Below are 60,948 nucleotides of genomic sequence, written 5' to 3'. Positions count from 1 at the left end.
ACCTAATAATGGTATCAAAGCCACTATCTAACATATTTTTTCATGAAAAATATGCCTACAGCTTGTTTTGATTAATTGTATATGTTGATTGCATGTATTTGACTTAATCAAAACCTAGTTAAAATTGTAATGATGATTTGCAATCGTGTTGCTGTATGATTGTTGAGTTTCATGTGCAACAACATAAACTGTGTCAATATTGTTGAGTTTTGGTTTTTTAGGTTCTGCTTGTTATTGTTGAATTGCAGGTTTATTCATATTAGTTGATTGCCATTGATTTTGTGTAGCTACACAAAATCACTTTCAAATCGTGTTGATGCATGATTTAAAGGTTGTTGCTAATGTGGGTATGATTTACGTACCATATTACCTCATCTAGGAAAATGAAGCCTAGAACACCTGACACATAACTGTGCACGAGCAACATCCAACTGGGTGCTTGTTGGAACGGGTAACACCTTCCTTGGCACCTTGGAAGTTTCATTGAAGGCATGACTAGATAGATGTTCCTTGTACTAACTATGCCTTGTGAAGATTCTAGTTATACATGCTTATGGAATTTTGGTGAATTTCATAAGTATGGCTTGCACCTTTGGCTGGAGGTAGAGGAAATTCAATATAATCTTGTTTTGATAAACCAAGATTGAATTGAAATTTTCTTAATTACAATTATGCAAAACCTTAGCGAGTAAAATGTAATTTGACATTTGATAAATAATAATTAAAAATTTAATTTTTAATTTGGGATATATATGTATAGATGTATGTATGTATGGTGCTTAGTACACAACCAATAGACCTACGTGTTTAATGTTTTTTATTTTTCTAGGTTGTAAGTTTATTAAATAGGCCCTACACATCATGTCTTCCCTTTTTCTTTTAAATTAGGTTTAAATTTTTGTTTTGTAGAAAATTGTAACTAAAAAACAAAGTCATGTAATTATCAAAGATTGAAAACGAAGGGCAAGTACAAAGATCTGAAGATGAAAACTAACTTAGGTTGACCAATTAAACTCTTCTTAACTTGAAGGGCTTGATATTAGTTGTAGTTGTATACTAGCATATTTGATTTACATTGTAGAATGTCTATATAGGATTTTTTTTTCCAAATATCACCTAACATGTAACTTAAAATTGATGAGATTGTTTAATTAAAACCCTTAATATTGAATATTAAATATAAGATTTAATTTGTGTTTTCCAATATGACGACACCTTAATTAAACCCTATTCGTTGGAACCTTATTCGCTAATGCGAAAGGTACATTTCTATTAGGTGAAAAATCAAAAATTGATTATATTTGATTTGAGTTAACTAGTATACTTCATTTGTTCACTAAAGTGAAGGTAAAGTATATTAGAGACATGAGCAAGAAATACATTTGTCAATGTAAGAAGATATGTAGTATCCATCCTACTAATTCCAAAAATCACATTTGATATCGCATGATTTGTTAGGGTAACACCTAGCTTGAGATCATGTGCTTTTGGTGATTAATTTTAAATTTACTTATTCAATTAATTCAAACTTATTCACCAAAGCAAATGAGAAAATTAATGCGATGAGATCTTAATACATTAGGGAGTTCACTAGAACTTTCTAAGTACGATAGTGGTGGCTATTGGCTTGAAGAAAATTGTAAAAGCATTTTTAATTAATTAAAATAATATTAATAAACTAAAATAAAGTCACTGATTCTTTTATCTGTAATTATAGATAATAAATCACCATGTCAAACCTAACTTATCGATTAATTCTCAAAAAGAAAAATAAGCTCATTGGAAGCAATTTCACCGATGGGCACAAAGATCTCTAGATTATATTGCATTTGGAGAAAAGGCTATATATCTTCGAGGGATCGCCATCTCGTGAGTCCGATCACGATACCACCCAAGAGTAGAAAATTACTTTTAACATGTATTTGGATGACTCCATAGAAGGTTAGTGTCTCATACTGACTTTCATGTCACTTGATGTTAAAAAATAACATAAGGAAATAGATGTGGCATCCATACTTATACACCCTTGAGAGTAATATGACATTTGTGTGAAAGTAAGAAAAACACAATTTCTAGGGTAAGAAAAAACCTACTTTGTGAATGGTTTGTTGAAGTTGATACAAATTGATGTTTGAAGGCACTAGACATCGTCTCTAGAAAGTCAAAAGCTTAAGAGTGATATTCTAGACACTAGAGGACTTTGCAAAAAGATGAGGGCTTTATAAAATAATTTTAAAATGTTTGATGTAAATGATAAACTACGTATCGGTTTGAAGTAATTTTTATATACATTTTGAGGCCGAGCATGAAGTAATCCCAATCGTTCAAGATAACCCAACAACACACATCCTCGATCTAACAACATACACAAAATGTAATCAACAAGACATTATCAACATTTGAATCAAATCGATAGGCACACGACTCATGCATGTGGCAAATTAAATGCCTAAGTAGAAACGTCATTTTGTTGGTGTACTAGCAAACAATGATTTTAATTGTCCATGTGTTGCTCCTTTGTGTAAAGAGACGAAGAGTTTAAAAAGCCTTACTCGCACTCTAAAAACTAAAAACAATTATTATATGGTCAAAACTCGTTTGATTGATCAAACTCATATATTAAACACCCAAAAGGTGACTAACTGTTAGATAATGAAAACTTTCCTATTTAGAAACATGATCAGCAATCAAGTGCATTAGCAGTATATGGGTCGACCTAAAGTGCATACAAAAAACTTTCCTATTTAGAAGCAACAAAATGAGTTAGAGTTGATAGTTATCATGGATCATGACAACAGTTATAAATAAAGTGTGATTACTCTTCTACTATATAATGAGTACATGATTGCCTAATTATGATGACAATTTTTAGGATTTAATATATTTTTTTTAACGAGGAATCTTACTCGAATGGGAGTGTCTTGGTGAGACATAATCGATCAACACCGAGCATGTCAAACTCTGGGTCTAGTAACTGACCACACAACCATTAAATTAAGTAAGTTAATAATTTGGTCTTGATATATCAAAAGAGGAAGTTTGAACCATATTCTCTTATACATTAAACTTTCTCTTTATTGTCGTTCAAATTAACCCTTAAGAGTTTAAGATTCAAGATATTATGTTTTATATATTCAATTATATATGTACCCTTAGTATTTATCATATAAATTCAAGATTGTACAGATATCTACGAACATTTACAACTTTTTAACTAAGTACCATTCTTTTCCTCAAATTAGTCAATAAAATAATCATGAATGGAAATAATCTAATCATGTTCTAACATTCTTGAACAAAATTTCATTGCCGTTTAGTGTAGTTCTTGTCAAATTCCATCACCTACATCATATTTTTATTTTAAATATAGTTTATTATATAATTAGGGAAAAGGTATTAATAACAAAATAATAATTTTTTTTAGAAATATATGTTTCTATTCAAAATTATTAGATGTGGTTGCTATTTTTAATCGTTAAGGGACGTTTGATTTTAAAAATATTTTATTATTAAATATTTTTTATATTATTTATTATATTAATTAAAAATAAAATTATTTTTTTAAAAAAATTAATATATAAATTATATGTTATAATAAAATCAAAATTATTTTGATAATTTTTTAATATCTAAAGTAGAATTGATAATCAGATTACCTTTTATATTACTTATAATATTATAATTAATAATAGAAAACTATCAAAATCTTTTATTATTTATAAATTAAATCAAATAATATAAATAATAAAAAATAAATTATTAAAATAATTTTCAATATTCTTTGACCAAACACACCTTAAAGAGCAAATCGTCATAAATCCCCAAAATGACAGCAGCATTAGTTCCTAACTTTCCCCTCCCCAGACGGTATCCAAATCCAAGGATACGAGCCAACCTTCGCTTCCTTCCTTACCCTCCCAATCCGTTTATGCTTTTTATTTGATGTTATATTATATTATATTATATTATATTATATATCTATCATCAAATATTAAAATCCGTCCGACTCTTTAATCATTACTCATCTTGGGACCCATTTACCTTCATCTTTTAATCCATTTTTCAAACCCTAGCCCGCTCTCTTCTCCGTACAAAATTTCTTCAAATCACCGGTCTTACACCTGAATTCGATCTTTCTCATGATCTCCGTGTGATCGTTTCACTTGACGTTTTAATTTTTGTTTCTTTATTGTAGTTTTGTTGTTTGTTTTTGAGTTCGGATTGCGAAATGAGTAATCAGAAGAAGAGGAACTTTCAAATAGAGGCGTTCAAACACCGCGTGGTGGTGGATCCAAAGTACGCCGAGAAGACCTGGAAGATTCTGGAGCATGCGATTCATGAGATTTACAATCACAACGCTAGTGGCCTTAGTTTTGAAGAGCTTTATAGGTCAGCTTTCGTTATTTCTCTTTTACGTGTTTTAGATTTCGATTGTATTTCTAATGCTATAATTCATTTCTTGATTGGATGATACATGTTAAATTAAGGAATGGAACGTATCATCAACTTAAGAAGGTAATAGGATTTAGGAATATGGGTACGTGGTACAAATTTGGTCAAAATGATTAGTGTAATTGTCTTAATTGTGCTAAACTCCGCATTTCATGATTTGTTGTCTCCTGTTTTTATTTTATTCATATTGTTCTCAATTTAGCGTGTATGTTAACTAGGCTTGTCTGAGTTCTAAGGTGGAATTCATTGTTGTTTTTTGTGTTCAAGTTAATTCAAAATTGAATATAAGAAATTTAATTCTGTTTTTCAAACTTCAAGAGTGCATTTTTTTTATCATTTTCTGAAAACAGTGTCTGAAAATGAAACCAGTGAAATATGTCTACTAGAAATAGCAAAATAGCAGTTTAATGACAAATATAAAACATGGTAGCTTTATATTAATAATCTAAATTTGATAAGGTATTTTCTTTTTCTTTTTTGGTAAATATTATATATTAGCCCATAATAAGCTTTATTATATATCTTTTTTATTCACCCTTTCCATTGGACCACAGAATATTTTTCTAGAAAAGAGATAGATATAGAAAGGACAGAAGATAGAGAACCTAAGCCCAAAATAGGAGAACAGGCTGAGCATCTTTATATTTTTCTGCTTGTTTCTATTTCATAGTTATGAAAGTACGAAAATGTTTTTCCATTTTGTGTTTCTAGAAAACAGAAATGATAGAGAATTTGTTGCTCATGTTTTACAAGTTGAAAGAATGAAAAAATTATCTAAAATTGATAACGACTGGGCCCTAGTTATTTCTTATGTGGTATTTCTTTGTTTAATTATTGGGCTGTGTTTACTTATTCAGTTCTATAGCTGTCTGTTGTTTCGGTATCACTATACTGCATATACAATGGTATTATTGTTGGAAATTGTCAGTGCTGCTAGTTGTTAGACATTTTGATTCTTGGAGAAACCAAATAAAATTGTTTATGTACTAATTTTCTTATGTGGGTGTTCCTTAAATTGGTAAGTGTTATGGTGATATGCTGATGCATTCTGTGCTTTCATCATCTATAATCTGTTATACATCAATAGCAAGCTAGTCAGGTGCCTAGTGAATTTGTACATATTTGAAAGAAATTGGGAATTACTTGACTACATTTTCTTCTTTTCTTTTTAACTCTTTGTTTTTATATCAACCTGGAAAGAGGTACTAGAAGTAAAAAACAGGAAAGACATAACATTCATTAATCTATTTATTTATGTAACTTTTTATAGTCTCACTTGTTTTCAAGATTTGTACTCTTCTTTTGTCACTGCAATTAGCTAATATAATCTGAATTTTTGTATTTTTTATTGCAATCAGTTTCTATAATCTCGATATCGTCCTTTTCTGTAATCATGTTTTCTGCATGTGCAAATTGAAATCAAGATTTAAGTTGCTATTTTGCATTTTAAATGTCCACCTATTAATTTTATTATTTAACTTTAATTAGGAATGCGTACAACATGGTTCTGCATAAATTTGGTGAGAAGCTGTATTTAGGACTTGTTACAACTATGACCTTGCATCTCAAAGAAATATCAAAATCTATTGAGGCTGCTCAGGGAGGATTGTTTCTGGAAGAGCTGAATAGGAAATGGAGTGATCATAATAAGGCATTGCAAATGATCCGAGACATTTTGATGTACATGGACAGGACTTATATTCCAAGTACCCATAAAACTCCTGTTCATGAGCTTGGCTTGAACCTTTGGAGGGATAACATTATACACTCAAACAAGATTCAGACAAGGCTTTTGAATACACTTCTTGAGCTTGTGCATTTAGAAAGAACAGGTGAAGTCATAAACAGGGGGCTGATGAGGAATATAATTAAGATGCTAATGGACTTAGGTTCATCTGTTTACCAAGAAGATTTTGAGAAGCCATTTCTTGAGGTTTCTGCTGAGTTTTACAAGGTTGAATCTCAAAAGTTCATTGAGTGTTGTGATTGTGGGGAATACCTGAAAAAGGCAGAGAGACGTCTAAATGAAGAAATGGAGAGAGTAACCCACTACTTGGATGCCAAGAGTGAGACGAAGATAACATATGTGGTGGAGAAGGAGATGATTGCAAACCACATGCTGAGGCTAGTCCACATGGAGAACTCTGGCTTGGTAAATATGCTTCTTGATGATAAATATGAGGACTTGGGAAGAATGTACAATTTGTTTCGTAGGGTTCCTAGTGGTCTCTCATCAATACGGGAAGTGATGACTTCTCACCTCAGGGAAACTGGTAAACAGCTAGTTACTGATCCGGAAAGATTGAAGGATCCTGTTGAATTTGTGCAGCGGCTGTTGGATGAGAAAGATAAATATGATAACATTATCCATGCGGCATTTAACAATGACAAAACATTCCAAAATGCTTTGAATTCCTCATTTGAATATTTCATCAATCTGAACCCTCGTTCTCCTGAGTTCATCTCGTTGTTTGTTGATGATAAACTTCGTAAAGGTCTGAAGGGGGTTAGTGAGGAGGATGTGGAGACCATTCTTGACAAAGTAATGATGCTATTCCGCTACTTACAGGAAAAAGATGTATTTGAAAAGTACTATAAACAACATTTAGCTAAACGCCTTTTGTCAGGAAAAACTGTCTCTGATGATGCAGAGAGAAGTCTAATAGTCAAGCTTAAGACAGAATGTGGGTATCAATTTACTTCCAAATTAGAAGGCATGTTTACAGACATGAAGACCTCCCAAGACACAATGCAAGGGTTTTATGCAAGCCACCCAGAGTTAGGGGATAGCCGCACACTGGTTGTCCAGGTTTTGACAACAGGATCTTGGCCCACCCAACCTACTGTTGCTTGCAATCTGCCGGCTGAAATGTCGGCGTTGTGTGAGAAATTTAGGTCATATTACCTTGGAACTCATACTGGTCGGAGATTGTCTTGGCAAACGAACATGGGCACAGCAGATATAAAAGCAATATTTGGGAAGGGTCAGAAGCATGAGTTGAATGTCTCAACATACCAAATGTGTGTTCTCATGTTGTTTAACAATGCTGATCGACTTAGCTACAAAGAAATTGAGCAGGCTACAGAGATTCCTGCTTCAGACTTGAAGAGGTGTCTCCAATCTATGGCATGTGTGAAGGGCAAGAATGTTCTTAGGAAAGAGCCTATGAGTAAGGACATTGATGAGGATGATGCATTTTTTGTCAATGATAAGTTCTCAAGTAAATTCTATAAGGTAAAGATAGGAACTGTGGTTGCTCAAAAAGAATCAGAACCAGAGAAACAGGAAACCCGACAGAGAGTAGAGGAAGACAGGAAGCCTCAGATTGAAGCTGCTATAGTTAGGGTGATGAAATCAAGGAGGGTACTTGACCATAACAACATAATCGCAGAAGTCACAAAGCAGTTGCAGCCACGGTTTCTAGCAAACCCCACAGAGATTAAGAAACGGATTGAGTCCCTAATTGAGAGGGATTTCTTGGAGAGGGATAGTGTGGACAGAAAATTGTATCAGTATCTTGCCTAAAAAATGGCAATGGGTGATTCTACTTTTTTCTTAAAGGAAGTCTAAGCATTGACAAATTGTACCTTACTTGGTAAGTTGAAAATTGGTTTACAACTTCTACAAGCTCCATTTAATTTTAATGAATATCCATTTATGTGTCTGCTTTTTTCCTTCTGATTGCACTGTTGTTTAAGTTTTTGGTTAATTGCGCATGAATTGAATTCATCATCAAATTGATATGCAACCATTAGGAAACTAATTATTTTGAGAATATTGTGTAAAAAGTGGAAATTTGAGCATACGGAATAAGAAATGCTTTGTTAAGTTGCAAGGAGAGCCTTGGTTGGGAAGCATTAGAAACAGAACGGATTTCCTTGCTCTTTGTTATAACCACATTGGGGCCTCATGGTATTGCATCTGCTTCATAACAGTATTCTGGAATGGTTAATATGAACATTTTGAATAATTATTCTATTTCTTGATTGGGATTTCCTGCATTTTTGCTAAGTTTTGCTCTTTTTAGCTAGCCAGTTTGGAGGTGAGTTAGCAAAGCAGTGACTTGATTGATGTTTGACTTGTTTTGACTCGTATGGTTGCTTGAGTGGTGGTTGTCTGTTTTAGGAGAAAGATGGGCTTCTATTAGCTTGCAATAACAACAGACTATTGATTGTTTATGCTATATTTTTTCTTGTTTTAAGACTTACGACACAACCTTGGAGGCGAAATGTACGGTCTCAATCTCAAAGCTAATGTTAAGGGGGTGAAACTGATCGTGTCTGCCATTTTCATTGCCCTTACTAGTTGTCTGGCTCCCAAGTTTGCAAAAAAGTTGTCTTGGGAATGCAATGTATGGTGAAGATAGAAAATAATTTGCATAATTTTGAATGTGAGCTAAGGGTTGTAGATATTGGAAAAACCAATAATACCTGTCAGATGAATCAATCAATCAATCAATCTGATTGACAGAGCCATGATTTGTTTGCTATCCGAAAAGTTTGTACATAGCATTAACAAAACAGTGAGTCAGAAATCTGGTTTGAGAATGAAGAATAAAGAGAATACTTATTCGCATGAAACTCCAGATTTTTTGAGGAGGAAATTTGTTTAGTAAGCTCCAACCGGATGAATAAGTATTAGCATAATACTGTATAAGGAAGGTAACAGGAAATCAGATGATAGTGTCAACAGAACAACAACTGCTGACTCCAGTAGTATATTATTAAACTCTTCCAGTACAAGGACATTTTTTTATCACTACATTAGTGAAATCCCTGCAAAACCTAGACAGATTCTGTATCTTCGACCTTTGTTTAGATTAGCTAATCTGCAAGACTTTATGAGATGAAATAAACAAAGAGAAAAGCAAAAATAAAAACTGAACCTAGCTAAAAAATCGTGATCTGAAAAAGTTATAATACAAAAGCAATCTTTTTGTGGTGTGTGGTCATAGGAAGCATAGAATGCGTTCATAATGTTCATGGTTTGCCAAATCGAAGTTCCTACAATAACCCCTTTGACAAAACCATGTGAATAATGAACATGCTTAATGAGTATCAAAATAAACGAACCTGCTACAAACTACCTACAATATCCATTATATGTTTGCAATTTGATCATGCCACTTTAGACATATCTATTTCCATAATTACTCTATTAAAAAAACATGGCAAAGTTCCAAGTAATCTTAACTAGAAGACACGACTTAAATTTTTATAGTTTGAACAGAGTGTCCATATCAAGACGCAATCAAAATCAACAAAAAAAAAAAAAGTTCATTAACCCTAAATTTAGAGAAGTGCCATGATAGGACACAAACAAGTTTAGCAAAAAAGATCAACAATACTAGAAAAATGAAACGTGGTTCCACCGCCATTCATTTTAAGCTTCATTCTCATCCAAGATTTTTAAACAGTAACCATCATCAATCCTTACTCCCCAACTTTTTTTGGCAACAGTCATTTGTTTTGAATGACAAAGTTTTGCATATCGTAGCCTTGCAACAATACTTTGTCTTTCCAATCTTCTTCTTAGGTGTTTTAGTAATGTTTTGTTGATGGAGTGATTGGAGCTGCATCAATACTAGGAGTAAAAATTGACAACAAGATCAATAGAAGATGATTAAGTGGATTCATCTTCTAGAACAGGTTTTGCTTAAGGCTAAGAATCTTTCTAAGTAAGATAGTTTATGAGTTATGTTATGTGTAAGATGTTGAGCGGTCACCTATTTACTCAGTGTTTTCATTCACGTATTTTTTTTTATGGTTTGGCAGGTAAAGGTGAGCAATGGGGCATGTGGGCGAGCAAGCGGTCCAACGTAGGTCATTGCTCGAGGTTGAAGGTAGTTTGGTCATTTTCAAATATTATGTTGGGCTTTTGTATTTATGTTTATTTTAAGACATGGATTGTACTTATGCACTATGTTTTGTGATGTTAGATTTGTTTCAAACATTTGGGATTGCATGAATTGAGTTTAATATGTTTATTTATTGAGGTATTTTAGTTTACACCTCTTTGCATGCATTTTGAGTAAATATTTGTAAGCATGCTCTTTATTCCGCTGTAATTAATAGAAGTTCACATTGTAAACATTTCTTCGCGTCATGTTCCAAGGAAGGGTATATATCTAGAGAGGATTGTTATACCACTAGCATGTGTTGTAACATTTTAATTTAATAGTCTGACTCGATATTGTCCACTTTGGACATACAATCTATCATAGTTTTGTTTTTTAGCATTACAACTAAAAACTTGTCTTGACAATTTAAGGAATTTAAAGACCATTTAACTTGTAGTATTATTTTAACATCTCTAAGCAATGTAGCACGTACATACAAACCCAATATCTTTCTCATATTTTGTCAATGTGAAATTTGCCTAAAGATATCACATTCACCTCTCTTACGGACTTAGTGTCCTCGTTAAGGTTTGTCTCATTATCACTTAAAAGGACATGCGAAATGACTTTAATACCATTTATAATATCTCTAGTCCAATAGTCAGATTCACTTTTAAGATATTATCCACTTTGTAATTGTCACATCCCCCTTTTATGAAACTCAACATTCTTTTCGAGGTTTGCCCACCATGGGTAAAACACAAAAAAAATGTTGGGTTTATATGTATATCTGACATCACTTAGAGATATTAAGATAAGACTGATTAAAAAACTAGTGAACTCTTTAAGCTATCAAGATATGTTTTGAAATATAAAACCCAAAAACAAAACTATAATAGACTATATATAAAAAGTGAATAATATCTTGATAATAAATTAAACTATTGGACCAGAGATCTTACAACTATAGGTCTATAAAGTTGACCTTAGTTTACAAATTTGCATATTTGCTCTTCAATCTAGTGTCCATACTGTATCTCAAGTGCAACAATTTATACACAAACCTCGGTGAGGACTTTTTGTTAATTTCAAAAAATGAAATAACAAAAACTAGTGGTTTATGAGCAACAAGAAGTACCGGAAATCAAATTTCAAAGAATAGATTCAGCACATAAAAGATTGTATACATAGCTTTGTAACACATCATTTTCCATGGACGTGTCAAGTTTGCAAAGTGTTGGAAACTTGTGTTTATTGATGGCTGGAATCTATTTCCGTGAACATTTTTGAGACATTGATTTATAGAGAGCTTCAAAATGACACCAGTGCAGATGAAGTTATGCAGTCTTTCTTATGTACTTTTTTGCAAGCACTTGAAATGATGGCGGAAAATTAAATACAACAATATAGGAAACAAAACTATGAACATATTGGGGGAACATTTTCACCGAAGGATCTTGTGTGGATACCAAGATTTTGTCCTAGGCTAGGCTTGGATTGGAAGTGATTAGTATGTTCTCGCACAATAAAATCTAAGGAGCCGCACAATAAAATACAGGTCCTGTGCACTTTGTGTAAATTTTAGTAAACATATTATGTGTAAGATATTAAATTTGTTTATTTTGCAAATTCTATTTTCTCTCAAAATTGTTTCCCAAATATTGTCAAAATGATTCATATATCATGCAAGGGATAAGGGATGTGTAATCTAGTTTGTTGCGACTTAATAACCTTTTCAAACTAAATTGAAAAAAACAGTATGGTCTGATTCGAATTACAATTTAAAACCATTAAAAATCATTAATAAAAAGAATTTTCATACATATATTAAAATTTTCACTCATAGATGCAATCACTCTTTTTAAGACCTTGTTGACAAGCTTAAAAATCAAAAGACAATTACATTTAAAATCTTATATTGATGACCACGATTATTGTTTCGAATTTAAGTTGTCCACGATAACAATATTTGTGAAGTCAAGCCAAACATTAATATGATGAAAGGGTCAGTTAAATTCAATCAACAATTAAACCACTTGACCAATAACTTGATCGATAAATAGTTCAAATAAATAACACAAATGATATTAAAAATTTTTATATAATTAATCATTAAAAATTAAATTTGAATTATATTAGAATAAAAATTGACTTGGCTTGATGACAAACACTTATATACTGTATCAATTGATAAGCTAAACACATCAAAATGAACATTTTCATGGTTGCATCGCATGATTGTAGATTCACATGCACATTAACTAACTTTAATTTTTTATGACCTCAATTCTGAGATAGATAATTTCACAATCATCCAACCATTAAATTATATGTTTAATTTCCATCCCAATATTTAAATTTCCAACTGTCCATATTTGTTATAATCTTAGATTCCTAGTAGTGTAGTTGAAATGAACAAAAAACTAATAGAGACTGAAAAATAAGCAAAGTAAAGATGGATAAAATAGAAACAACTATAATACAAAGCATGCACATGGGGGAATTTATATGCATTTATCCCCAACAAACCGCCCGCAACATCCAATGAAAAATGCATGCCAAGGCACCTATTATGTCTTCATGCATGAAGCATATGGACGCTCTGGGCTCTGGAAAGTCCACCACTTGCAATACTTACCGTTTTTTTTTGGGGGTAAGTAAGAAGTATATTAAAAAATTAAAAAAAAAAAGAGCCGGAGCCTCAAGGCTTGAGACACCCAGAATAACCTATGGTCCTCTCAACACTAACAAAAGAACTTGATCGCATTGTAGTTAGGGCCCTTCGGTTATGATCCCAGCCAAAGCAAAAAGAACCATTTTTGGACGGTCTATCTAAGTTTCTATATAGTTAGGAATCAAGAGGGGGCACCAAACTATGCATACTATACAAAAAAAGAAACTCCTACACAAAACAATTTACAAGAGAGGAGCTTGACCAAGCCAAAAAAAGTGCAACACATGGCCGAAACAAAGGAAAAAGCCCCAATTGCATCCTTCTACACACCTCTTGTCCCTCCGCAATCAAGAGAACCCAAGAGCAAGTGACCCGAAACAAGGAGAAAATTGGACAGAAAATCTTAAAGTATCTCCTTGGAAAATAATAATAAAAACCACTTAATAAGAATGTTTTACTAATCAATAAATTTTTGTATACACACTTTTGAATATATAATTTACACAAATGATGTTTTATTATATAATTGAATGATTTTAAATTAAAAATAAAATAACATAATAATGACATAATATCTGTGTATTAAATTATATACTCAAAAGTATGTAAGTATCACGGTACTCTTTAACTATTTCCTAAACAAATTAATGAATTTAATCTTAAACAATCTCATAATCACAAGGGCAGCAAGAGTTTCAAGTTAAGAATCCTATGTTACTGGAAGAAATTTGGCCTAACCCAGGCTTATTAATGCAATTCCACCAAAAAATAAGTTAACTTCGCAATCTTTCCTATTGGAAATTAAATAGACAAAGGAAAAAAAAAAAATCTTATAGGCCTTCTGATTTTTAATGGCAAATAAGAATGATAAAAGTACCTCCAAAACTACTAAAGCATTGCTCCACAGTTAATGTGATAACCTGTGCCCCAATCCACGGTCAATGCTTTCTTCCGTTTGTAAGGGGCAAAAATTTTTAAATTATTAATAGACCTGTTTCATATGAAAAATACACCTTTAATGAATTGGATAAAAGGAAGCTTAAAATTCCTACCCTTCAGAACTTTGATGTATGTGGAATCCAATCCCAAAGAATCCCTGCCGCCAATAATACATTCTTCTACTAGAAATTTAAATCACTATGTTGAACACTGGCAACAACAAAAAATAGAATCCAGTATGTGAGCCATCTCTTATAAGTATGGAGTTTGTAGTATTACCAAGCCTGCAGATAGAACCAAGGAATTTTATTTAGCAGTGTCCAAGATTTAAAATGATAAACCTAAAAATATTGAACATAAAATGATAAGTACAGGATCTATTTTGTTTCTCTGGCTTGGTTTCATTTAATTCTAGATGCACTGATTAATGCAGTTGCACAGCACAGTATTTACCAATACAATAATTGTATGCAGTGGCAACAAAGTAATCACAATTTATATGAAATTTCTAGGGTGTCAACCATGGCTTGCATCACATAATGAATGAAGTCTACTAGTGCTTTCTCCGCAAGCTGTTGATTGGTACTGGCAAAATTTTGAAATGGGCGAAACAAAACTGAACTAGCAACCCTATAGTGATGATGTTGTAACACTACATTTTAATGTAGTTCTGTGGTAGAGAAAGAGAGACCGAGCAACTGACCACCATTAGCAGTGCTCCAAACGACAAACAGGTATAAGAGAATTTAATGTTAAGCGCATATTACTACAAACCTTGCAAGCTTGCTATTTAACACCAAGGAAATGATACACAAACCCCTATCCATCTAAAGAGTTAAGCAAAGAGAAAGTATCCATAGCTGTGTTTCATTAATAGGTGAAGGCAGTTACTTGAACAAAAAACTTGGGAGCATGCAATATTAATCATAATCAAAAGGAAAACTAAAATTACGAGTAAAGATAGGCTTCTGAGAAATACTTGGTCAAAAAAACGTGCAAGAAACAAGCTCTGGCAGTTCAATTCAAGGGTTGAAGAAGCTTGAGCCACCCATATTGATAGCAATTAGCACTAATATACTTGTTGCTACAGCAAGCCAAAATAAGGATGACCCTGCAAGGTATCATGCTTAAAAATCAATATATACATTTAATCCAAAAAAACTAACCTCAGAGAGGTTTTCAAACATTTTAGCTTAGATATAAATAAACATATACACTCAACTTAAAAAAAGCAAATTACCTCCAGAAGCCGCATCCAAATCTGATGTCACAGATTCAGCATTAGGACCACGTGATCTCAACATCGTAGACCCAGTACTTGAGGCATCATCAAAAATTTTGTTATATCCAGTTTCAGATGTAACTATTCCTTGAAATTCCTCACTCACAATTAAAGCAGCTAGAACATCCATAAATGACTCCTTGTCAGTTTCATTTGAAAAATCTCTTTCACCTCGTTCATAAGAAGCGTTTAAATCATCAGAATCAGACAATTCATCATCTGATGCATCTGTATCAATGGATTCTGCTCCAACTGTGTCATCTTCTTCATCCTCGACATATGCTTTATATGTCAGTCGAAGTAATAACTCTCCGGAAGACCCCCTTCCAAACAATCCCCAACCTCCTTGCAAAACCACAATTCTATCTGTTGGTACAGTGTCTTGAAGAGAACCCAGATCAACCTAAAATGGTATTGCATTTTGAATCTGTTTATATAGGTAAATGAATCTAATTTATATGCCAAAGACATTCAACAAAGTTTCCAAATACATAATATAAAATAGCTGCATGAAGTCATTGATGCAACTAATTAAAAAAAAAAAAGGGAAAATTATTGGCCATAAAAATAACCTAGAAATGAACTTCGATTAGATTCCCATGGCCTTATTACCCTCAGCATAATTTTGATATATAATTCCCAATTTAACATTCACACAGAAATATTGAGGACCTCAACCATGCATTTTATTTTCAAAATGTAGTGCCAAAGATATAAAGATCATATAAAATAAAATTAAGATGCAACACACCTAAAGTCCACAACTCCAGAAGGAATCTAAAGATTATGAGGTATGAAAAGCCCTTAACCAGTAGCAAAGATGAGCACTATGAATTATTTACAAACATTGAAATGAGTTCACATACTAAAAACTGCTTCTTAATTAAATTCCTGGCAGAGAAATATGAATCAAGAATGTCAATGTAACAGAGGTACTTGGTGGCTAAATTAAAACAAAGGACATAAAAATAAAATTTAAAGTAACATATATTTCATGATGCCAGGTATAATAATTTAACCATACTAGGTGAAGATATATTACCACACTGAGCAATAGTGGCTTACAGTTTTGCCTGACATTTAAGTCATCAAAGTTGTTTGGTTTGGGAAAAAGATGCCTCGTTTGAGTATACCCGATGTCAAATGACCAACCATTGAGATCTCATATAAGAAAATTTAAGGAAACTTGATTTTTCCAATGCGAAAATTGTGCATGTTATATTGCTATTATTATATTAATTAACTATACCAATTTAACTATATATGTCCATTTCACAGGTCAGTTTAGTTTAAAAATTTATAAACCACTTATGTAATGGTTAAACCTAATATGTGCATCTATTTTGCTTGTAGGCATATTGTATAATTTAAATTAAAGGAAAAGAAGAAAACGTAGCAACCAGCAAGATAACCAAGTTGGCTGTGGTGATTCCAGCATCTACACCAATTTGTATATATTAGGTATCAGTCTGCTGGTTTCACTGCCACAATCTGTCTTCTATATTCCACAATATCTTATGCCACAAACATCCCAATAAAGTCATCAGAAGATTTAGAAAATTTCCTACCATCTTTCTCTTTCTCAAGTCGCACTGAACTGACAAACATAGACTCAATAAATAACTCATGGCTATTAGGCAATTGGCTACTGGTTATTTGCACTAATTGAATAACGATAATGTGAAAATTGAGACAAATATAAAGCTCATTGGATGAAAGAGTTCCATGCAGCTAACCACATTTTTTGGACAAGGCTTTTTTTGATAGTCATCTAAATAGGTTCTTCCAGGGGAAGAAGCTTTGCTTACTTGAGCTGCTACGCAGAGATATAAGTATTCTAGGGGGAATTGAAATAAAGATTTTTCTTTAATACAAATAACTCCATCGAAAACGTACGACAACCTAATATGCCAGAGAACCTTGCCATGACAATAAATATTTCAAAAAAAATGATCTAAGTCTCCATTCAATCTATACAGTATGGAAAAAATTATATTTATTTTACCTCTCCTGTACCGATTGTCATATCTGTGAAGCCAAAAGAATCCTTTACTTGGATGTATAATTTTTGTTTCCTATGGTTCGCTACAAGCAAATGAAAATCCTGTCAACAGTCACAAAAGCACATTACTTGAAGAAATTTCACAGAAGAAAAAATATACATCCGTATGATCATGCTAATTGAAGAAATTACCTGATTCCATATTGGCTCACCAGGTGGTCCAATCACAGTTGTTTGACTGTTCTTTTTACTGCTTATAATTTGATCCCCCAAGTTTAGAACAACATATGGATCTGTTTTGCCTGAAATAAGAAAAAAGATCCATTAAATATAACATATGAAACAGAGTGAAAAAAAAAACCAATATATACCATTCATTCACATTAAGTGAACAAGGGACAAACTGTATTTTGATAGATCAAGTATACGTTAGGATCCCATACCATTATTCCAAATTTTAGCACAAACAGTAACCAAAACCACAAAAAAAGTTCCTTTATTCATCAAAGTTGTTTACATAAATAAACCAAATAATTTAACGAGTCAAGACTTCCCATTTCTAACCATTCAATGCATTTGAGAACTCCCACAATCAGCTCTAAGGATGCCCATTCTTTTAAAAATCACCTTGACCTCAAGGTGGAAAAATTGGATTTTTTTTGTTTTTTGATATTTTTTCCCTTTTTCACTAGTTTTTTTTTTTAACCGTATTTTTTTTGTTGGATAAAATTGGAATTTCAAACTACAGGATAGCAAATTTTGGTTCGACAATAATACCAAAAACAATTGGATCACATCCTACAACTGTGCTTTTTTTTTTTCCTTTTTTTTAAATTTTCCCACTTTTTTTCTCTCTTTGTTTCTGCCAAGAGTCAACTTTGCTTTTTTTTTTCCTTATTATTTTTTAACTGCCAAATATATAATGTTCTGTCTTTTGTTTTCCTTTTCTTATTTTTCTTCCTCTTTTCAACTTCTCTTTTTTGTCTACCCTAACTCATCACTATTTTCCGGCAATTTACACCTTTCTAGCCGCCACTGATGTGGCCTTTCATCTTCCCAATACCGATTTATCTTCAACCATCATCTTTTGTTGCTGATGAGGATCCCATACCCTTATTCTCAATTTCAGAACAAACAAAAGTAATTTTATTCATAAAAGGTATTTACAATCGAGGAGTCGAGACCTCCCATTTTTGGCCATTAAAAGGGTTGAAGGCCTCCCACAATCATCCCTAAGGCTGCCCACAACCCAAAGATTGTCCAAAATTCCTAATTCTTCTTCTCTTCCCTTTGTTAACCCTAACTACCCCTTTTTATAATAAAACCTAACCTATAAGATAAGGACAAGTGTCACCCTATCCTATCAGAATATGTGTGCTTATTTTTAATTTCAACATGGTACATAAATTAATAACTAAGTATTATATATAATGAAGATGTACATGATTACTTTCTGAAAATCTAAGAAACCATGAAATTTATTTAAGGTAGTAACGGAGTTGTATAAAAATTGTCAGGCAAGAAAATCTTTACATGGGTTAACTTTCCAACATTTTCATTGGTATGAAACATTTTACAAAGCCAGTGGTGGTTTAAAATGAGCTTGCATAGAATACAAAAGAGAGATGAATTTATGGGATGTACATAGAATAAAGTCAATAGAAAACATATGAGATTTAAATAAAATGTCACTTAGGTGTCATATCTATAAGCAAAACTGTAAAAGAAAAAGTTACTATTACCATAAACATAAAAGAGTTTTCGGGCATCTACAAGTGTCACAGATAGTTCTCCAACAAAATCCTTGTTCCTTTCTTGCATTTCCCCTGATTTGAAATCATTAGCAACCGGGCCAACTGCTTTTCCTTTCTGGAAATCTAAAACTATCTTCTTTGGACGTACAAATAATCGAGGCAAATCCTCAGTGAGAAGTTTAGTCAAAAACCTGAAAAAATGCAGCCAAGCAGTTTGTCATCCACATGACTTAAATATTCTTCTAAACAATTAAACAAAAAATAAAAAGAAGAAGATGCATTCAAACGCACAAGATAAAAAATTAACAAATTCTGGAACACTTATGGCCAATTTGTAAAGCTTTGCATAATCACTTTTCAAATAACTCTTCCAAAACCAGAAATTGCAAAATTCAATTTCAAATTGGTAGCTTCCATAAATGCTTGGCATCATATCCTAAAAACTGTTCTAAGAGGGAAAGTGAAATTCCATTTAATACTTTCTTTCCTAACTTCCATATATTTTGCTGATGTAACCTCTCTCTCTTTTATTTTACCTTGGGTGGGGGGGTGGGGTTGTGGGATGTGGCGGCAAGAATATTATGATAAGGGATTCATTTCACACCCTCTCATATCAATCTAAATTTTATGAGTTGGTGAATGGTTCCTTGACTCTGCTTCTTGGGCCAGTTTGTAGTATCTTGAAGGCAAGAGCGCCAAAGCAAAATTAAACTCCTAGATTGGACAACGGTAAACTCGTTTTTAATTTTTTATTTTTTGTGGCTAGGAAAAAGCACATAATGACTTAATTCATGTGAGTAAATCCAGTAAAAAAGGTCGAATATTTGTTGCTTTCCCTCTCAGTGACTGCCATGCAAAAGGCATATCAAGTCAAAAGCTGAAAAACTTAAGCTGATATGTAACCTAAAGCCACTTCTATTATTAACATGCACCCTAATGTGTGTAAAGCACTTCATTTCAACACAAGAAGAAGCATGATCTTAATGACAACAGCATGCACAAGTTATGATTAATAAATACAATAGAAGGATTTAGATAGTAGACTACTCGATTAGCTTGGTTTTGATAGCATATTACAACAGAAGAAACATGTTTAAGCTGAAGTCCCAAAAATAACATTTGCACTATAAAATTGAAATGCATAATACTGATAATCTGTATTCTTTTTGTACTAATTTATCCTGTTTCAGGATACCATGTTTTGTTTCTCACAGGATTTAAAGCATTTGGAAAAGGAAGGGACAATTTCATGAAATTATGGTCACTTAACTCTTAGGGTGCATTTAGTTCGAGTAATATTTTATGACCAAAAACGAAAAATTACCTCAAAAATAGATTATCTAAATCATTACTAGGTATAAATTAGTGATGTGTTTGGCTAAATTGGTAAACATAAATAATTATTGTGTTTGATTGATAGTAATAGAAGAATACTAAGATATTATTTTACTTAAATATCCTTAATATGTTAAATTAAATCAAAGGTGTAAAGATGAGGAGAAATTGTAGCAAATTAAAGGTAGGGAGTTGGATTGAGATGGTAGGGGGAAAATTGCAATAAATCAAAAGGTGAGAGTTTAATGAGAGTCTAATGCTTCTCATCTTCACATCTCAATCGACACCGGCAACTTCTCATCTTGGAATCGGCTGGCTATCATCTCACTTAAACCATCTTCTAGATCCAAATGGAATTGGATGCTTCTCATCTCAATCAAACCATCTTTTAAATCCAATGAAATTGACGAATCGATCTCATCTCTCATCTCAACGATGGCTAGTTTTCTTTCAATAAGGATTTTGACGTCTTTCATTGAAATATTCCAACCCTAACCATTTCTTCGATTTCAATGTCTTTCACCAAGGATTTTAGCGTCTTTCATCAAAAAAACTTGCAGATTTCTTCTAGTGATCTTTGTAGTTTTTGGTGGTGGGTGGTGATGGCGTCAACAGGTGGTGGTAGGTGGTGAAAATGCAATTTTACTTTAGAATGAGAACATTTTTTACTTAATAAATGTTTGAGTAAGGATAAAATAGTCAAAATAGGGGTTAAGGGTTGTATTTTAATTAAAAACGGGGGTGTCTTTGTTCTAAAAAATTAATAAGGATAAAATTATAACAAAATTAATATTACCTCAATAATTTTTAAAAACCTAAGGTGGAACTAATAATTAGATTACCTCATATATTACTTACTATGCTACTTTGGTAAAATAAGATTAGCAAAATCTTTTATTACCTAACAAATCAAACAAGGTAAAGTCAATAATAAAAGATATATCATTTGGATAATAAAAATTATCCCAAATGCCCCCTTAGGGCATTTTGTTAGGACAGGGAAAAGAGTATTTTCAAAGAAATTAGATGCTAACAGATTGAAATTAATGTAATTAATCGGCTGCTCAATTTGTTGTGCCACTTTTAAGTGAATTTAGGATATTCCTTTTAATAAGGAAAAGTGGCAACCTATAACCAATTTTCTCTTACTGTTTTTTTTCATTTAGGGTGGATTGTCTAAACACTTTTAATCTTCCTTATAATTTCTAGTTCTGACTCTAAAGAATTGGTATCTAGAAACTACAATGTTTGATACAAATTTTGACTTATTCATTATTGTGGTCTCATGTCTAAGAACTAGTAACGATGCATTTAAGATGAAGCCATTAGTAACCAAGGATAGTACTATGTCTATTCTCTAACAACCTCTGGAGTTGGGCTAACTAGTAGAAGCCCTTGGATTTAACTAACAGGTGAACAATTAAAATCCCCTTCTAGTCACCTACTTGGGCCATATTATATTATTTATATCCCACTGGTGTTCTCACTAACAAGGTTGCTGAATTTAAAAGCAGCCTTAAAAGTTTCTCTATAAAAAAAACACTAGAAGAAAATTTCTCCACCTTAACCATGTAAAATGGGCCTACAAATTCCAAGAAGTATACCCAGACATTCAAACAGCAGAGCTAGATTATAAAACATAAACGATGGTGCTTTAACCTTATGGAAGATAGGAATGAGTAAGTAGGCACAAGCACTAATTAATCAAAGGAGATTTTATTAAACTCCCCCTAGATTTGATGGAAACACATGTACATCTCACTAATTCCATATTATTTTAAAAACCCCCCTTTAAATTTTTGATAATGGCATAGAGGCAGCTTAAAAGTTATTGAGGGCATAAGCTAAAATATCATAACGTTTATCAAGACATCCCTTGAAACAGGATAAATAGCTGACATTTCTCAAAGTATTCCTCTTTTGGAATTAGGCACTACAATTGGTACCTTATGATCCATTAAACTAGTATTTACTTTTATGGTTCATGTCCAAGTTGGGTCTGTCTGCAGAGTAATTGTATGTATTTCATTCTTACGACAGAAAATAGGCTTAATAAATCAAATCATATAAAAAAACAACAGCATATTTAGGAATCCTTGAGATTATAATAATTGGAAGAAACTATTTCAGACAAGTTGAGCAGATAGGATGTGATAAAAAAGAATTCTGCAGCACAAGCTTTGTCTCACCAACATCTTTATTAAGCCCATGGATGCAGTGCAGAATTCAAATCACTAAGCAAAAGATTCCCACAAAAAATAAAAATATTTATAAAATAAATACTATTTATACATCAAATTAATTGCATTCACAAAAGAAAGAGGCATCAACTTAAAATTGAACAAAATAAACCCACTTACATTGACAGAACAGGAATTGCTGGAATGCCCAATGCATCAAGAACCAAGCACAAGAAAACATAAATCAGTATCTTTGAATGTCAGCTAGCTTAGTTCTAAATAATTAATAGAAGAAAATAAATAAATAAGCTTTGCATGTAATGACAATATCAAAACAAGTCTAATTCAACAACAAGTGAGTAGGTGTCTGTATGTGCAATAAATCGGCCATGAAAATCTTCAGATAGATGAACAGGTCCCAAGAAGAATGTATGTTGGGTAATTTCCAGCAAGTTATGTTTCTTTCCTATATGTTTCTCAAAGATCACTATGATGAGTAATCTTAACATTAGAAAATCAAGTTAATAAATTTACTAGAAAACAGACATTGGTCAGCTTTAAGGTTTTCACTTTTGATGTGTCAAAGTTCTTTTGCTATCTAGTGGTAGATATTTCAAAACTAGTGAATCAAGAGCTCAGTTTGTATCATCCAAGCCTTAAACCATAATAAATATTTCATTTATTAACTCATGCTAGGCTCAAAGAACTACTTCAGTTACAACAATTTGATAATTGGTAGGTACATAGAGAACTTTAACCTTAATACACCCCTTTGGCTCGCTCTCCTATCCCTTTTTTGGGATCAAAATGAGCCCAATTGCCCATGACTTAAGAAAACTAACATCCTTCTACTAATTCAGGTCCAAAATTTCAAAGAGAAATTTTAACTATTTCACTAGCAAAAACCCATAATGACTAATCAATGATTCATATTCATATATCATTTAGTCCAAATATTGCACCAATAATACCTCCAAAAGAGGAAAGATAACAAATACGGGGTCTAGCCTATCTATACAAGTAGAGACCTGAATGATCATCTTCATGTCTTCTCATTGAAGCCAATGTAACTCTGGATCATCCCCAAATTCAGACTTTTGTCCCATGTAGAAGATTTTACAGGAAAAAGTTCCTTATCTTCTACTCTATCTGCTAATAAGCATTTTAACACACATTTCTTGAGCATGAACATTTTCTATCATGTTAAAAATTTGAAGAAAAAGTTAAAACAAGATAAACACCATACAAATAATTAAAAAGAGAAGAGAAGAGGAAAAGAAAAGACACATAGTAATCAAAATAAAATGTAGGAGAATTAAAGCAAAAATAGCCTGATTAAAAATAGAACCTGGAACAAAGCATAACTTCATTAATCATTGAAAGGTTCACAAATACCATTGCTTAAAGCCTCTATATTGCTAGAAGGATGGCTTGAGGTTATTCATGAAACAAGTTGCAGACTTTTAACTGATGAGAAAATGAGAAGAGTGGGGAATAGAGATGTTATTATTGAAGTAAAAATTGGAATTTAGGTGGATTATTTATGGAAAAATTAACTTCAAATTGATCTGTACAACGCCTAAAAATATCCTTTGTCCAGAGGCCCTTTGTCATTTCAGTTCCCACTCAAGCTCACAGAAAAATCTAATTGTATTCACCTCTCATATATTAGTGAGCCAAGCTCAAGCACATGCTGAGTGTGCATTTAACTGAAATGGACAGAATTGACATATATGGTTATGGCCTGATTAATTCCAGACTAGTGAACAATCTACTAACTCATCTGTCCCAATCATGATTCATTCACAAGACCAATATATGTTTCCTGAAGACCAGAGATATGTAAAAGTGTGCAAAATCTTTAGGGAAGATGCATGATCATTATGTAGATGATAAATAACTTAAGACAAAATCTTCCTAGTATTTATCTTGTTTAATATGTGTTTCCTGACATCAAATTCACAACTGATTGATGCAAAACATCTCATCCAACCCAAAACATATGTAGAAAAAACTATTCAAGTAACTTTACTGCATAAAAAGTGAAAAATGCCATAACCTCTTGAAATTATTTTTTTGCCATACCCATTAAATTAAACAGGCGGAATGGTGACAATTCAAATTTGATTTTGGGAAGTGAAACAAAAGCCCATGAAACAGCTCCCACCCAAGGCTCTGTTGGTATCAATCGCAACTTAACCCATAGCTCCCCATCAACATCAAAATCCCGTACACCAACTGGCACAGCAAGGGGGATAATACCAAATTTCAGTGAGAGCATTAAGAGCATGCGAGCACCACCAGTATAACGAAGGCCTATTTGGTACCTACAGAAGATGAAAGAATACAGAAACCAATCAAATTCATTGCTTCCTTACTAAATCAAAACCCAAAAATTAGCCCCACACATGAAGATTACGGTTCCCTCTGTAATTTGACAATTTTATCTAATAATAAGGTTTTAATCTCTACACACGAGCCAAGCTTAAAAGAAAAAATAAAATAGAGTGAAGCATAAAAAATTTCAGAATGTTTGCACTCAAATAATGATAAAAAAGGCACTGACTTTCCAGATAAGGAACCTAGAAGAGCACAGTGCACTCATAGGCAACAGAATCAGCCTTGATTTCATCCATAAAACACCTTTTAGACCAGAAAAGTTGGTCTCCCACTCTACATTGCCTAATCGTTAATCAACCTATTAATTTGAAACTAAGCATGATATTAATGCCATCATTAGGCACTAAATTTAACCACAGGAGACAGACTTTACAATCATTGTATGCAGTGGATCCATTATTATAATCAAAACCGAATTCCTTCTATAGAATTTAGCTACACAATAGATAAATTACTAAAGAAATAAAAAGCTTCATATTGCACACAAAAATATGGATGCACTAAGATATATAATTAACTTACTGCAAATCATTAACCCGACGTGAAGTCCTACGCTCAACATTTCTGACGGACAATGGCTCATCTCCTAATGAGAACTGCTTAATCTCAACTCTTTCAACATAATCAGGCTTCTTTAAATTATCAATAACTGGCTGCAACAACCCAATTATCCAATTCTCAATTCCACCTCTATAAACCTTCCACAACTTCCCCAACACCATGTTCACCCATTCCACGGACTCTTTTCTCATCAAATCCTTCTCCAAGAACAACGAAAAGCTAGTAGGAACCTGAGGCCACGCCCCACCACGTAGCTTCTCATCATTCCTCAATTTGTTGTTTCTCTTCCTTGAAGTCCAGACTTTATCGAAAATTACCCCAACAAAGAAAAAGAAAAAGAATAAACCTACAATGTTTCGATTGACCGGAGGAGATGGTATCGGATGAATTACTCCTAATTGAGTTCTTAGTTTATCCACAATAGGGTCTTCTTGAAAGTTGGTGAAATTTGAACCCATTTGGATGGCTGAGGAAGATTTTTCCATCTCCAATTCGTTTGAAATTTGTTTAGCCACATAGTTTCTGGCTCCTCGCCTCGTTGAATTGGAGAATTCAACGCTCAAATTATTGTTCCTGCTATCCGCGGGGATTAAACACGCGCGAAAGCTGAATATAGTGGAGAAATTCTTTTTTCTTCTTCGTTTAGAGAAAGGAAACTTTAGATTTTGATTAGTGAAAGCTTGACATGGACAAAGTTGAGGGATGATAACTGTCTTCTGCGAGAAATTGAAACTCGCAGAAGAAGACAATTGCAGAATCATTTGTTCATAAAACAAAATGAAAGCCTCCTTTTCAATCAAGATCGTTTCGATAAACACATTTTTCTTTTTTACCAAAGAATTGTCAACCAGGAGGACTGAATTGGAGAGAAGTTGAAAAGTCCATAAAGGAAATTGCAAATTGTGAGGGAAGAAATTTTGAAAAAATAAGAAAGGAGACGAGACAGAGAAAGAGTAGAGAGGGAAAGAGAAAGTGGAAACGTGTGATGGAGTAATTAGGAGGAGGCCTCTTTAAAAAAAGGATCAAGTATGGTGCGTTTGGAGCAAATTTCACGTGGGTCGGAGCGGACGGGATTTTCAATAAATTAATATGAATTTCCATCTATGTCCCTGAGGGAAATTATTTTGAGGAAATTTACAACACCAAAACTGAAGACAATTAGAAGAAATAAAGGACTCTGTGAGGACTTACCCAAAAAAACAGTGTCAGTGAAGAAGAAGAGATAATGAGTAAGAAATATGAAGTATAACAAAGTGAGTGCAACTTCAACATCGATAGGGAAGAGGAGAACAGAATGGGAGTTTTGTTATTTAACAAATAAGGTTAATATTGTAGCAAATTGAGAGGAGTTTGAGGAGCTTTGATATCGATTTCACAGAGAAGAAGAGAGGTGTATTTCTGATTAAGAGCAAAACAGACTGGAGGGTTGAGGGTTGACTATTGGTTTTTGTTTGTTGGCATAAGAGATCAAAGATCTCGTAAGTTCTTGTTCATATCCCATGACCTAAGCAAGCAAGCAAATCAGCAAGTCGAAACCTAAATATTCTGTAATTTTGGCATTGATTTTAGTGTTATTCTTGGTTTATTGAGCAGAGCTTTCTTTTGCTTCTCGTGTTTCTTAAGAGATTTAAGTCTATCTGGGTTAAAAGGATTTTAATCACAATGTTTAAAGGGTGTGTTTGATTTATTTCATTTTTATTGGGAAATTAAATTAAATACCTATTGTACCCTTTTATTAAGCAAAAATGTCCATCTTCTTTATTCCTAAACAAAAATGTCCTAAATATTTTTTAAAATATCAAAACTACCTTTCACTACATCTATATAAGCCCTCTTACTCTCACTCTCATTATATAAACTTCTCATATCACTTAAACACTTACTTTCACTCTCATTTTTACTCAATAATAATTATTACAGGTTCATTTGGAAGGAAGAAGATCATATTTTTGAATTCGAATTAAAAAAATCAATTCATGCGAAAAATGTATTTATATAAATCTTAACTCAAAACTTAATTTTTTTTGTTCAATCTAGTTCATATGTCATGTAAAATGAGCATTTGGTATTTGATAATAATTTGGGGGTTAAATAAATATTAAAAAATATAAAGATATTTTGATATTACACAATATATGAAAGATTTAAAAAGATGTTAAGAATAAATATATGCGTTTTAAAATAAGACAACATATAAAGGTGTTAAATGAAATGTTATATAATTATAGAGGGTAAATAAATGTCAAAAAAATATGGGGTATGTTGATATTAAACATTGTAACAACGTTTTAAATGAAATGTTGGGTATAAATAGATGTATTTTGATACAAGACAACATACATGGGTGTTAAATGAAAATTTTAGATAATTATAACGGATTAAATAAAATTTTTAAAAAATATGGGGGGTTTTTTGGTATTAAACATTGTAAAACAGTTTTAAATTATATGTTTTGAGTATATAAATGTATTTCCATACAAGATAACATGTAAGGGTATTATATAAAATATTAGATAATTATAGGGGTTAATTAGAATGTTGAAAAAATATGAGGGTATTTTAATATTAAATATTGTAAGACTGTTTTAAATGATATGTTAAGAATTGATAGATGCATTTTATAGAAAACAACATGTGAGGGAGTTATTTGAAATGTCGCATAATTATGAGGGGTAAATGAAATGTTAGAAAAATATGGGGGTAATTTTATATTAAACATTATAAGAACGTTTTAAATAAAATGTAAGGAATAGATAAATACATTTTGATACAAGACAACATACAAGGATGTTACATGAAATGTTAGATAATTATAAGAATTAAATAAAATGTTAAAAAAATATGGGGATTTTTTTATATTAAACATTATAAACCAGTTTTAAATAATATATTATGAGTAGATAAATACATTTCCATACAGAATAACATGTGAGGGTGTTATAAAAATATTAAATAATTATAGGGGGTTATTGGAATGCTACAAAAATATAAAAGTATTTTGATATTAAACATTCTAAGAGGGTTTTAAATGATATATTATATGTATGTTCAGACATTTTGGTAAATTAGAAGTGGCATATATATCAATAAATGGTTATTGTGGATTTTTCTTATAAATGTTTAATTTTTCCAAAAAACTTTCATTGTAAGATTCATAATTAAAATGACTAGTTATACGTCGGTTTGTTTCCAAAAAAAATGGATTCAACGTGATGACAACATAATGAAATATGTTAGAGGATGTAAATAATTGATTAAAATTTTCTCTAGAATAACATTTGAGGGATTTATTCAACTTTTGGAGGAGCATTGCGATCTTGATCCAATCAAAAACTACCTTTAGCAATCTATGAAACCAAGGAAAATTGAGTTTGACTGACCCATACAGATTCAAAATGATAAAGATGTCCAAGGTCTTATTGATATGTCTCAATACTTCCAAAAATGTATTCCTATTTTTGTTATATGTACCTTGATTGAAATAAAAGAAGAAGAAATTAGTGAAGTGAAAAAAGAATATGATTTGAAAGACTTGATTGATTTCAGTAACAATGCATTTTATATTGCAAACTCATGGGCTCATAGAGAGAAAGATAGGGTTCTCGACTAGAGTAACTTTGAGGAAAATGACATGATTAATATTTCACTTGATGAGGCAGAGTTCAAGCATATATCGCCTGTTACCAGAGTATAAATAGTTTGTAGCTTGAAGATCCTATTTTGGGTGTGAAAATTATTCTGTGTCATTTTTTGACAATATCCTTACTGATCTATTCAAGTGGCTTCCTGATTTTTCTCCTCAGTCATTAACATCATCAAGTGGTACAGGATTGATCTGAGAAGGAAATGCTATAATGCTTAGTGATATTTTTTATAATAAACAACACTTGAAAGATGTTGTGAATCAATTTGCCCTAGAGAAAGGATTTCAATACAGGGTATTGAAGTCTGACACAGGGCGATGAAAGATTAAGTGTGATGATGAAAAAAGTTGCTGGTATATATCTACAAACAAAGCCAAAGTTAATGAAGTTTTCTAAATCATTAAAATGAATCCAACCCACATATCAAATAATGTCACATCATTGACAAGCTAGGGTCCAAGCTTTAGGTCAATTAATGAGATCAAAGTTTGTGTTGATTAATCAAATTTATCGGTCCATAGAAATAATTGTCGATATCGCCAACTTGTATAAAATTGACATTTTATATTTACAAACTTAGTTGGCAAGAAATTGAGCTTTAAATTCACTGAAGGGCTCTCCGAAAGAATCATTTATGTTATTACCAGATTATTGCTATAATTTACAGTGCACTAATCTGGGAATCGTGACCTCTATTGAAATGGATGACGATCATCGATTTAAGTATTTTTTTATGGTATTGGGATGTTCCGTCTGTGCATTTAGACAATATCTTCAACTTATTATTTGCGTTAACATTCTTTTATTTAAAGGCCAATATCTAGGTCATTTATTCCTTACAGTGGGTCTCGATGGTAATAAACAGATATACCTTATTGGTTTCTGTGTCAGTAAAAAAAAAAAAATTATGACACGTAGTGTTGGTTTCTTAGGAAGGGTAAAGAATGCACTATAATATCCTTGAATTGGCGATAATCTCGGATTGACATCATGTTATATACTCTACAATGGTTGAAGTCTTTTTAGATGTCTACCACGGGTGTTGTTGTCATCACCTTCTGTGTAACATACGAACAAAGTACAAATGGAATTGAAATTCAAATGCTAGAATGTCAACAATTGAAAAACCGTTCAGAAATCTAAAAAGTACGAATCGATATTTTTCATAAATGACAAAAATCTAAAATACAAAACTGAAATTTGAATTCTATATATTGAAATATCTTAGAATGTCAACAATCAAAAAATCGTTCATAAATCTGAAAAGTACAAGTCGATACTTTTTAAAAATGACAAATCTAAAAAATAGAATTGAAATTCAAATTTTATACATTGAAATATCTTAGAATGTCAACAATTGAAAAATCACTCAAACATCTGAAAAGTATAAGTCGATATTTTTGAGAAATGACAAAAATCCAAAAAATAGAACTAAAATTCGAATTCTATCTATTGAAATATCTTCGAATGTCAATAATCAAAAAATTATTCAAAAATCTGAAAACTACGAGTCGATACTTTTCAGAAATGACAAAAATATAAAAAACAGAATTGAAATTCGAATTCTATATATTGAAATACCCTAAAATATCAACAATAAAAAAATCACTCGAAAATCTAAAAAATACGAGTCGATATATCCTAAAATGGAAAAAATAAAAAAAACGAAACAAAAATTCAAATTTTATACACTATAATACCCTAAAATGTCAACAATCGAAAAATCGTTCGAAAATTTGAAAAAACGGATTTGAATTTCAAAATTTGCATCGTAAAACACGCCTAGAAAAGCATTAAAAAAAAAAGAAACATATATCAAATTTGAAAACTACATATCAAAAAACCCTAAAACAGAAAAAAAACGAATATAAAATTCGAAAATTATATGTTGAAAAACCCTAGGTGTGAAAAATATCAATGTACTCTTACAAAATTTCTCTCAAGTAGGTCCAATATTTTTTCTTTGCCCTTTTATCAATTTTCTAATCTCTTATAGGCCTTGCAGTTTAAAAATATTCAATTTCCCCCAAACCCACTGTTTTCACGGATCAGCCCACGGTTTTCTATAAAATTTCACACAGACCCCTATGGATTTTCTCCTTATCTCCCTAGCCCTCATATTTTGAAAATTTTAAACTTCCCCCCCATCCCACGAGCGATCGTTCATGCCCGTGGGAGATTTCATTCGGTTCGTGGGATCCACTGTTCCCACTTACCCCATTGCTAGCATTTTTAACCCTTTTTTGGTCAAAAATTGTCATTTTAACCTCCAGTTTTAACAAATATCAAATTTATATATCCTATAACACAAAACTCTTCAAGAATTTTAACCAAAACAATCAGGAATCAAAACATTTTATGTATTGTTCAAAATCGAAACCCTAAAAATTAAAACCTCAAAATCTCCCTCAAATCTTAATAATCTTAACAATAAATTAATTCAAACAAGAGTAGGGATGATGTACTAACCTTCGTTGCCATTTTTGGTTGTTGGAAAACACGAAAAGTTGACAAAAATTCTTCACCCGTGGGAGACTCGTTTTTTCTTTGATTTTAACAGTGAATACTTGGGAAATGTTGAAGGAATTATGTAAAATTTTTGGTTCATATATAAGGGCAGTTTTGTCATTTCACAAAAATAGGGCATTTTTGCTTAATCCTAATAGTTTTGGGCAATTTTGCTTAGCCTCCCTTAGTTTTGGCATTTAATTTAATTTCTCTTTTTTATTAGTATAGATTATAGCGGTAATAAAAAAATTAAAATATTATTTTAATTATATGCTTTTAAACATAATTATACTAAAATATTCTTAAAAATTAATAAAAATATAATTATAACCAAATTAAAGAGTATTTTTTACTGAAATATTTAATTACTTACAAATTAAACAAAGTATAGTAAAAAATTACTAAAATAATATTTATTTTACTTCAACCAACTTAAACAATGATATTTACAGAATTTCAGACTTGAGGATAATTATTTAGGGATATTTAAAAAGATGCCACCTTTTTTTCCCACCCACACATTTTTACTGCACCTTTTATACACATAAAAATTATACGACAAAAACTGAATAGTTACTAAAATACCCCTGTTATAACTAGAGTTTGATTATCATACAATTTTACTGTTTACGCATAAAAAGAATTTTACACACAATTCCCTTTTGCAAACTTGCAAAACAAAAGAATCCTTGCAAATTAGAAAAAAAAAAAAAAAAAGGTAGTTCACATGAGTTTTCAATATAAAAAAAACTCCAAGACTTCAATCTTTCACAAAATATATATATATATATTCTTCTCCTTTTCCAAGCCTTTATTGTCGACATAGAAAGAAGCCAACATTATCGCCGATGATTGCTTAACATGAAGAAGAAGCAGTCGACATCTACACTGGCAAAAAGGAGAACTAACGTTGACAAGGAATGCTTTATCCACCAACGTCAATGAGATTGAACGTTTCATCCACTAATGTTGTCAACATCGTCGTTTGAATCTGACCAATTTAGGAAGAGTGGCATAACAAGTTTTACAAGTAAGTAATTTCTACTTAGATTTGCTTACATTTTGTTGATGTATGAATAGATATTAGTGTTTGGTGTTGGTGTATGAATAAATTTAGGGTTAAAAAAAAAGGATTTTGTTGTGTTGATGTAGTTTGGATATATGATTTGAAATATTGTTTGATTTGGTCAATCTGAAACTAGAAAATTGTTGAAGAACAATCAGACGATATGTATATCGCTTATCCTTACCAGGAGATAATGCCTAACACCAAGTAGGCAATATCTTATGTCACTATTCACAGTATGTACCAAAATCATTTTTCATTTGTTAATTTGTAGGAACGCTGAATCAATATCTACGAGGGAGCATATAAGTTTCATAAAAAGTATAAATTTAATGCGCAAATGATCTCCTAAATGAAGATGGATATTGTTAGCGTCATAAACCAAAAATTGACGATAATGTAACGAGAGATATTTTAGATGACTTGCTTTGGTCGATTCTTTGGTTTAGAGGAAACTTATTTTAGGTTTGCTCTTATGCATGCAGTGTTTTTTCATTTAATTAACCAAAGACAACATGATAGAGAACTATGGTTTCAAATAAACAGTGTGGAAGTACGTTTTAGCCAGTAGAGTTTACACTTGTCATTGGTCTTTTATTTGGAGATAACATAGATGTGTCACACTACGTGAACTATTCAAGAACCTCTAAATTGATGCCAAAATACTTCTCATGGCTTAATAGATCGTTACGATATCAAGACATCGAAAGGGCAATTAATGACCAAATTTAGGGTGACAATGATGAGAATGCCATAAAGTTTGCAGCTTTGTATTTAGCACATACCTTCTTTTTAAGGTAGACAATAGAAATGCGGTATCTAATTAAATGTTGCATTTAACCGATTTAGTTGATATCCATAGGGTGTGTTGTCATGGAATAGGACAGTAGAGTCCATATGGTGGGGTATACATGGAAGCTATAAAAACTGCCTATAAAGGCCACTCCCTGTGGTCAATTACCTAATTATGGGTTTTTCTATTGCATTCTAGGTAAATAGTGCATCATTAATCAGGCAGGAGTATGAAAGACTCCCCAGGTTATCCTCGTAATGCATTTATATTATACATCTTTACAAGTCATGCTTATGTGTATGAAATATCAATCTTGTACCTATCTGTTATGTCAAAGATAATTCCTTTGGTTAATAGATACAATCAACTACAAACATTGATTTAAGGATAATTTTCAATGATCTAGCACCTATCTGTTTATGATGTGGCAATATTTGATCCTTTAGACAAGTGTGTGCAACATTCATGCGACATAACACCTAATAGTCTCCATCTGCCAATTGCATTGACAATGTACACACCTAATTTGATAACGTTTTGCATAAGAGTAAACAACTTTCCATTGGGTGTCTGTCTGTAAAGCATATCTTTCAAATAAAGCTATTAATTCAACATTTGAATCATAAAAACCCATTACTCTTAAATTGTTGTCTCTTTGTGTTTTTTAATTACTAATACTAGTGTTCTCAACATCAATTGTTGGCTTAGGATCCTATTGGAATAGATTTAGATTGTGAATATGACTTGTATATGTTTTCATATCTATGGAGCCATGGTGTCTTGTGCTAGACTCAGTTCCTTTATTGATTTGATTTCTCACAATGTCTTCACTCAGTACACAATCAATGTCGCCATCATCATTATTATTCTCAAGATTATAATCCTCATCCACATCATCATCATTATCTTCATTGTCATGATTTACACTATACTCCTAGAAAATTTGTGGTTGTGCCCAGTCATATGTGTGATAATTTTCTCTTTTTGCCACACATATAGTTGATTGTCTCTTCTTTCAATATGAGTTTGACTAACATAAAGTTTTATTGATCCTTGTAAACTTCTTGCTTCTCTCATCACATACTTAAGATCATTATTGTCTTCAATCTCAATAGGGCCTACTAATGCATCACCAACGATAAAAATGTGGACATTTGCTTGACTTCGATCAAATCTGAGATGATTGTATATTTTGCCCACAAATCCTTTGAAATTAACATTTGTGTCAATACAAATTAGTTTTTCCTTCCTATTAACATGTTTCACTACATTAACATCACCTGTAAACTAATTCCTTCCAAAACGAATAATAAATCTGGTTTTTTCCATTTTTACCTATAAACCTGCATTGTCAAGCAAACTTGGATAAATTTGAAGTTTCTATGGAAAAATGACCAGGCGAGATCGCCTACATCAAATGATAAGGTTTGGTGAGAAGGCTTTTCTAGCTCATTTGGTTCGATCTAAGGCTCTTCAAACTTTTCTTTGAGCTATATTCTTCTTCCAACGTCTTCTTCTGATAAGAAATCTTTCTCCAAGAAGTGTGTATTTCTATTGATCAAAATTCTTTCATCAGTTAGGAAGTAAAAATAATATCTTAAACAATCTTTAAGATATCTTATGAATTGACCTTTTTTGGACTTGACTTCTAGCTTATTAGTTTTGATTAATTTAACATAAGCTGGACATCCACAAATCTTAAGATAATTAATACTGTGAGGTCTATCATTGTTAAGGTAGATGCCCTAAAGCTAATCGAATTTGAAATTTATAGATACAATTTTATATTAATAATTAATAAAATGATTGTTTGTTATTTAATTTATATTTTGACTATTTATATGATCGTGCAAATATCATTTCCTTAGAATGGTAGAACTGTGATAAGAAGATCAGACGACTGATCATGAAAACCTTATTGCTTAATTAGTGGTCATTATAGAAATGTTCGTAATCTTGACATTGTAATAAATAAGGGCATGTGTAATTATGATGAGATTATCATAGTGTTGAGTGATCCCACTAAAAGTGGTGATAGTTCTCATATGTCTAAGTTATTGTAGATAGCTTGATACAATACATGGGTGTACATTGTAGATGTGTTCATTGAACTGATTCAACCAGAGACTATATTCATATAGATGGTTGCTCTAGTGTCTATAGAATAAATCCTCTAAATATTGTAGGTACATGTGATCTTTTCACTTTAGATTGTTAAATCGTCTCGTGTAAGGATCAATATGGTTTGATATTATCTAATGTGTCATTGTAATTGAGATAACTATAAAGATAATAATCGATCATATTATGAGATACGTGAAGGCTATGGTTGATCGATAAATGATTCATTACTCTTGAGCACAGGAGAAGATGTCTTACATGAGAATACTAAACATCTATGATTATTTGAATCTGTGGCCACAATGGGATGAGGTTGTAGCCTAATCCATGCTAATCATTGATGTGTCTATTCATATCGAGGAATCACTGAGATAAACACATTTCTATATTTCAATCTCGAGAGATATTGGTTGACAAAAAGATTAAATTACATGAAATTGTGATGTTGTAAAAGCTTAAGACACAAACACTCTATTGTCCAGGTGGCCATAATGCTTTGCTAAAGACTATTTTTAGTTTGTGTCTGGATTCACCTTGAATTTGAACACCATCGATTCAATGGAGAGCTTATAGGTTACATATATAAAGGAGTTTAATTAAATTTAAAGGAGTGAATTGTTTGTTGACAATCTTGGTGTTCAGGGCCAAGAAAGAAATCTTGATTGAATCGGGTTTGCCCAATAGGTTGAGAGGATGCGAGTTTGATTATGTCTTGACCAAGTGCCACCTGTGCACTTGGTATGATGGTGTCGGTCATGCAGATGCATGATGACAGTTGACACTATAAAATAAGGCTTACCGATTGGCACACTTAAGTGTGCCAACCATGCAAATGTTAAAGCTTACTGGTTGGCACACTTAAGTGTGTCAGTCGTGTAACCAATTAAGCTTACTGGTTAGCACATTTAAGTGTGCCAACCATGCAAATGAAACATGTTGGCTGGGCATTTTACATGCCAGCTGTGCATATGTGTTGAATGTGTTATGCGCGCTTGGAATTTTAGCTATACTCGAACACTTACACAGTTTTAAAAAAAGGCATAATTTTTTTGCAAAATACATAAAATATACACAGAGTGAAACCTAGCCGTCGTTCCTCTATTTTTCCCTCTTTCTGTGAACATTAAGAGTCAAGTTAAAAGCCTTAGCAACCTCTTTGTTTGGATTTTTTGTTTGATTTGAAAATTTTTTAAATTCTACTGCATTGCCAGTTATCAACACTCTGAAAACTCTACCATCGTAGTAGAGCTACTGTTTAGCATATTTTTATGAAAATATATACCTGTTGTTAGTTTTGATTTATTTTATATGTTGATTGCATGTAAGTAGATTAATCAAAACTGTTAAAATTGATAAAGATGATTTGCAATCGTGTTGTTGCATGATTTATTGAGTATCACGTACAACGTATTGTTGAGCGATGATTTCTGAATTTTGTTGATATTACATGTTTAATTTTTGGTTAAATGCCATTGGTTTCATGTTATTACATGAAATCACTTTTGAGTTATGTTGTTTGCATTATCTGAGGGTTACAGCTCATGTGAGTATGGTTTACATGTCGTATTCTCTCACCTTGATGATAAGCCTATCAAAAACTGAAAGGTTTTCTAGATTTTTTTTGTCACTAAAAAAACTAAGAAAATTGAGACTGGAATTTAAAGCCTAAATGGCTAGATCAATTTTTATCTAACCATGACTATTTCATGGTGCCTTGGCACCATGAAAGTGGCATGGTTGGACACATTTTTGTCCAGCCATACTTGTCTCTTAGTGCCTTGGCACTATGTGATTTGCATTGCTAGACAAATCAAGGATGAGAAGCTGTAAAAGAAATGGTTGGGGGAAACTATAGTAAATTAAAAGTTAGGGGTTGAATTGAAAACCACTCACCATTGATCGAAAATTCCCTAAACGACAAACGATGACATGAGAATAATGTCATGAAGGGCCGATCAATATGGAGATCCATCCTATACCTTGTTTTGAACGAAGGGTAGTTGATCGTGGCCAGCAATGGTGTAAAATATTTTAATTTAGATGAATAACATTTTATTTTTTATTGTATGTTTGACCGAAGATAAAATGGTTATAATTAAAGTTGATAGTTTATGTTATTGGGTTTTATTTATATTGTGTTAGTTTTGGTTTCGTATAAGAGATTTTTAACTCTAATATGATCCAAATTAAAATAGTTTAAAAAAATTTTAACTTTAACCTAACCCTTTAATAGTTGAGTTAATTTGACCAGACCCAAGTTAACTCGAAATTATAGATTATTTTTACTCTTTAGAGTGTTTTTATTATTTTGATTTATTCACCAAATAACCCCAACTTATTGTTAATAAAACACAATATAATATTTTATCTTGTTTATAAATTGTCTAAAAATTACATACTAAAACCTTTAAAATGTATTACTAATCTAACTAATCAAATCACATTCTTACTATTTCATAATAAAATAAGTTAATTGAATAAAAATACAAATTAATATGAGTAATTATAATTATATAAAGATACAACTATATGTAATTTGTAAAAATTTCAGTTGTTATTGATATTATTTTTTAATATTTATATAGTTTATCAATAAAACTATGCATACATAATTATACATATAAATGATATATTATCATGTGATTGAATGATTTTAAATTAAATATAAAGTAATATTAAATCACATCATAACGTATAATTTATGTACCCAAATCTCATTCTTACTACTTAATAATAAAATAAAATATTCAAATAAAAATTAATATAGATAATTATAATTATATAAAAATACAACTATATGTGATCTATAAAGATTTCAGTTGTTATTGATGTTATCTTTCAATATTTATGTAATTTATTAATAAAACTATACATACATAATTTGAGTATACAAATGATATATTATTTATGTAATTAGATGATTTTGACTTAAAGATAAAGTATCATTCAATCCTATAATAACATATTATTTATATATCCAAATTATATACTAAAAGTATGTACACATAGTATTATTCATAATTTATCTCTAACAAATTCTATTAAAGTAACATTTCTTTAAAACATTTGAATCAATTCATTTCATATCAAATTATTTTTGTATGAATTTTAATAGTATTTGATTTAATTTTAAGTTAAAATAGAGTAATTGGAAATAAATTTTATGTCAAAAACACTTAACCTAATCTATATATATATTTTTATCTTGTTAATAGATAATGTCAAAAATTATCATCCCTAGCTACAATTACATTTGAGATTAAATGTAATTATAAATGAATGTAAAAATATTTTTTAATCCGAAAAATTTAATAAATAGAATTACAGTAAAATTAAGATTTTATTAATAATTTTTTTAATAAAAATATCATTTATCACGTTATCCTTACTAAAGTCTGACTCTGTTGCTCTTCGGTGCACTGTCGAACCGAAAACCCAGCCTCATCCCTTTGGTTTGCTCATTTAGCTGCTACATTCACAGAAAAATATTTTCAGATTATAAACGATGTTGCAGCTTCAGTTTTTATATCTTCAAACCCTAAACCCTAAGTTATGCCCATTACAATCTTTATCAAATTCAAAACCCAACCCCTTTAGTTCCATCTCTTCAACTAAAAATTTCCTTAACATCAAAAAGAAGAAATTTTTAGTCAAATGCCGTCAATCAGAGTACTATGAGCAAAAGAGTTTCCTCACCCCTCCCAGCAACTCTTCTTTTGCTTCACAAAATTCTACTGAAGCAGCAGGTGACTTTTTCTGCCTAAAATATGCTAACTTTTGCCTTTTTATGTTTAACTCAAAAGCTTCAATCGCCAATTTGATGTTCTCTCATTTAATAATATGTTTTTTTCTGCAATATAATGGAATCTGCGATTAAACTAAGTTTGGAGATAAATTTCTGGGCTTTAGTTTGATTTTTTTTTTTTTTTTGATTATTTATCGTTTTATTTATTTATGTATCTTGTATGTATAGTTGGGCCATTGCCACCGAGGGTTTATGTGGGTCATTCAATATACAAAGGGAAGGCAGCGGTTACTGTGGAACCTAGAGCACCGGAATTTGTGTCTTTAGATGTAATGTTGCTTTTGATTTTTGCTTTATTTCTTTGTTCATTTCTAAATGGCTGGTTAGTGAAGTTGTTCTATATTTCTTTATGGTGATGAAGATGTTTTAACAGTTAAGAGTTTTGACTGCCTTCTATTGATTGATGATTGCAGTCAGGGGCATTTAAATTATCCAAAGAAGGTTTTGTGTTGCTGCAGTTTGCTCCTGCGGTTGGTGTTCGACAATATGATTGGAGTAGAAAGCAGGTATATGCCTTTATCCTTTGTTTGGTGATGGAAAAAAAAAAAAAAAATCATGGTAGAAGAAATGGGATTTTTAGCCTATTATGGACATCTTGGGATACTGTTTGAATTTACTTGATAGAACCTTTAAAATGGTTGCTGTCATTTAGAGAAAGCAGTGTTAGTGCATTTTTACTCCAAAATTGCATGGATATTCTGCACTTTTAAATGAATGAATGGAGTTCAGTGGGTTAAAAGTAAAAGGAAGACATCTATAAGTTCGAACTCTATTTTTGCTGGTCCACTATGCTCATGTTGATCAGACCTCAGTTATATTAACCACAGCTGGATTTGATGGTTGAAGTAGTGGATCGATTATCTAAATTTGTTTGGACTTCTAGTCCTTAAAACTGTCGTAATAAGTATGTATTTCTCATAATTAGAATATCAGTGTTGAGCCTAAATTTTTTTAATGGGCTTTATAGTTAGTAATCTACATTTAATTACCTTTCCAACTTTTCTATCCAAAGACTACAGCAATATGTCTACTTATGTGCCTCTAATGTTCATGTTGACTGTTTTTGACAGTTTGGGAATTCATTTGCCCAGGGAAGATCTGCCTTTATTTATTTATTTATTTATTTATATAGCTTGTCAAGAGTTTAAAATAATCTATGCAAGAATGTTTGATATATGTGAATATATTTGTGGTTGTTTTGGCATGAATCTAGGTATTCTCATTATCGGTGACAGAAATTGGAACTTTGGTTGGCCTTGGTTCAAGAGAATCGTGTGAATTTTTCCATGATCCTTTCAAGGGAAGAAGGTACCATCTAGTTGCTGAATTTCACATGGGGAGTCGAGTTTTACTTTTAAAGTTACTTAGAAGTTTGTGACTTGTGCTACGACTTACAATTCAGAGTTTTCTATTGATGCATGAATGATATTATGCTTTGAACTCATCTATGCCACATGGAGGCAAATTTTTCTGTATTTAACTCCTTTATTTTAAATCATCTATTCATTTATGTTATTTCAAATAAGTGATTTGAAGACTGGGGTTGGAGGGCTATTAAAAAAAAAAAAGTTTCATTTTGGCTCCTTGCTATCCATTAGTCAAAGATCAAATGCCAATCAATAGATTCATTTTCTGTCCTATAATTGAGGAATTGAATATCATGTCATGAAAATTTGATTTACATCTGCAGAAAATGTCAAGTGCTCTGTATTTAACCCAATTAATGTACTTTACTTCAGAAGTGTATCTAGCACTCTAAATGATATGAAGATTATTTAGACTTGCTACCTTCGAAATTTTGGTGTGCTTTCTAACCTTGGCCTTACCCATATGTTTATACATGTTGATTCAAACAGGCTCAAAATTTAAAGCAACCTAGGCATTTTATCAATTTATATTCTTACTGAAGTTTCATTTTTTTTTTTCTGTAGTGAAGAAGGCAAGGTTCGGAAGGTTTTGAAGGTGGAGCCACTTCCTGATGGATCTGGTCACTTCTTTAACCTAAGTATATCTCTTTACCTTGAAATCTTAGCAATAAATTTGGGAATATTGTTCTACGAAATCATAGAAGTGAGAAAAAGTGTTAAGATACCTTATTTTTAGGGATTGGAATCCTAATTTGGTTTATCCTAATTATAATAGGATTATTAATTATAGCAAGAATATTATATTTGCCTTTATTATTTATTTCCTTTAATAGAATTCCAAGATGACTAAGGAATACAAATCCTAGTTGACTAAAAATTATAACTTCTATATATATGTAATGCCTTTTGGCTATTTTTCTCAATCAATAGGCAATAATAGTATGATTCAAAGCCTTTGGCTATTTGGAGGTTGATCCCGTCGAAGTGATCAAATTGGAGGCCGATCCTCTGGAGGTGATCAAATCCCTATCTTCTTTCTTAATTCTTTTTTCAATTTTCCTTGATAAAACCTAGGGTTTTATCAAAAAGAAACACGGGGAAAATGAAAAGGGAGAGAAAAATGCTAAAGGAAAATAGAAGAGGGTTCATGAAATAGTCAAATCTTCATCAATGAATTCTAGACCATATACAACTTTGACCAATTTATAAACAGGCCGAAGCCAAATTTGAAAAACCCTAATAATAAATGAAAATAAAAGTCTGGACTACTCTTGATAAGACTCCCTAAATGAAATAAAATGAAAAACCCAATTAACTCTATTGATGCCTAGCATGTCCTGCTTCAACTTGACACTTTTTGATGTATTCATATGAATTGACACTTTAAAATGTTATGCTCTCCACACTTTTTATTCCTTCATCCAGTAAATCATATTTCTCATTAAATTACTTCTAAAAATCTGCCTTTAAATTCCTTATTTTGATTATACCCAAACTGTTTATACCTTCATCCAGTGAATCACATTTCTCATTGATGCCAGAAGCTGATAGATTCACATATTCTGACGGTCTACAACTTGAATAAGAGATTATGTTAAATCAATATTTATCTAACATTGCCTCTGTTCTGCTTTATCTAAATTGTAGATGTTCAAAGCAAGCTTATCAATCTGGATGAGAGTATTTACATTCCCATTACCAGAGCAGAGTACACAGTCCTTATCTCGGCATTCAACGTATGATATACTTCTCTCTGTCTATATCTGATTGAGTTGTGCATTTTTGTATGCGTTTAATTTTAGGGGCAAGGAAAGATATGATTTGGCCTGTCATCTTAGTATGCTGTAGAAAATCATGAAATTTTTTTAACAATTGACACTAGATATCTTGTTTGGCTTCTATACAATGCACTTTATCTTCAGTATTCGGTAAACCCTGAGGTTAATGGAGGCATGGTGGAAAAGTTAGAAAGTTGAGAAAGCTGGTTGGCTGATACTAATAACAAGTGAGAGGAATCTGGCTTGTGTGAAACATAACTTTTAAGAAAACAATCTAGTGTCTAACATATTACACTTTACCTAGTTTAATCAGCATGTTATCCAGTTCTCTGGCTAATGAATTCTGTCAATGAATTCTCTAGTTTTGCATATTATGAGAATTGAAAAGTTAAAAATGTTATCCACTTCTACAAGGAGGCTGATTTTTGAAACACAGCAAAGATAAATGAGTTTTCCTTGCATTATGGGGTATGGTTTTAGAACTGCTGGCATATAATATTTTACTGCTTTGGTTTCAAATTCTTCCTTGTCTCTGTTCTATGTGGATCGTCTTTAATAGACACAAGTATATTACAGTATTTTCAATACAATTGGACTTGTGTTTGTTGCAGTATATCTTGCCATACCTTTTAGGTTGGCATGCCTATGCAAACTCAATAAAACCTGATGATACCAGCCGAGCAAATAGTGCAAATCCCAGATATGGAGGAGACTTTGAATGGAACCGGTAACAGGCAGTGCAGGTGCCCTTATTGTCATAGTGCTAGGAAATTCAGTTGACCTTGTCAACTATTCTTTAATGCATATGGGTTTTTACTGGATCATTCCTCCTGAAAATTTTGGGGTTGTCCCCCTTTTTTCCGTTGTGATAATAGGTTGAAAGAGGTTTATAAATAATATGGTTGTTTGTAATGTCTTACCTTACGGTTAACTAGTTCATGGTTGCAAAAGGTTTCAATGTAATTTCATTTTGAACTACGATCGACTTATTTATTTTCTAACATGGGCATAAAAATGATAATAATAAAAAGAAAATAGATTCCGAACCATTTACTTACTAGCTCAATTCCTTGGAAAGCATTGAGATATAATGACTTTGGTGATTTCTTTTTCATGCCAGGGATGTATAAGATTCTTTGTTTAATACTGCTGAAAGTAGTGAATTTGGTAAATTATGTAAAATGCCTAAAATTAGGGGGTGTATTAAAATTGAGTAATTTTTTAAGGTTTATAGAGACATAACCAAAACCCAAATTTAAAAGCCAAAATGCCTATGAATCTCTTGTATGATCCTAATGTTCTATACAAATTTAAATCATGACTATATGAATTTTGAAAATTCTCGTGTTTTCCAACTTACGCTAATTTGAATACCATGATTTTGAATTAAAACAAAAAGTTTGTTATATCTAGATATTTATAAGAATATTAACTTCTAAATTTTAATTTATTTGATAATTATGTATTGTTTTTTAGTATGTTGGATAAGTTTGAAGTGTATTTTAATCCAGAGTAATAGAAAGAGTTGAAATGATATTATTTCGGTAGATGATACTTTACACATGCAAGGGTTAACGGTTATTTTGCATATGCAGAAGTTTTATTGGTATATCATTTATCTAGAGGTTAATTGAAAATCTGTATGTGCAGGGGCTCATTGATATATTATATGTTCGGGGTTAATTTCTATTTTGCATGTGTGGGCTAAATTGATGTTGTAGAATATGAAAAATACTCAAAATTTATGGTTAAATAAGAATTTCTCAAACAATTTTTTTGTTAAATAATTTATTTACAAAATTATATATTATCATTGTACAATTGATCCATATGTTGAGTTTTGTTATTGTTTTGGTACGGTACAAAGGGATTGGACCAAGAATGAAGGTAATAGAATATAATACATGAGAGATAAAGAAAACAAATGCTAAAATCCTTGCAAATTTGATGTTTGAGGGATTAGTTTGATTATTGAGTAAATGTCTTCATATTGACCGTAAGCAAAATCATATTTAGATGAGCCTCAAATTAGAAAAATGTCAATAGTACGAGGTCTATCAAGATTATGAATGATGAGTCTTTTTCACTAGTTAAGAGAATGCATTTATGTTTATGTGATAAGTACTCCAAAATTGAGAAATGCATCTCCTGAAACCACCAACTTTGATTTTTAACAACCACATAATAATGTAGTAAAAGATGATGGTCTATAAAAGGTAGAGCATGGAGAGGTAAATACCCATAAGGTGTTGATAAAGATGAGATAGTGAATATGCATGATGTTAATACACTGTTAATTGTAGAGTATTGTGTACTTAGAAATTAAGAGAATGTTTTGACTTCTATTGCCTTTGATTGTAGTGATGAAATTGATAATTTTCTTATTGAGGAACCTATGTTTAAGGAGAGGATCAATGTTAGTGGTCGCATTGAGGGGATGGGAAGTTTCCAATGTACAAACTTAGTTAGTGTTGATGTATTGCCAGAGGTCATGAATGCTCCCAATGGCACATTTTATTGGTTATGTAACACCAACAGATATTTCTCAAGGGCAAAACAATCATTTCTTATACATTTATGTGTTTGAATACGCATATGGTTGAGTTAAGTTGAAATAAATTAAGTATAATGTGATTGAGAGGACGAATGGATATTCTTGGGAGCAAGGATGCTCATTTGTAGTGTGTCACATCAACTAAAGTGGATAAGTGCCACGTAAGAAAAGTTTAAAGGATGAACGACTGTCTATGTGAAGCATGAATGCCAATTTGTGGCGTTATATAGAAATAGGTTAAATAAGGCACATTGCACTAATTTTGGGGTATTTGTTATCCCAAAATTTAAGCAATGGACCGAAGACACTTTCTTTTGACAAATTGATGAATATATATATATATATATATATATATATATATGCATGCATGTGTTGGTTATGATTTGTGGAGTTGTTAAGTTGATTTTATGTGTAAGTATTATTATGCTAAATTGTTGTGTTGAAGACTAGGGCTGGACTCGAGCTCGAGCTCGAGCTCCGAAAATGAGCTGGGCTCTGCTCGGCTCAATCGAGCTCGAGCTGGCTCGGGTTGGCTCGTTAGATTTTTTTAAAAAAATTTTTATACAAAACGACGTCGTTTTGATCAATCTATATTAAAAACGATGTCGCTTTGATAATGAAAAATGAGCCAAACCGAACCGAGCCAAGTAGAGTCGAACAAAAAATGAGCCGAACTCAAGCCGAGCCGAGCCGAGCCGAGCTCGAGTCGAACTCGAGCTGAACTCGAGCCGCCCATATATAAACCGAGTTGAGCCCGAGATGGCTGCGAGCCGAGCTCAACTCGGCTCAAATCCAGCCCTAAAGATGACTAATTGGTAATTAAGATAGTGAACAGATATGTTTGATGAAAGTGGTAAGGCTTTACAACATAATCCTTGCACGTTAGAATTTTTGAATTAATGTGGTTAGGGTTTTGATGGAGTTCTTTATACTAAGCACTATAGTAGTGTTTGGAATGGTATATTGTGTCCTTATACTGTTAGTTGGTGTCTAAAAACTTAGATTATGGTGCAGTTGAGTAGAAGATGCATAGAAATCAAATAAGGTGTGAAAATAAGTCGTTTTTGCACTGCATATACATCATGAACTCCTATTTATGTCTGAAATGTATAAGATTATAGGTTATGAACAGGCGTTCAGTATAGGATGAACACTTGTTCATGTTAACATTACGAATTAAATTAAGTTTTTCCAACACTCCAACAACTATTGGACATTTTTGATCAATGAATAGTCAACAAAGGCATGAAGTTCATTCATCCATATTTCAGGAATGATCGTACAAAGGGTACAATGACAAAAATACCCCTAAAAAGTATGTAGGTCAAAAAGTTGACTAAGTGTTAAGGTTAAGTTTGGACCAAGGTGAACACCTATTCACCAAATAATGGAATGCTCATTCATGCTTAAAGGAGGGTACAAGGATGATGAACGAGAAAGATGATTGTTTCTAGTTCTAGAATAAGTGAACGACTATTCACATGAACTGGTGACACCTATTCACACCGAACAAAAGATGAGTGTATGTGAAGAGTTAGTCGTTCACTAGAAGAAGGGTGTGAACGTTTGTTCACCTAATGAGGGATGCCAATTCATAGTAAAGAAAAGTTAAAGCGAACTAGGTTAGAAGTTAAAGGGGTTGTTTCAAGAGATAGTATAAATGTACTAGGTATGCAATAGTGCCCAAAGTGCCAAGAGATGAGTCAAAGATAAGGCTTAAGTTATGACTAAGGTGAAAGTTGAGATGAGCCAAGAGGTGATTTAAGGCTCAAGTTACTAGCATGCTAAACATATCATAGGATTGTTACGAAGGGACACTGTGAGTATATATTCCTTAAATTGGCTTACAGTCAGGGATGTTTGCAGTAGGATACTGTACCTGTAGTAGGGTATCTGCTTGTAGTAGTTTCAGTTATATTTTTGTTTTAGCAGTCTAATAGTGGAATAAGTGAGTGGATTACACAACGAATGCTCAGATGACCAAGATGTCAAATCCATGTATTCGATCTAGTTTGATTGACCTAATATACAATTATAGGACATAACCTATATTATGATAGTGTTTTCAATGAAAGATGATATGGTTTCATTAGTTTGGGATCTGGAGAATGATTCCTTAGTGATAAAGTAAGACACAATTAAACCTAAAGTTTTGTTAAGCAGCTTGGAAGTTTCCAAGTTTATAATTATGAGATATAAGACCCATTATCATTCTAATAGGAGTTTAATGATAGGTTTCAGATGATAGAGTTAATATGGGTTGAGCCAAAGGTGTTTTGGATATTATGTAAAAGTTAATAATAAAGTCTTCTACTTACTAAGTGATAATTCACTCACTCCCCCACTTTTCATGCTTATAGGTATAAGTGATCATAATGGCTACGAGGTGAACAACAATCAACAAGCTTAAAGCCAACATTAGGGCATTGATGTCATGTTTTTGATCATGTTTGATCATGTTATTTATTTACCCTATGTTCAGACTATGTATTCATGTTATACTATATTATGTTTTATAATTTCGGATTTCTGTTGCCATATATTTGGATTTCTTTTGTTACGTTTCCTCAAAATAATAATACGACAATATTTTACCAAATTTGATGTTTATTGGTAGGTTTTTGGTAAATGTGAATGCTTGTTTATATTTTAAGTAAATGCATGTTCAAATAGTCTAAGTTTGTAACATCTTCCTTTGGAGGACATGACTTCTAGGGGGTGTTACAGGCTGCCTTCTTTCCTTGACCATCTGTCCAAATCTAATGCCTAATGAGCGGAGAGTAACACATAATCTTTTAAAATAGATGACATTTTCTTAGACAAAGAATGTTTTCAAGATGCATTTGGACAACATGTTTTGGAGAATGAGTATCAATAGAAAGTTTATAAAATCCATAAAATCTAGATGTGAGATAAAATCTGTTCATAAACTATATAGATTGATGAAGTGCACGGATAATAAGGTTGGAGGGTTATGACTATTTTCAACCCCAATATATGGATACTTACCACATGTAATACCTTACATTGGAAGTCATGTCCTATAGAGTAATGTGTTGTTTAATCTTAACTCTTAAACATGAATCAAAGTGATCAAACATCTAACAATGTAAAATTACTTAAATACCTTTCAATAAAATAATCATGAAAACAAACCCAAATGTCATAACATCAAACAAACAAGGAAATACCATAATGTGTGTACAAATAAAACATCAGATAAAAAATGCCTAAAAAATTACAACATATAAAATCATCAAATCTAAAAATTTTGTCCTCGCATCACTCCGTTAGTGACTAACCTTGTCATCGCCACATCATAATCTTTTACTTGCAAAATAATGATGATATTGATATGGTAGATGATCCGATTCTACTGTGTATTTCCACAACATTAGTTTGCCCTTATTATGCACTACGATTCTACTTTTTTAGATTTCTGTAATGGAAGAGTATAAAAGTACAAAAAGAAGAGAAACAGGTATTTGTTTTGGTTTGCATAAAAATTAGATGAGATAGTTATGGTGGTTTTGGAGTTATTTTAAACAAGGATAACTGCCTACAACTCCCAATAACTATCATGGGTAGTTTTGTAATTACCTACAACTAACATAGGTAATATGGTAGATTTGCATAATCATTGGATGTAGGTCAAGTCAATCTATCATAGGTAAACTAAACCCAATATCTTTCATTCACACATGATGGTTGATCCGTACCAGAACTTACATACAAAATCCTCTCATAATAGTACATTTATTATTAATAATTGTGTCGTGTGACCTTACGAGCAACATTTATTTAAGAGCTAATTTACTATACATCTATTAGGAATAACATAGTCGTTTCAGTCCGAATAAATATAATAATAAAACGTTAGTCTCGTAGTGACCCAAACTTGCTTACTAATATTAGCTCTCTTTAATTTCTCAATTACAATTATGTTATTTTCCTATGTATCTATGATCAAGTCCATTCTCTAATATTAGTGATAAGATCAACCGACTAATGGACACATGTAATGTATATAAATCTTTCTAATCTATTTGAAAATTTCAATTTAAACTTAGCTGTTTTTCTAATCTTGTTCCGTAGACTAAATCATTTGTGTTTATAGGTTCCAAGCTAAGATAATAAACATTAAAAATAAACATCAAACAACAGTAAAGAATCTAAGGGTACCAAAAAAAGGTAACACTCATAAAGTCTCACACAGTAAATGAGTAGGGATTTATTCTTTCATTACTTTAGTTGGTTGACTTACTTATGCACTTATGGTATTAAACATGTGCTTCCAATATGTATCTTCCACAAATGTCAATACAACAATATTGTACAGATCTTAGTTCAGTTGCTGTACCCAAGACCTAGCCTAAGTTCATTAATATCTCACCAAACTTATAGGTATTTATATTTATTAAGAACTCACATTTGACATTCACATATTATTTGGATGTGAGGAATCCAAACCGATCATTGTCAAAATTATCTATTCATGACCGCATTTTGATTAATCATCAAGGCGACATGTCTAATAATAATTTGTTTCTTAAGTAACTATTCCCCTCTGTGTGTACTTTCTTAGCGCTATCATTCTAAAAAAATGTCTCATCTTTACACGCTCTCTCAATATCAAAAGCAATTGCTTATGTGAGTGAGCTAATCTCAAACTTGTATGACATTATAATCATGTTAAGCTTTCAAAAAGAAATAATTTATGTATAGTAAAACAATAAGAATTTAGACATGCTAATAAAACAACGTAAACTTGAATTCCATGGTTTTCATAGTTGTGTTCAAGTACAATATGAGCTCAATAATTTATCAATTATAATTGATGTAATCCAAGAGATTTAATATATGCAAGATATACATCTCTTAGAAGCACTTTGGTTAAATGATCAACAACCATGTGATACATCGAAACATATTGTACATTCATTTTCATCTTCGAAATAATGTCTTTAACAAAATTGTATCTAGTGTCGATATATTTGGTTCTATTATGGAATTTGAGATTTTTAATAAAAGCTATTGTAGTTTGATTATCACAATAAACAATTATCAGATTGACGACCTCGTCTTGTATACCCAAATTCATAAAAAATCTTTTTAACTAAACAACTTCTAGCATAATTATTGAATAGACTACAAATTTAACCTCTATTGTGGATAAGGATGTGCACATTTATTTCTTACTACTTTAAGATATGGTGTTGTTTTAAAGTAAGAAAGCACAACTAGGAGTTAATTTGTGTTGGCCTAAATATTAACATCTGAATGTCTAATAATACATAAATCTGATCCTTAATAGCATAGACAATAATCTATAGTGCTTTTTAGATATTTCAGTATTCTTTTGATAGCCTTCTAGGGTTTAATTGATATTAACTAACTAGCCCAACAACACCCAACAACAAAGCAAATATTAAGGTCTGTACACATCATAATATACATGAGGCTTCCAACTGCATTTGAATAAGGTATTATAGACATTTTATTTCTCTCATCTTGAGTCTGGGGACACATTTTTTGACTAAACGAATCACCTTTTGACATAGGATTGTCCACAGGTTTGTAGTTTGTTATATTGAATCGTTATAAAATCTTTCTGATATAATGCTCTTGTGACAAGCCAAAAGTTTTTTAGAACGACCTCTCTTGATTTTAATACCCAATATATAATTTGCTTCATTCATATCCTTCATATTAAAATTCACAGATAATCAATTCTTAACGATAATCACATACTTCCTATTATTACATCATCCACATATAAAGATAAAATTGGAAACTTGTCATTAGATCTTTTTACATAGACATAGTGGTCTTGTTCTATCATCTTAAAATCATAAGAAAATATAGCCTTATGAAATTTTAAGTACTATTGTCTCGATGACTGTTTTAGGCCGTATATAGATTGTTGGACTCTGCATACTTTGCATTCTTAGCCTTTTAAAATAAAACCTAAAGGTTGTTTCATTTAGATCTCTTCATTAAGTTCTCCATTAAGGAAAACTATCTTGATAATCATTTGATGTAATTCTAAATCTAAATGTGTCACTATAGCTAGAATTACACGGACTGAAGTAAATCTCATAACAAACAAAAAAGTTTTTTTGTATTGTATACCTTTTTGTTAAGCATAGCCTTTCACCACAAGGTAAGCTTTATATCTATCTATTAAGCCATTTGCCTTACATTTTATTTCTAGAATCCATTTGTTCCCAATGGGTTGGAGATTCTTAGATGTTTGCTCTTACGTAATTGATGATCTTTGCTCCTACTACTTGAAACAGGTTGGTGCTCAATCTTATTGCTCCCACTAAGTTGAGATGGATGAGGTAATTTCTCATTCATCCCACTATCTAGAATAAGTAAAAAAGTTGTTTCTTGAGATTTAACTAATGGCTGTTGAGAAGTATCTTCTCCCTATGCTACTTTTGTTTCATACAAAAAAAGACTTTTATAGATATCACTCTTATTAAGAAAATCGTTTTCTATGAATTTCATATCTCTGGATTATATTTCAATCACTCTTCCTTCAGAGTCCTTCCTATTGAACACATACCTTTTGGAGTGTTTAGAGTATCTTATAAAGACAAATTTCTTTTCTCTTAGTCCTAATTTTTTGAATTTATAGGAGAAGTCATAAATATTTGCTGCTAACCCTCAAGGCTGTAATAAATTCAAATCAGGTTTTCTACCTATCTAGAACTCATAGGGAGTGGAAGTAGTTGACTTAGTAGGCATACAATTAAGTATATAAGTCACAATTAACAGTACATCTCCTCAAAAAGAAATTGGAAGATTTTTTTCCACCATCATAAACTTAACCATTTCTAACAGAGTTTGATTTATTCTTTCTTCTATACCATTTTGTTATGGAGTTCTTGGAATTGTTAATTGCCTCACTATTCCTTTCTCACTATATAATTCCTTGAATTTTGTAGATAAATATTCATGACCTTGATTAGTTCTCAAGGTTTTGATTCTTTTGTCTAACTGATTTTCAACCTCGTTTATATAATATCTAAAGTAATCTATGACTTTTGACTTATGAGAGATCAAATGGATATAATCAAAATGTGTATAATCATCTATGAAACTAATGAAAAAAGATACACCATGTTTTTCTTTGACATTCATAAGACTACAAATATTAAAGAGTACAAATTTTAAAGGAAGCCTAACTCTAACAACTTTGCCAAATGTTTTCTTATAGTTTTTCCTATTAGGCAGTTCTCACAAACAAACAGATCTAATTTTGTAATAGATCCTAATAAACCTTCATAGGTCAATTTGTTCATTCTATCTTGGGTAATATGCCATAATCTAACATGTCATATATTTGTATCTACATCTATACTATTAGAAGTTGCAAATAACAAAAAACTAATGGAATTGTCATAATTACATAATATGGTGTCTAGCACTATAAAACCTTGATAGAAATCTAAATCTACAATATGTAGTAAGATAATATATCTTAACAAAGTTATGAGAGAAAAGCAAATTATATCTTAGTTTTAAAAAAACAAGCACAAAGACTAAATTTCGCCGAACTTTTGGAACATATAAAACGTCTTGTAGGTCTAAGGTTTGGCCACTACACAATATGCCCATTGCTTTCACTTCAACTTTTATGTTATTGCCTACATAAATCCATTATGTCTTTTTTGGTATTCGATGAGACTCTACAAAAGCTCCCTTATCACAAGATACATAGTTTGTGGCTCCTAAGTCTACAGAGGATAAGATTCAGTTAACAAAATAAAACTAGAAACATAAATCTCACAATTTAAGATAGGATAAGGCAATACCTTTTTCGGTTTCGTGAACTTATGGGTGAAATGACCTTGTTTCCACAATTATAGCAAGTCACTTTAGTCTTATCTCATTTTCCTGTGTGCTTACCTCTTTTACATTTAAACCTTTTGTTCTTATTCATGGGTCCTTGGATGATCTCTTTCCCTTTTCTGGACTTATGTCACTTTCGCTTATGGCTAGAAAATTTATTAGAACTAGACTCAGTGAAATATGCTCAAGCACTCAGTCTAGTAGCCTCTAAGTGCTCAACTTTCAATTTTGAAAGTCCATATATTTTTGCTATGAGTCATATTGACTTTTATATGTTTCCAACTATTAGGGGGAGATCGTACGACAACTTGTACTTGTTTCTCATCGGTTAGGTTATACCTAACTTTCTTCAGCTTTATTATCATGTTTGACATTTCCCTTAAATGTTGCTTTATTGGCTTATTGGGAATGTTTTTGTGTGTTCAGCTTGATAGTCAACTACCTGAGTTTAGAGACTGTGGTTCCTCAAGACTTTTCCATCAATGCCACCTATATGGCCTTTGTAGTTTTATATTGCTTATACTGATACGCTATGTCATCATTCATTGAGCTGATAAAAATTCCTCTAACAGTTGAATCTTTCATTTTCTAGGTGTTATAAAAGTTCATGTCACACTTATACTAGGCATTTTTAAGATTCTACACCTTAACTAGTTGAGGCTTTTCCATTACTTGATTAACGACCTTTAAAGTCTCTTGTTCATCAAAGATATAATGTATTCTCATTCTACAAATTTTATAGTTGTCCCCTTTCAATCTTTTTCCTTTATTCAAGTCAGTGATAATATTTTTTAAAGTCATAGTTTTTAATTATACAAAAACACATTTAACATAACATTAACTAATCATGACATATACACATTTATTGTCATAATTGTGCATTAAACAAAAAAAATTTCATATAAGGCTTAGAATAAAAAATTCATTATATTCCCAATCATCATCTATAGCTTAAATGTTCAATATTTTTTAAAATTTAATCCAATTATGCCAATGTAAATTTTAGAAGAGAATTATTAAATTCTACCAATCCTAAAATTCCAATAAAAACAACATAATAATTATTGAATCAACAAATGCATCGATATTTATATAATGCAAAATGAAGTTCAATACAAAAACATTTCTAATATTAAAGGATATATATACATGAAACCCAAACAATTTTAATGACTAGAACCAACTCCCGAACTATTCGTAGTCCAAGGCTTATATGAATTGAAATAGGGCATTTTAACTATCAACTGCCCTCCATATCTATACCAGTCATAGGTAGTAAAGACTTCTTCATATTTTTCCACAATCCTTGGAGTGACTTTATCCATGATAAAGTTTTTACATTTTTTGCATAACCTACGTGCCTCACACTCTGTTGGTTTGGGAAAATGGATAAAGTTGCAATTTTTCTCATATTCGTAGCAATATTTCGCTCTTCAGCAAGCCATACCTCATACTCACAATCCCAATAAGTCTTTAGTTTGTTGTCCTAACTAAGATTGGTAATTATGAGAGTCCAATGGTCCGACATTAACATAAAAAGCCCATTTATCTTTTCTTCTTCGGTTAAGGATATGCCTTCATATCTTAATTCCAATGCTTTCCCAGTCATATTCTAAATGTGTGAGAAGCGATTATCCTTCAGATTCATCTTATAGTTCAAATAGTAGTCCTTAGTCAACATATTCACTGTATAAATGAACAAAATGGACAAAAATAAATTACACATGTATAACAATACAAACAACATATGTTTATATGTTATTTAGAAATGTATAACTCAAAATATGTTCCAAAAAACCTATTATAAGTTTGTTTTAGACGAAAAAAGGTTACACAACCTCTTACGCTCAATAGGAACCACAGGATTTGAATCAACTAGTTGATTCGAGCTTATACATGTAAGGTTTTAGGGTGCCATTAACCAACGGTGCAACATAATTAAAAATTAAAAAAAATATATGAAAGATCCTAAAACCCATCTAAGACACCCATTTTAATGCATAAATTCATGATCATGATAAACACACATGGTTTTTAGAAATTATACCTGTGTTGTTAGCTCCACCAAGACTTCATGTTGCTATGTAAAGATCATTATCCAACCTTCTTAAGGCGATGCCTTGGTATCTATGCAAGGCACGAATGAGAGGAAATCTAGAAAGAACGCTGCTAGAGTTAGAGCTTAAAATAATGGAATCTTGCATCAATAAGATTCTAGATGTAGAGATGTGTGTTTAGGATATATGCGTTTTGGATTATTGCGTTAATAAAAATTTGACTCAAACTAAACATCTTTATTTATAAGGTGTACATGAATCCTAAGTTAGTTAGGACTCTAACTACTTAAGTGATAAGGTATCCAAAAGTTCTTATTAAATTAAAACTCTTAATTTATTCAAAGTTTTAATACATAAAAATGCTAATTAAATTAGGATTCTAACTAAATCTAAACTTTCTATCAAACAAGAACTTTGAATTTATTGAAAGTTTTAATGCATAGGAATCCTAATTAAATTAGGATTCTAACTAAACCTAAACTTTTTATCAAAAAAAGATTTTGAAGAATCCTTCTTTAAATAAAACATTGTAACATCTCTCCCTAAAAGTACTACCTACCAAAGGAGAAATGTTACAAATTAATATCTGGAGCATATATATTTTTTAAAAATACTTTAAAATGAATGCATCACTAAAAGTGTTTAAAAATTATTATAAAAAAACTGAAAATCTAGAAGTAGACAAAAAATGTATATATCTCATATGAAAACTCATTTGAAACATCTAAGATCATGGAGTAATCATATACATGCCTCTAGATACAACTATACAACTATCTGAATAGAGCCAAAAATCAACAATATCATATGTATGTAACCAAAACCATAGGTAACCAGCCCTAGCCTAGGTCTATCATCACTGACCTGACCCTGCCTCACAGCTATCTCGATCACCTATACTTGCAATCATGAAAGAAAAAGAAATGAGAGATAAGAATACTCAGTAAGGGGAAATAATTAAGTAAACTATCTCCTTTCTTGTTCTAACTCACTCTTGAGACTCAACCTCACATCATAACCTCCATAAGAAATCGAAAGGATAATCTAGTTCATTCTTTACTATTTTGGTCATACTTTATCCCATCTGGTGTCTATTTGATACTTTCTAGAAATTGACTATAGAGATTTGGTACTTTTCTAAGCTCGAGCTCTTTTCCTTTCTCTCACTACACTATTTTTGAATTTGAATTGTGCTCTACTGCGAGCAGGCCCTACTATAGGTTTATGTCCTACTATGGATATGTCCTACTACGGGCAGTGTAGTGTAAAGTGCCCCCTCATAGTTCATAGCATGTATGAGTGTATTATATCTTACTACTCTTGCTTCCATCTAAAACTATCCATAACTCACCATACCATACTCTTGGGACGACCCCTTAATCTTGAGCCCTAAATTCCTTTCTTGCTTTTCTTTCTTTTCTTCTTCTTTCCTTTCCTTTCCTTTATTTCTTTCTTCCTTTCCTTTTTCTCCTCATTTTCTTTCTTTCCAAAAACTGGGAAATACTATTCATAGGACTGTTCATTTGGTAGGGCAGTCTTTTTGTTCATACAATTTAATAGTTCCAGTGGTTTCTAATTCATACAAGCTATATATCATTGAAAAGAGGATTCAAAGAGATTTCCAGCAAGCTATAATAGCCCTCATGATTCATCTGATAAGGCAGTCAAAACGTGAGATGAAGTCAGTGACAAAAACTTGTATTTCCTGTCTATTTGGGTAAAGAAGTCTTTTTGGTTCATACAATATTTAACAGTCCAAATGATCTCTAATTCATATCAGCTATTATAGTTGAAACGAGCATTCCAAGAGCTTTCCAACAAGCTATAGTAGCATTCATGATTCATCCGATAAGGTAGTCAAAACGTAGGACGAAGGCAGTGGCAAAACGATAAATATCACCTAACTTTCTGCCATGAACAAGTTAACACACATAGATACTCCAAATGGCAAAACAACATTTCTCAACTTCAAAATCATTATTTATAACATAAATCCAAGGAACCAAAAGCATAAGACATGAAACATACTAAGGATAACACCCCTTACCTTGTTTCAAGTCAATCTTTGCAAGTTGGCTCCTTCCTCTTTGTTTTGCTTCCTTTATCGCCAGAACCACCTTAAATCAACACCAAAACACACTAACATATTCATATAAGAAGCATCAAATATATATAAGCATAGGTAAAGGGAAAGGAAGGAGATCTTTTGGTTACCAAGGCTTCCAAAGTGCTTCATTTTTTTCTCTTCTAATTTTATCTTCCAAAACCCTTTCATTTCCTTCCTTTTTCTTCACAAAATAAAAGAAAACAACATGAAGAAGGCTGGCTGCTAGAATGGATGGGAGAAGATGATGGAAAAGGCTTGAAGTTTCCCATTTTTTTGTCTTTTCTCTCTTTATATGCATAATTATCGCTTTATCTTTATCTTTTTTGTATTTCTTTATATATATATATAAACACAAACATACATGTGAATATATATATATATATATATATATATATATATATATTTAAAATTGGAAATATCTCAAAACAGGGTCAAAAGACATAAATGCCCCTGAAACATACTTAAGGGTATTATAACTCTTCCCCCATCACAAGAATTTTGTCCTCAGAATTCACAAAAACAATTTTGGATATTTCTCCTTCATGGTCTGCTCTATTTTCCAGATGACCTCATCTATCTTATAGTTTCTCTATAGGACCCTTACCAAAGTAATTTTTCGATTCTTTAGTTACTTAATTCTCCTGTCAAGTATCTGAATCGGTCTTTCTTCATAACTAAGGTCTTCTGATAACTAAATATCATCTGTATTCATGACCTGGGAATGATTACTAAGGCACTTCTTCAAAGATGAGACATGAAATATATTATGAATTTGATCCATACCAGCTGGTAAGGCTAATCTGGAAGCCACTTTACCAACTCTCTCAATTATCTCATATGGACCAATAAATTTGGGAGCTAATTTTCCTTTCTTTTCGAATCTTATCAAATGCTTGAATGAAGCAACCTTTACAAAGAAAAACTCACCCACATTGAATTCCAAGTCTCGATGTCGATGGTCTGCATAACTTTTTTGTTGATCTTGTGTTTGTTTCATTCTCTGCCTGATCAATTGGACATCATCGATTATTTTCTGGGTCAACTCGGGCCTAAGAGATCGGGATAACACATCACTCTCTCTTATCTCATCCCAGTAGAGAGGAGAACGACACTTCATACCATATAATGCCTCATAAGGTGCTATCTGAATAGTCATTTAGTAGTTATTATTATAAGCAAACTCTACCAAAGGAAACATTTTTACCCACGTAGCTTTATGATTCAGACAACAAGCTCTTAACATGTCCTCTAAAATTTGATTAACCCTCTTCGTCTGGCCATCTGTTTGAGGATGATAGGTTATACTAAATGCCAAATTAGTACCCAAGGATCTTCGGAGACTTTTCCAAAAAGCTGATATAAATCTCGTATCAAGATAAGATACTATGGTCCTAGGTACCCCATGTAATCTAATAATCTCCCTAACATATAATCTCCTCAGTTGGTCTGTGGTAGTAGTATCTTTGATGGGTAGGAAATAAGCTGACTTGGTCAATTTATCCACAATCACCTAGATAACATTACATCCATTCTGAACTCTAGGGAGTCTACTGATGAAGTCCATAAAGATATGCTCCCATTTCTATTCTGGAATAGGCAGAGGCTGAAGCAACCCTGAAGGTCTCTGGTGTTCAGCCTTAATTTGCTGACAGGTGAGACATCTGGTAACAAACTCACCTATATTTCTTTTCATGCCTGACCACCAAAAATGTCTTTTTAAATCCTGATACATCTTTACACCCCCAGGGTGGGCAGTGTAAAGAGAACTATAAGCCTCTGTAAGAATTCTCTGTCTCAATTCGAGTATCTGGGAACATACATTCTATCTCTAAATTTGAGAACTCTATTTGATACCTGAAACTCTGTCTTGAGACCCTTTTGCACTTTCTGAATTTTCTGTTGACACCACTTATCTCTTGTCTAAGCCTCTCGAATCTCATCTATAAAAGTGGGTTAAATCTCTAATTTGGTGAGGGCTCCAATCACAAACTCAATATACTCTCAATCTATATCTCTTTAGATCGTCAATTATGATATCATCACGTTTCTACTGAGGGCGTCTGCAACCACATTAGCATTGCCGGGATGATATTTAATATCACCGTCATAGTCTTTTTTTACTAACTCAAGCCATCGCCTCTGTCTCATATTTAACTCTTTATGAGTGAAGAAATATCTGAGATTTTTATAGTCATTATAAATATTACATCTTACCCCATACAAATAGTGTTTCCAAATTTTCAAAGTAAAAATTACCGCTTCTACCTCTAAATCATAAGTAAGGTATCAGGTTTCGAATTCTTTCAACTGTCTCGAGGCGTATACTATCACCTTGCCTCGCTGCATCAATACTGCTCTTAAACCACCGTATGAGGTATTGGTGCACAAATCGTATTTAACTCCCTCATCTGGAAGTGTTAACATAAGAGCAATAGTCAATCTTCTTTTTAATTCTTGGAAGCTTGCCTCACAAGCATCTGACCACTGAAACGACATTGCTTTCTTTGTAAGAGTTGTGAGAGGTCTAGCTAATCTGGCAAATCCCTCCACAAACCTCTGGTAATACCTTGCTAAACCCAGAAAACTACGAACCTCTTTGACTGTTTTTGGTCTCTGTCATCAATCTTACTGGGATCCATTGATATACCTTATGCTGAAATCACATGCCTCAAAAAGGTAATTCTATCTAGCCAAAATTCACATTTCGAGAATTTAGCATACAGTTTTTTCTCTCTCAATCTCTGGAGGGTAAACTTTAAGTGCTACTCATACTCCTTTCGACTATAAGAATACACTAAGATATCATCAATGAATACCACAATAAATTATCCAGGTAGTCATGGAATATCTTATTCATTAAATCCATAAATACCATAGGGGCATTTATCAATCCGAATGACAACACTACAAACTCAAAGTGGCCATACCTTGTTTGGAAAGCTGTCTTAGGTATATCCTTCTCTATCACTCTTACCTGGTGATAACTAGATCTCAAATCTATCTTAGAGAAGACCACGGATCCCCTCAACTGATCAAATAAGTTGTCAATCCTAGGTAATGGATACTTGTTCTTAGTTGTGACTTTATTTAACTTTCTATAATCAATGCACATCCTCATGGACCCGTGTTTCTTTTTCACAAATAGGATGAAAGCTCCCCAAGGAGAATGGCTCGATCTAATAAAACCATGATCTAGTAACTCTTGAAACTGCTTCTTTAATTCTTGTAACTCGGCAGGGGCCATTCGAGAAAAGGCTCTTGAAATAGGTATTGTGCCCGATGCCAACTCTATACTAAATTTAACCTCTTGCTTAGGAGCTAATCTTGATAGCTCACTCAGAAACACATCTGGAAACTCCTGTACCACTGGTGTCTCATCAATAATTGGATCTAACTCAACTTTGCTCACTATATGAGCCAAATATCCTGTACACCCCATTTTCAATATTTTACTAGCTTTCAACATATTTCTCATCAAACTCCGGATATGACCCTCACCGAACTTGAATTGATCTCTAAAGTCTAGGTTAAATCTTACTTTCTTCTTTTTATAATCAATCTCAGCTCTGTATCTCCCCAAAAAGTCCATCCCTAAAATCATGTCAAAATTTGGCATTTCGAACACAATCAAGTCCACCAGTAACTGTCGACCTTGAATCACAATACTCTGTCCTAGCAGCATCGTCTCACTAATAACTGATCCCCTATCAGGTAACTCGATCATAATCCTCTAGGCTATTCTGATGGGTTGTAACTTTAACCTTTCAAGCAAACTCTTAGCTACAAAAAAATGAGTAGCCCTACAATCAACTAAAACATAAATAGGAGTATCAAGATAGAGAATCTGACTCGTGACAATTGATGGGTTA

General features: G+C 32.0%; 3 protein-coding genes across 6 annotated transcripts; 2 read left to right on the top strand and 1 right to left on the bottom strand.

The window, feature by feature from the left end:
* The first annotated feature begins 3,851 nt into the window (after positions 1–3,851).
* On the top strand, positions 3,852–10,461 carry LOC123216966 (cullin-3A). Of its 3 annotated transcripts, none has more exons than XR_006502381.1 (3): positions 3,852–4,389; positions 5,941–8,048; positions 10,228–10,461. XR_006502381.1 is itself a non-coding variant. In XM_044637684.1 (2 exons), the coding sequence occupies exons 1-2, from the start codon at positions 4,229–4,231 to the stop codon at positions 7,976–7,978; spliced, it is 2,199 nt and encodes a 732-aa protein (XP_044493619.1). In that variant the 5' UTR covers positions 3,852–4,228; the 3' UTR covers positions 7,979–8,127. The 3 variants fall into 3 exon arrangements, 1 of the variants encoding a protein (XP_044493619.1); XR_006502382.1 differs by lacking the exon at positions 10,228–10,461 and adding an exon at positions 8,656–9,026; XM_044637684.1 differs by lacking the exon at positions 10,228–10,461 and having other exon boundaries at positions 5,941–8,127.
* A 3,311-nt stretch (positions 10,462–13,772) lies between these two features.
* LOC123216941 (tricalbin-3-like) lies at positions 13,773–26,426 on the bottom strand. Of its 2 annotated transcripts, XR_006502375.1 has the most exons (10): positions 25,381–26,426; positions 24,544–24,785; positions 22,639–22,657; positions 18,932–19,134; positions 17,382–17,491; positions 17,193–17,291; positions 15,146–15,590; positions 14,885–15,016; positions 14,019–14,189; positions 13,773–13,914 (listed from the first exon to the last, which is right to left on the bottom strand). XR_006502375.1 is itself a non-coding variant. In XM_044637627.1 (9 exons), exons 1-8 carry the CDS (start codon positions 26,178–26,180, stop codon positions 14,928–14,930), a joined length of 2,007 nt encoding a protein of 668 aa, XP_044493562.1. In that variant the 5' UTR covers positions 26,181–26,426; the 3' UTR covers positions 13,773–14,189; positions 14,885–14,927. The 2 variants fall into 2 exon arrangements, 1 of the variants encoding a protein (XP_044493562.1); XM_044637627.1 differs by having other exon boundaries at positions 13,773–14,189.
* Positions 26,427–38,939: 12,513 nt separating this feature from the next.
* LOC123215277 (single-stranded DNA-binding protein WHY1, chloroplastic-like) lies at positions 38,940–43,479 on the top strand. Its single transcript, XM_044635305.1, has 7 exons — positions 38,940–39,297; positions 39,525–39,625; positions 39,770–39,862; positions 40,570–40,664; positions 41,288–41,361; positions 42,371–42,459; positions 43,113–43,479. Exons 1-7 carry the CDS (start codon positions 39,057–39,059, stop codon positions 43,230–43,232), a joined length of 813 nt encoding a protein of 270 aa, XP_044491240.1. The 5' UTR covers positions 38,940–39,056; the 3' UTR covers positions 43,233–43,479.
* The last annotated feature ends 17,469 nt before the right edge of the window (positions 43,480–60,948 follow it).

This window comes from Mangifera indica, chromosome 5 (assembly GCF_011075055.1).
Source record: "Mangifera indica cultivar Alphonso chromosome 5, CATAS_Mindica_2.1, whole genome shotgun sequence".
Taxonomy (NCBI): domain Eukaryota; kingdom Viridiplantae; phylum Streptophyta; class Magnoliopsida; order Sapindales; family Anacardiaceae; genus Mangifera; species Mangifera indica.
Note: the sequence above shows the minus strand (reverse complement) of the source record. Positions and strands in the feature narration are given on the sequence as shown.

What these genes read in the sequence shown, in the direction of transcription:
- LOC123216941 (XM_044637627.1), bottom strand. Translation starts at nt 26,180, where the DNA reads ATGATTCTGCAATTGTCTTCTTCTGCGAGTTTCAATTTCTCGCAGAAG. An exon ending in CGTCGGGTTAATGATTTGCA is followed by an intron (nt 24,786 to 25,380) that starts GTAAGTTAATTA and finishes CATCTTCTGTAG; the next exon opens with GTACCAAATAGGCCTTCGTT. An exon ending in TGACAATCGGTACAGGAGAG is followed by an intron (nt 15,591 to 17,192) that starts GTAAAATAAATA and finishes ATACCATTTTAG; the next exon opens with GTTGATCTGGGTTCTCTTCA.
- LOC123216966 (XM_044637684.1), top strand. Translation starts at nt 4,229, where the DNA reads ATGAGTAATCAGAAGAAGAGGAACTTTCAAATAGAGGCGTTCAAACAC. An exon ending in AGTTTTGAAGAGCTTTATAG is followed by an intron (nt 4,390 to 5,940) that starts GTCAGCTTTCGT and finishes AACTTTAATTAG; the next exon opens with GAATGCGTACAACATGGTTC.
- LOC123215277 (XM_044635305.1), top strand. Translation starts at nt 39,057, where the DNA reads ATGTTGCAGCTTCAGTTTTTATATCTTCAAACCCTAAACCCTAAGTTA. An exon ending in CGGAATTTGTGTCTTTAGAT is followed by an intron (nt 39,626 to 39,769) that starts GTAATGTTGCTT and finishes TGATGATTGCAG; the next exon opens with TCAGGGGCATTTAAATTATC. An exon ending in ATGATTGGAGTAGAAAGCAG is followed by an intron (nt 39,863 to 40,569) that starts GTATATGCCTTT and finishes GCATGAATCTAG; the next exon opens with GTATTCTCATTATCGGTGAC.